Source organism: Peromyscus eremicus, chromosome 6, assembly GCF_949786415.1.
Source record: "Peromyscus eremicus chromosome 6, PerEre_H2_v1, whole genome shotgun sequence".
NCBI classification, from domain to species: Eukaryota; Metazoa; Chordata; class Mammalia; order Rodentia; family Cricetidae; genus Peromyscus; species Peromyscus eremicus.
In genome coordinates, this window is record NC_081421.1 from 27,573,472 (window position 1) to 27,645,560 (window position 72,089).

Genomic DNA, 72,089 nt, shown 5'->3' on the forward strand with positions numbered 1-72,089 from the left:
TCCTTATGTAAATGAATGCATGAGTGCTGCACTGTAGTGCTTTGGGGGTGCTCGTGGGTCTGTAAGGTAGGCCTTGTTATCCTAGTACAAGCTAGAGGATGACATTTACAGTGGAGAGGAGAGTCAGCCTAGCAAAATTGTTGGATTCCAAGGTGCAAATTAACCATTTCCTTTTCTCATCATCTGTTTCTGTGATTCCCCTTGAAATACTGATTGAATACAAAAAGGCTGTAAAAATGTTCGATCTTGTTCTTAAGCTAACTTTTATAGTTTTACTATTGTAAGGAAGCATTCTTGTTCTTGCATTCTCTCCCCTTTGGGTTCCTTAGTTCATTCCCTAACTTAGAGGTCTTTTTCCCATGATAGGAATGATTGGGTATTTTGGTAGGCCATAGAACTGTCGGGTTCAGGTAACCCTGCTTTAGGTTGAAGCAGGAGATTGTCCTGCAGCTTCATGATTTCAGAGACAGCTTGCTTTGTAATGTCTTTTTTTTTTCCACTAAGATGAAGATGAGGAGTGCTGAGGGGTGTGGTGACATGTTCAGGGTAGAGCACTTGCCTGCCATCCCCAGAGCTCTGGGTTCCGTTCCTAGCACCATTAAAAAAGGGTGGGGGTGCAGTATGGCACTTTCCTGTAATCCCAGTATGTATGTGGGAAAACAGAATAAGTTTAAGACCAGCCTACAGGCTACATAGACTGTTCCAGAGATGAAATGAAGACTAGAAATGAGTTCAGCGGTGTTAAGCTTTGAAGTTGATGTTACAAGTTGAACGGTCTGATGTGTGTGTCAGCAGTCCTGTAACATTAGTACAATAGTCCTCGGGGGGTGGGGTTGTTCTGTCCTGAGGGAACACTACAAATATCTTAGACATACTTGGAGTTATGCGAATTCAAAGAAGGGTATGGGTGATAATGAAAGTTTAATCTGACACTTGAGAAAATATTTCTAGATTATTATTTATGGCCAAACATTTTATTCCACTCTGCCTATATATGAAGTTATGTTATGGAAGATGAGTCCATGAGGTGTAAAGCCTCAGAATGAAAGACTTTTTGCATGGGAAATACAATGTATTGACTAGTCCCTCTTACCTCTTGCTATTGTTTCTGCAATGTTCTTAGAGCAAGATTTCCAAGTAAGCTCTTTCCTTGGTTTTTACTTCTTCAAGGATGAACCCCAGGCTTACCAGGACATTGGTTTATCAGCCTCTGTTGCACGTGCTCAGACCCAGGGACAGCAGAACTGTCACTGTTAGGAGCTCGTCTAATGTGTGACTCTAACCTTCCTCTCCTGGAATTCCAGGCTGCCAGGATGTCGCGGATGAGTTCAGGGCACAGGAGATTGACGGACAGGCCCTGCTCTTGCTAAAAGAAGACCATCTTATGAGTGCAATGAACATCAAGCTGGGCCCAGCCCTGAAGATCTGTGCACGCATCAACTCTCTGAAGGACTCTTAACAGGAAGCCGAGGCTTTGATGTAATATCATTTTATTCCTCTTAGTAGGTAAAGGTAGAGCCTCCTCTGGCTGAGAATCTTCGACTGACGATGGAAGGCCAAGCACATTGGGACTGCCACTTCCAGTGCCCACATTTCTCTCCAGATACCATAACTCATCATACACTTTCAGAATTAGCCAACATTGGTGAAGTTAATTTTACCAGTTACATACAGCACTGAAAGACTTGTTACAGAGGCCCATATTTTTCAAAGAAATATGTTATACTAGATAATTTTTTAAAGGTAATGTTTATCATTAATATAAAAGAAGCCTTTTAAAAATAATTACTGATTTACACTCCCTCTCCTTTGATTCTGTTTTCTTATAAGTTTTTCTACCCTGTTAGTTTTCCAAAGGTTATCATAGAGATATAAGGTAATTTAGAAGCCCATTGACAGAATTGAGTGCAATGATATATCAGTATGTTTTAAAAACATATCTTCCAGACAAATGCTCTGGCTGTGAAGAAGGATTGCGTTCTTGCATTAGCAGTGTTTATGGAGGTCACAGAGTCTCTCTTCTAGACTTCACCCAGATTGGCATGACAGACAGTTTTCCTCTTGGTTCTGTACATTCAGAGCAATAGTTCTCAGTGGGGGTCTCTTTTTGTCCTCCAGGGGGCATTTGGCAATATCTAGACACATTCTGGTTACCACAGCTTGGGGTTGAGTTTTGGAGAGGGTTGTTCCAGGAGTTGAGGAGGTGGTAGTGGCAGCCAGAGATGTTGCCGAATATCCTTCAGTGCACAGGACTACTACCAAGAATGATACGTCATAGATGCCAGTAGTGCCAAGGTTGAGAAGCCCTGGTGAGCCAAGAGTGCTGCGTGTTGCTCTTTTTCACCTGCAGGGGCATACGAAAAGATAGGGTATGATAAGGGGTACATGTATAGTGAAGTATTATTCAAATGGCATTGATGTTCTGCTGAAGTATTTTTTTTTACAGTTTTACTGTATTACCAGAAAGGGGAAGAAAAATCCATAAAATTGTCTATAAGATGAGGCTGCTTTACAGGACATGTGACTGTGATGTGGCACTGGCCCATGGTCACCTTTCCTGACTGTTGCTCTGCACTGATGGTATAAGATGCATCATGCCTGTGAGTCTCTTCCAGCAAGGAGAGTTGGCAGTGGAGCCGTGACCCCTTCCCATGTGCTCTCAAAGCAACCCTGCTCAGTCTGTCTAGAGTACACATTTCTTTCTCCCTTACTAAGTCCTTGGAGTCTTCCCACAAAATATTAAAGGGATTTCTCTTAATCAGAAGTTTCCACTCAGCAGTTTTCTGGAGTTAGGACATTAAGACAGAATTTCCTGTGACTGCTCTGAAAGCCTTAAAGTGCTGGGCATCAGAAGAGCTGATGACTTGGTCTGCTTTCTGTACCTCTTTACTACATCCTTGAGAAATCGGAGCGGATAACGAAGCCTTGGCCACAGATGTAAGAGACAGCAAGAGTCTGAGCTGCTTCATTTTCATGGCTCTTTTCAGAAATTGTGTTGAGCTAGTAGAAGACTAAAAGGTGTTACAAAGGTTATCACAGATATTTATCTTTTGGCTTTATGTACATTAGAAAATGTTGGTTATTTTTATACAAAAATATAGTGGCTAATTTTTTTAATCTTTTAGATGCCTCTTGTTTGAATGTATGCTTTGTGGGATTGTCAGTGTAGTAGTTTAAGAGGTGTTCACTGGTAGTCTGTGTAGACTCAGAATGTGTACGTAGTGTGAGGCTCATGTTTCAAGCCCACAGTAGTATAGTCTGTTACATATTTCTCTGTATCACATTTTCTTATTAATGTTTCAAGAAAGGTAGATACTCTATAGTCCATCTCATTTATTAGTAATGAGTCATCATGGCAGTTGTCATAGACTTTCCCCTCATTCTCCTAAACAAGCTAAGCAGCACTAAGAGATTGCCTACTATATGAAGGAGGCACAGAGGCAAATTTCCTCTGGAATTAAAACTGTATTGTAGTAATCCACAGTTAAAATAGAATTGATTGTCCAGTATAGACCTCCAGCAATAATGCTTCCCTCCTACAAATACTTATAGTCTTTAAGGTATTCACTCTACCCTTCTACTAGAATCAGCTCATTGTGTGTTTATGAGAAACCCCTGGGCCGAGCACTCTCTTCAAACATCCCTAAGCAGCTTACAAGAGGAGTTTCTGTTGGAGATACCTTCTTGTCCTTGACTCTGTCCAGATCTTCTGTTGTCCACGCAACTTAAATTCAACTAGAAAATACACTTTTTTCCTACAAGTGGGTTGTTTGATTTAGAAATGGCTTGTTTGCTGTCATTTGGTAGTCCTCCCATTGTTGCAGGAATAGTTCTAGATAATTTAATCATCCTAGTTTCAAAGTTTCAATTACATGTAATGTGTTTGTGTCCCCCTATCTCCTGAGCATTAGGCCGTTCAGTATGACATAGATAGAAAGAATGCCAATTTCATTTCCTTTTGTATTACTAAGTGCTTTAAGAACTTTCTTGGAAGAAAAAAAAAATGACAACCAGGAAGGGAACATGGGTTCTTCCTATTTTTGCTACCTGAGTTTGCATTTCCTTACTTTAAACCCCCTTTCCACTATGGGACATGCTTTTCACATTTTATTTAAGTTCTGTGTTCTTAGGAAAATAAACAGCTGGCTTGTAAAAGTTACTTTATCTGACAATACTTACAAGCTTTGTGTAGACATGTGTAAAGCACAGCTACACAGCTTCATTATAAATCAGCACAGCCTAGGAATGTTGTCTCCATACTTGAGAGCTTTGGTGGCCTGCAGCTGTGATGGTTCCATTCACTGTCTTGGAGTTCCTTGTGTGAAGTCCGGGTTAAAGCTGTCCCCTGGGAGGAGAGGTGCTGAAGAGAGGAAAGAACTGGCAGTGAATGAGCTAGAGAGCGGCTGAGAGGCCAATGGACCCCACTGGTGCTCACTCCATTATTGCAACGCTGAACACATTTCTGCACTTTTGACGTTAAAATTCATGCTTTACCTAAATAAATGGAAGTGGTTTTCTGTGTTTTAGGAATCCCGCTGCTTTCCTCTTTTTGTTTTTCGTATTAGAAAACTAGTATGTGAGACCATGCCTTTGAATAATTTTTAGTCAACCTTCATATATTAAGTGCAAAATTGTAGTCACTTATCTGTTTACAAATACAAATCTTGGATTGAAGTCTTTCAAGGGACACAGTTTCTCACAAGTTTGTTTAGTTGTGTGCCTCAGAACTCAGAGCCATGTTTTAAGGGGTTCAGTGCTATCCTGGACCAGAGTAGTAGGGAGGAAATAGAGTCATGTAATTTGAGGCTTTGATTTCATGTGTATACGTGATTCTAGAAAGAATAAACTATTACTGATGCATGTGAATGAAGCTGATCGTACAGCTATGTCCAGTGTATGAAATCTGACTGGTAATACTGTTGAAGCATTTCAAACATGTTTTCAACCTGAGAGGCTGGCTGTATGTTGCAGTTTGAAGACTCATCCTTTGTGAATGCCAGCAACACTTGCTGCCAACTAGTATTGTTGGTGGCACGAATGGCCTCACCGAATTCCTTCACTTAGTCCCCTCTACCCCCAACCCTGCTCCAAACACACCACACAGGTCTGGCTTTCTTCCTAGTTCTTGGCTTGGAGTTGGGTAGTATCCTGGCTTGGAAATCTTCAGGATTTTGTACAGGACTAGACCTTTTTAACTTTCCAGGTTGTATTTCAATGAACGCTTTGTTCATCTATGCAAATCATTTCCTAGGTATGTTTCTTGTGCACCATCCGTCTAACTGTGTGACTAGTTTTAGAAAACTAGTATGTGAGACCATACTAGTCTCACATACCTAAAGGGTTTTGTTTTTAATGTGGGGGGGAGGGCAGATAAGATGACACTGCCAACTAAATGAGACATTTAGCATAATGATGGCCATTAGCAGTTTGGAATGACCCATGGTAATGGATGGTTGGACTCCCATTATAGCAGTATAAAGGTCTTAGGATGTCTTGTCTTGTTTGCTGGACTAGGATTGAAGTCAGGGCTTCACACTCCACCTCTGAGCTTATGGACTGTGTTTTTGGCTTGTTTGCCTAGACTTACCTGGAATTGTGATCCTCTGGCCTTTTAAGTGCTGGAATGAAGGTCTGTGCCACCGTGCCAAAGTTAGCTCCAGTGTCAAGATGTGCTTGTAGTCAAATGAGTTCTTTTTCTTATCACCTTACCCTGCTCTGAGGCTCTGATGTTAACAGTACCAATGGTACTCAAGTGAGCGAGCCTGGATTTCTTAAGAGAACTAGAAAGAGGGAGAGAGTATCTGTGAAAACTTAGAAGTTTGTTGTGATCGAGTGGGTGATTATAGGAATTTCCACATCAGATGTCACAGCTGGCTCAGTTTTGCAGCGGTCATGAGGAAAGGCACTGTGAGGTGGTCTGTTGTATCTGTCTGAGGTTCGGTGATTGGCTTTTTCTCCTGACTGGGTCCCCCAAGCCTGCCTGTGTTCTTGGTATAAAGCAGAAAGACTCATGACATGAACTGTTTAACTCACAATTATCAATGTAAATAAATGTTTTCTTATTAATACTTAATTTTAACCTATTGAACCATACATCTTAAGAAATTCTCTGGGAAGATGTTTCTCATGTGTTAGAAGATTATAAAAATGCATTACCCTATAGTTTATAGTTGAAGTAAAAGCTGTTCCTTCAATTTAAAATGTTGAAAATGACATTAACTTTTTAAAAAAAGTTGCCTAAAATGTTAAGACCTTACAAGTTGTGCACAAGTTCAATCTACTTTAAAATTGCACTGAGAAAACTTTTTTTTCTTTTTGAAAGTTACAAGGTACCAGTTAAAATACAATTATTACCGTGTTCCAAAGAAGAACATTAGGAGGCCTGCCCTCTTTTGTGATGTGCTCCCAGCTTCCCTAAGACAGACTCTCATGTGCACACACACTTGCTGGCAAGTGCCATAGTTATGGGAAATTATTTCCACAGGGGTTTTATTTTTTTTCCTTTTGATAGCTTGTGGATGTTTTATTTAAAAATACAATTTTAATAAAATGTTAGGTACAAATGATCTTCTAACACCTTATAGTTTAGGCAGAGTTCTTTCTGTTGCTTTTCAAGTGTATACCTGCTGCTATTCGTGATATTGCTGGTATTGGGTATAGAAAGAAAATTTTTAAAGAGGTATATAATGAATGAATTTTAATTTTGAAAAACAAATCAATATAAATTTAAAACATCATTACACTAGCATGGTATAATTTTAATGAACTAAAGAGGGATGTAGTTATGTCCTTTTATATTCTCTAAATCAATGCCAGTCATCATCTTAGACATTTAGAGTGCTTACTGCTTATTGGCTTAGTGGGATTTGTCAGTGTTAACCTGTGCTTTGTGGCCCTTTCTCTGGCAGTGGAGAGAGGGGTAGAGATTCCATCATCACTGAAACAGGCGTGAGCTGCTGTGGAAGGGAGGGGCATTTTAAGTCTTGCCTCACGTGAACTAAATATGTACAGTGTTTAAAGTCCTTGTACATAGTGCCTGTGTTTAATGTTTTGGTAGCACTAAAAAGTGTGCAAAATTACTATTTTTCTTCAGTAGTGAGTAACATAAATATACTCACTGCATTACCATACTGAGTGGAGATGAAACATGGTAGCTGTGAGACTTGGTAGATGGCACATTAGCTCTGTATGTGACACCTTGAGCAATTATTTGGTTTTGAATCTCATCTGAGTATACAGTGTGATACCTGCACTACTAAATATGTTGAATTTTGACTTACGTCATTATTGAAGAAACGCCCTTCCCCAGCTCTAAAACACAGTCCTGAGCTACATAATTGGTTATTTACCACTGGCCTGACTGAATGACAGGTGAATACTATTTCTCATGCACTTATTCATCCATTTGTAAACTATTTAACACTTGGGTTGTATTTAAAAAAAAACAAAAACAAGTCAAGTCTTCCCAAACCACCTCACTGCTGATGAAGCACATATGTACTTACTCCCAGTTAATGCCCTGTTGCCTGGGAACTAGGGTTTAATAATACCCGAAGGGTCCAAATCACATCACCGCTCGCTCTCATACCACCTTTCACATACCGTTGACAACATAAGAGTGCTCACCGTGACCAACTGTGATGTGAGAGTTGTGACAGGCAGCCTCAGGACCAGTCACCGAGATTTATATCCAGTATTGACAGTGTAGCAGTTTTCCAAACCAGAAACATCTGAAAGACGACCAGGAGAACAGGATGCTGCTGCTGCTGTTTCTGGTACTGATTGTATTGTGTGCAGTTAGAAGAGGGTGCGTTCGTTACGGCCTCATGAAATGCAGAACTGGTAACGAAGCAGATCCTGCTGTGGCAGCAAGGATTTGAGTAGTCAAGATGGAGTGAGAATCAGCTGTAATTGGGTCAGTTCCCTTTTCCCTCTGGGACTCTGTGAATCAGGTGGCAGTTTTTGCTTTAAATATTAACATCAGTTGATACTAACGTTCTTTATAAAGATATAAAAATATATTTTAAAAACTTTTATGTATCATAGCTGTAGCTTTTTAAGTGGGAAAATGTCCAAATAAAGTGTTAGATTATATATATATGATATCATATATATGTATGATAGATGCTTTCAAACAGGTTTTTTTTTAAGGTATACTAATCTAAATAGCCCAATAATCTGGCCTTTGTAAATTGTTCTATGATGCTGGTTACTTTTAAAGTGTTTTAAGTTCTTTAAAGTATACCTAAGTTGTAAAGTATCCCGTGCTGTTGATCTCTGTTGCATTAACGCTGTTTTTGTAGCTGTATTCTTGGAACTTCAGAATTCAGCCGAGAATATAAAGATTATAATTTTGTGTGTGATTTCTCACATTGATGGACTGCTGATCACCCCACTCAAAAGATGGGTCTTCTTGGTTTTCATTTTCCAAACTTCAGAAATTCTTGGCAAGTACAGGATTTGTGCTGGAAATGAAGGTCGAATGTTGCAGACGGCTGTGCACAGGGGTAGTTGCTGACAGTAGGCAAAGGTAGTTGAAGCCTCGTGATTCAATGAGGATGTTTTGTCTTTTTACTGCTTAAAATTGGTTTCACAGGGCAAGTTTCTGTGATTAACTATTTTTTAATGTTTTAAGCACATAAAAAAAAAAAAACTTCCTTTTGGTTCTTCCCATTGTTCTAAAATCTAAGTTTCATAATTAAAAAAATCTCAAAAGATTCATCAAGGAAAAAAGCACCACCAAGGGGGCAAGAGAATGTGTTTTAATCTTAGAGAAAGCAAATATTAAGGTTATAGAAATGTGTCTTACATGAATGTTGTATTAGAGTCCTCACAGGAAATGACGTAGTTCGAGCACCTTAGCATAGACTTCCCCGACTGGTGTTCCTAGCTACAGTTTTACAGTGTATAACCTGAAAATGAAGTGAATTTTGCATTATAAGAGCACACCATTATCTATGTAAAAAGTGTTCATTTGATGTATTTTTTTAAGAAAAGAGAAAGCACTTTCATATTAAGTCGCATGTGTATGAACTTTAGACTTCCTGTTTGTGTGTCTATTCAGTGACTAAAATGGAGCATCAGATGTTTGCTGGCAATGTTAACTGCTAATGGAAGCACCTTATACTCTGCTGCTTAAACTTGCTTGGATTGCACCTTTGTTCCCTGCACTTCCACATAGAGTATTGTGACATGGCTTTGAGTGGGTCTGGGTGGAAGATTAGTAGTGGGCCTACAGGATCTTTTATTTATGTTGTTTATATTACGATAATATATTGTAGACCAGTTGTAACTTCAGTTCTTTACAAATAAAAACCTGACTGGTTATTGAGTTTTTACTTTTTTAAGCTTTTGAGAGATGGGGAAATCTAAGTAAAGCCTAATGGAGGGCTGAACTGGTTATAAATTTCCTAGTATATAATCTACAAGAAGTATACATTAAGTTCAATATTGCTAAGTATGTTTTATTCTCATGTTATGGCTAATTGGAAGATAAAAGAAAAAAAGAAAAACAAACCCCAAAACAAACAACAAACATGGAGAGGAAAACATGTACCAGTGAATTAAAAAGGCCAGCTTCTAACATCTGAACTCAAGTACATGCCGTTGCTCATAGGCTCAGGTCTACTGAGCTTTGCTGTTGGGCTAGTGCTTGCCTAGCATGCCTGAACTCCTGGGTTCAATCCCCAGCAACACACAAATCAGGCATGGTGGCTTTGGATGTCATTGTATCTATTTGCATTTTAAGAATTTATACCTTCTCTTACCTGTTAATGCCTAATTTTTGAACATTTTAAATACAGCAGCCTAATGTTTAAGTTCCCTTCCTCCCAGTGTCTCCTTGCAGCAACACTGACCACAGATGAGCACGTGACTTAAATCAGGCCAATCACTCACGAGTTTTATATCTGAAAGCAGGAGCTCTAAATTGGGGTAATAAAAGCCTAGGTTATTGGCAGCCAGAGGTCCTCTGCATTAGCAAATGAAACTTGACATCCCAGAGAGAGTCTTCTGGTTTATTTGACCACTTCATTGTTCCAGTGCCCTTTTTCTTAGAATGGCTCAGGTTGGTTAGGTTTGCATCACAAGGTGTCATCTGGAATGTTGGATACCTTAAGTTTTTCAGACATTATTGAATTTCCCCTATCCAAAAGCGTTTTAGACCAGGAATGCTTGCCCTGTGCTTGCAGCTCACTCAGAACTCCTAATCACCTAGCAGCATGGCCAACTTGTCTCTAGGTGGCTGGTCCTAACCTGAAGACCTGGATGCTCAAGGAAACGGGACCTCAGTTCCTTAAGCTGTCACAGAAACTACGTTTTAAGTAAAAACTATCACAAAAAGCCATTCTCTCGAGAAACAGTGAGTGGGACACTAGCTGAGCGAGCTTGGGCAGGCTTCTTAATGCTGCTGCTTTAGTACCCTTCCCTTCGAGAGGATGTAGAGGATGTGGCAGTGCTGTCAGGGTGATTAGTACTTACACAGCACCAGGCACGCAAACCTGTGTGGTTACTGCTGCTCCAAGGCACTTGTTTCAGGACACAACCCATTTGTGGACCATGAACTTCACTATAGGTCACAACTACTTTTTAAAACATCTTGGGGGGGGGAGGGAGACTGGATGATCTCATGTGGCCCAGGCTGACTTTGAATTTCTGGTCTTCTGGCTTACACCACCCCAGGTACAGGATTGCAAGCACACAGTACTACACTGTTTTGTGATGCTGGGGCTTTGTGTGCTGCTAAGCGCTCTACCAAGTGAGTCGTGTTCTCTCTAAAAGCCACTCACTTTAGAAATTCTAGGGGTGGTTCTTGAAACATACTAGTATTTGTAAATATCAGCCAAAATATCTATGTACTTAATTCATAAAGTGATTTCAGCTTATTCTGACCCACATTGCTTCACTCCAGGGGAGTGGGGGTGGGGAGTTGTGCCGTGGGGTGGGAATATGTGGAGACATTTTTGATTGCCACTTCTGGGGAAGGTGTCACTGGCATCTATACAATGTGTGGTGTTACCCCTACAAGACAGAATTATATAGCCTTAAATCTCAACAGCCCAATGCTTTTTGTAGTATATGTTGCTAACATGATTATGATCTGATGTGCACATGTTCTAAATGAACATGCAATTGGTGTGTCATGGCAAGAGCCCCCATGGTTCCCAGCTCCATAAGCTAAACAGCTGGAGCTTTCCAGGAATATCTGTAATAAAATATTTTAGCTATATTTAAAATGAACTAATCTTCCCCTTAAAGTTTATTTATACCAAATCATTTTGTCTTTTTTTTTTTTTTTGCTCTAAAGTTGATAACATATTTAAGTTCAGATTTTAAAGTTGGCAGTGAAATCTCAAATTTATTTAACATTTTGCATCCAGTAGTTTTTTGGAGTAAAACATCAAGCTGGCCACATGTTCATGTGTTTATTTTCCTTTTGGATTAATACCAAATGCTTACACAATGTTGCTAAACAGGCATAAAAACTTTGGGGTGTTAAAGTGTCCTTAGCACTGTTTGATATCCACCACACAGAGGCTGTGCTGAACAGACGAAAGTTAGGGGAACAAGAGCTTCAGTTCCGTGTCCTGAGCCACCTCTGTCCTGCTCCTAAGATTGATCTCGATGCTTCTGGATGGAGTTCCTCCCAACACAGCAGCACATTAACAGATGATTATGGACACAGGCCTCTCCACTTGCTTAAGTCTATGGATTGGAACAAAACAGCATCTCCAGTTGACAAAAGGATCCACAGGTAATGTGCTGCCTCTTAAATAAAGCTTGTGGCAGTTCAACCAACACACTGCAGCAATAAGAAAACTGTTGACAAAGTACAGCCAGGGGACATTCATGTCTACGTACGCTGGGATTGGAACTCTGAGTGAGAGGGTGAGGACCTCAAGTGCTACAAAGGGAAACCAGGTACCAAGAAAGCACACAACAAGCCTGGGCAAGAGTGCTTCTCTAGAGCGCACAGTGTGACCAGAGTGGGATGTGAAAGGGAAGGAGAGGACGGTCTCGTTCATATAGGACGCCATCCTCATAGCCTGTACCAAGGCAACAACTTCTGGCCATGAAATCAGAAAAGCCACAAATAAAAGCATCAGCACAGACAATGACAGCCAGTAACTCTGAGTGCTGACATAGGAAGGGCATTGGTACAGAGCAGCCCTGTGTGTCTGCAAGCGCTGTGAGATGCCTGGCTCTCCTAGAACATAAGCAAAGACTGAAATCCAGGTTAGCGTGACTATCAAGAGGTAAAATAACCTCTGCCACTTAGATGAATGCTTGGTGGCTCCAGACAGAGTCAAAGAGTAATCTATACAAGCTAGTAAGCAAACCGGATAATGCAAAAAGCCGTAAGTGGAGGAGGTGATTTGTATGAGCAGACAGATGTGGTATTTTGTAAACCTAATACCTAGAACTACAAAGTCCCTGAAGTAGGACAGAATGGAAATGTTTACCAACAGCAGAAGATCAACAAATGCTAGTGAAAAGCAGAAATACTCGATAAAACTCCAATAGGTGGCTTTCCTTTTCATCCCTAGTATAAGGATATTTAATAATGTTTTCCCAGTTATGATCAAGAACAACAGACAATCAACGTCTAGGGGCTGCTTTGACTGGTGTAACGGGTGCTGAAAAGAGCAGTTCTCGGAAGGAACAGCTGTCATTTTGGTTAAATTTCAAGACGATCTGATGAATACACAGGACAAGAAACAGCTTCGCTTTATTTTCTTTCCTGCAAAAAGAAGAAAAACCTTGATGTTATCATGGTGCTCTCTCGACTGTAAACTTTTGACGTGCTTCTCCACGTGCACCGGCTTGTGACTGTGAGTGGAGTGAGGCAGCGTTACTAGGTGACCGGTGGCTGCACAGCGACCTCTCCTAATGCTGTGCACAGAGATGAGGGTCAAAGGTGGTCGGGTTTTGAGCTGTCCTGAAATATCACATGAAGGTGTGACTTCTTTACTAAGTTTGTTTTTTAATAACTTGTAAAAGAGATACTTGTATTTACCTCGGCCAAACCATAAGCAGCAGCAGGCACAGGGTAATGACCAATTGCTCCACACAACCTCCTTTTTTGTCCTTCTGATGGTGAGATTTAGAGGTTATGTTAAGGGGCCACTTTGAGTAGCCATTTTCACATTTTCCATCTAGCTTTCTCTAAAGCTCAAAAATACCTGGGTTGAGAATACTGGGAGCCTATGAAAGAGCAGGATTTCTCTTTGGGATATGCTTGTTTAGATATGGCAACGGGAGAGAACACAGGAAAGAACAGGATTGGGGATGAGCATTGGTACCCAAGAACATAAATACAAAAGCCAAGGGCATGAGTTGAAGCTTGAGTGTCAAATGCATGGGCAAGTGGCAAAGAGGTCAGAGAGGAAGAAGCCAAAAAAGGAAGGAGATTCCAGAAACGGCCTTTCAAGAAAAAAAGATTGGGGGATAAAGTTCATTGCCTGGAATATGCAAAAACCCCTCCTGGGTCTGATCCCTGGCACCCATCCCCTGCAAACTCCAAACAACTTATATACCAAATACACATAGACACACACACACACAAAGCAACAAGAACCACCAAATCCTAACAAATATGAGCAATGTCAACAATTAGATGGTAGGAATATCGTTAAGATGTACTGTATGCAGCCATTAAAAAATATCAAGAAGGCTGGGGTGTAGCACAGTGGTAGCACATTTGTTTTATATGTTCACAACCCTGGGTTTGATCCCTTATATAAAAACATTAAAAAGTTTATTCAGATAGGAAGATTTAGTTTTCTAGTGAAAAGCATTCTTCCTATACTTGTTGAAATTTTTCACACGTTAAAATAACGATAAACTTGTACAATATTTTAAGTGAAATGCAGGGTATAATATTATGCAACGTACAGGCATAGTGGCATGTGTGTTGAATCCCAGCTCCCAGGAGGCACAGGCAAGTGGATCTCTTGAGTTCAAGGCTAGCCAGATCTACATAGAAGATCCAGACCAGCGAGGGCTGCAGCTATCTCATATTAATACCTTTTAATGATACACTTCAAAGCTTTTGAAAAACAAGAACACATACCCAAAAAGAGAAGACAGGAAGAATTAAACTTAGAAGTGAAATTAATGAACTAGAAACAACAAAAATACAAAGAATCAATGAAAAGATGAGTTCTTTTAAAAAAATTAACAGTATTGGCAAACCTTTAGCCAAATTAACCAAAAGAGAGGATCCAAATTAATATTAGAGATGAAAATGACATTACAGAAGACACTGAGGAAATTGACAGAATCCTAAGTATATTCTTTTGAAATCTGTATTCCACCAAATTGAAAACTTATATGGGTGAATTTTTGTATGTGTACAACCTATCGAAGTTAAAAATTGAAATCTCTCAACTAAATCTCTCAACTAAAAAAGCCTAAGCCAGATAGAGTCAGTTTGGAATTTTACCAAACAAACCCTCAAAGAAAACACCAATATTCCTCAGGTTATTCCATAAAACAAACTGAAGAGATATCTCCAAGCTCTTTTTATGAAGCTGGTATTTGATACCCAAATGAGACAAAGACCAACTAAAGAAAATTAAAGACCAATATTTCTTATGAACATAAATGCAAAGATTCTCAACAAAATACCTGCAAACAGAATCCAAGAACACATCAAAAATTATTATTTACTCTCATAAAGTTGGATTCCAGTGATACATGGGTGGTTCAATATAAGTTAATCAATAGATGTAATTCTCCACATAAATAGAATAAAGACAAAAAAACACATGATCATCTCATCAGATGTAGAAAAGGCCTGTGACAAAAACAATATCCCTTCATGATACATTTTGGAGAACGGAAAAATGGAACAGGAATGATTAAGTGGGGTAGGCTTGGGAGGGCATAATAGAGAATAGAATATGGTGAGGGATAGCCCATACTAAAGGCCTTTTGAGCCAGGCAGTGGTGGTACATGCCTTTAATTCTGGCACTTAAGAGGTGAGACAGGTGGATTTCTGAGTTCAAGGCCAGCCTAGTCTACAGAGTGAGTTACAAGACAGCCAAGAGCTACATAGAGAAACTGTCTTAAAAAACAAAAGACCCTTTCTTTGAAAGCACACATTTAAATGGAGTTATTCTGGGGGTGGTAGGCAATACCCCAATTAGCCACCATATGCTTCCAAATAAAACCACCAGTACCAGGAATGGGTCACCTATTTTTTGAGTTGTTGGTCAATGGTGTCCATAGACCTGCACCCAAACATTACATCCTATTGCCAATGTATTGGTTGCCCTCTAGAAATTGATGGTAAAACCTTATTGCTGAAGATACTACATACTTGAGTCATAGAACATGGAGAAATCTAGCTGGAACTGACCTGGAAGCTTCATGGCTACCACTGGCTAGCTTCCAAATTGTTGGAAGGTATTATGCATGCTACTAGAGAAAAGTAATTATCTCATCCAGCTATGAACTCTGTGAGCTACAATAACAACCTGCCTGGTAATAGCTTTAATTGTTTGTTATAATTATGTTATAATTTATAACATAAATGTTATAGAAGTAACCAATCACTTTTTGATTGGATATTAAGGCCTTCTCCACAAGATAGAACCCGTACCTGACATCATCAATGAGGTCCAAAACCTGTAGCTAGATAGGTTTTAGGCCCTAGGAGGAAACATACTATTATTCTGCTAAATGGATAGAGCAATAAAACTACTCCTAATGATTTATTGCTATATCTGTAGATCAGTGCATTATTCAACCCTCATCAGAAACACTTTTTTATAGTAGCTGGCAATTAACATACAGACCCACAACTGGTCAACATGAAGAGAGGGAAACTGAAATTCCCAGCCCTAAATGGGATTATCTGTATCTTATCCTTCCTTTCAAGGATCAGAGATCCATGTGGAAGAGGAGGCAGAAAGATTTGAAGAGCCAGAGGTAGTGAATGACTTTGAGGAGACCTTTCTGGACAGAACAGGACAGACGCACATGTGAACTCAGAGAGCTTGTGATGGCATGTATAAGACCCGCACAAACTCAAGCCACACTAAATCCCAGAATGGAAGAGGGAATGTGTCACCAAGTCTCGCCCCTAGCTGAGGAGCTATTGGCATTTTATCGGTGCCAGGAGAGGGACAGTCCATTGTCGGTAGTGGAATGACACCTGATAACTGACCATACTCCAAGGTAAGATCCATGTCCAGAACTAGTTGGCCAACACAAACTGGCTTGATGGTTTTTTGAGTAAGAGTGGGGAGTCCAGGGAGAGGAAGGAAGAAGGAAGGAAGGAGCAAATGAGTGAGAATGTATGAAGTTGGGTGGATAGGCAGATGAGTATGATCAAAATGATTCTCAAAGAAAAAAAATATTTAAAACAACAGCAATACATCAAGTTCATGTGAAATTATATATTCATAAAATACTAAAATGAAGACAAAACAGTACAATAGTTAACACTAGTAGGTGTTTCTGTCTTTTGTATACTTCACAGAGTAAAGAAAAATGACAGGCCTCAGTTGCCTGATGACCAAATAATTTCAGAGGATTAGTGAGGAGACTGAGGGCGAAGGAGCCAGTGTTGAGGAGGCTATCTATCAGTTGTTCACAGTGTGCACCGTGACTCCCCAGGACCATCAATCTCATTAAGGGAAACAATTTATTTATATGACGATGTAAAAATTGTGATTAAAAAATGCAGTATTTTATAACCACAGCTATAAAAGACACTAAAGAAGCAAGCACTTTTCTTCACTCAAGGTTTTTTTTTTTTTCCCTGTGCACACTCCAGTTTAAATTGATCCTTTCTGAAAAAGTCCCATTCCGGGACAAAGAAATGTAGCTGTCCACCTGACTGACACTGCATATCTAGATGAGTGGTGGCCTGGATCAGGAAGCCTGGAGGGAAGAACAGACCACATAAAGCAAGCCCTCCTTGGACCAAAAGAGAAACTGGCTTAAATTTAAACATGCCAATGTTGGCTCAAAATGATGGTGAGGGAGGAAAACGCTGAGGGTTCCCATTTAGAAAAAGCCCGGGCCACGGACTGGCTGGGTGGTAAAGAGCACATACCCTGTAGATGAGCCGGGTTGGCTCTCAGCCCTCATTGGATGGCGCACAGAGATCTGTAACTCCAGCTCCAGGGGGATCCAATGTCTCTGGTTTCTATGGGAAGCTGTATTCATGTGTACACACACAATTAAAAGTAAATCATAAAAATCCAGGGCCAGTGAGATGGCTCTTCAGCAGGTGAAGGTGTCTGCTGCCAAGCCCAACGACCTGAGTTGACCCTATAACTCCATGTCCTCTGACCTCCACACAGGCTGTGGCTCCTCCCAAAGTAAATGAAAATTAACAATTCCTTTAAAATCCAACTTTAAAAGTATATCTTTGGAGTAAAAGCAGCAAGAGAATGCTCTATCTTCAGGGATTCTATTGCTTACATCTTCATTCCAGACTGGAATTAGCAAAGCCAGAAAGCGCTGGCTAACATCTGGAGGACCCAGTGTTTCCCAGGGGCTCAGAAAGGTGAGGAAAGGATCGGCTCCAGCAGAGGCCTTGCTTGGAAAGGTTGGATGAAGAAGAGTCGGAAGCAGAAGACGCAGGAGAATCACAACTGGGAGAAAATTCAGGAAGATACGCATCTGGAGGTGGTAAGAGCTGTTGGAGACTGACCCAGGACTGTTTGACCCAGGACTGCTGTGTCTTGAGTTTTCTGCTTCATGGAGTCTTGCAAAAACAGGGCGTCCTTGGCCTAACCACCAAATTTGCGTTTAGATAAACCACTTGGCATAAACTGTAATCAGCCAGCTGCAGAAGCCTGGGACCAAAGAAACACCCTACCCTGACCACCCTGACTTCTTCTCAAGAAAATTTTTCCACTCTCCCTGCTCCCCCTCCCTGCCTGAAATCCTGCTTATAAGCTGCAACATCCTGCCAATAAACGAGGCCTTGATGCGACTCAGACTGACTCTGTCTTTCTTTATGCGCCTGGTCTCCTTCTTCTCTCGCCCCCACTGGCTTTCAGGTGGTTCCCTCCTCGAGACCCTTGAATAACCTGACCTGCTGGACGGGTCAAGTGGCGCCCGAACGTACATATTTTGGTAGAGGCACCCGGACAGCATCACTCGTGTGACGCGGGCTACCTTGAGGTAAGACTTGTCGTCCTATAAGCCATGGGCAAAGTTTTGACTAAAGAAGCTCTCTTCATAAAAGAGATTCAGAATAGTCTCAGGGAGAGGGGAATAAGAGTAAAAAAGAAAGATTTAATAAATTTTTTTTTGTTTTGTGGAGGAGAAATGTCCCTGGCTGGTTATTAATGGCCCGGGCATTCACCCTCTGACTTGGAATTAAGTAGGAAAAGATATTAATAAGATGCTCAAAGATGGGGAAAACGTCCCCGATGCCTTTTTTAGTTTTTATGGTATGATTAGAGATGTTCTAAAGGAAGCAGAGGGAGATGGGCGTGTTTCACATTTACTAGCCCTTACAGAGGATTTTCTCTCAAACTCCCCCTGCCTGACACCCAAGGGTCCAGAGGTTTATTGACATCTACCGGTAAGAGCGCTCTCTGTCCTGTCTGTGTCTCTCTGTCATGTTACTTTTGTTTTGTACCGGTCGATCGATTTGTACTTTGCAGGCTCTCACTGGGACAGACATGTCCGGACAGTGAACCTGGCGGCGAAGGGAGACGTCCCAGAGCCCTAAGGCCACCTCAGAGGTGACCATTTGGTTTAGGAGCATCTTTGGGTATCTTCCCCCACGGTGGGAGGAAGTGCCACTTTGTATTTTGTCCCGGGAAATTGTCAGAGCCATTTTGTAGAGGTTTTTTTTTTTTTTTTTTGTATGTTTTGTTGTGATCATTGTTACTTTACTCTCTCCTTCTCTTCCAAGAAAAAAAAAAAAAAAGGGTGCATGTCTGACTGACAGGGATGTGGAAGCCCCCTGATGTCTGTATGATCAAGGACAGAGATCCTCCAGTCTGGATTGTTTTTGGTGTAACTGAGCCTGGAGGGTCAAACCCCCCCCACCCCCCCAGAGCACATCAGGCTGTCATTGTTCTTGGAGCTTTGTTGGTTGTTTTGTTGGGGCAAAGTTTTTTCGTGTGCCCTTGGTCTTCTGTGTAATTGTTAATTGTTCTCATTGTTGACTTGACTGTGATGGACACTATGGGACAGTTCCCTTCTTCTCCATTAGACCTTTGCCTAGCCCACTGGAAGGATGTCCGAGCCACAATAGAGGGAACTGGGTCCCCCACCCCCACTCCCCGACTGAACTGAGATAAACAGGTAGCTCCTGCCAGGTGGGGCTTGCATACTGCAAGAGGGGCTTGCTGGCTGTGAATGAGGCCGTCTTCTCAGTGCTGATGTTCCGGTTCTTGGATTGTCTGTGTAAATGTTATTTGTTTCTGTCTACTAACCTCCCTTATTTTCCTAGAGGAAGAGAAGGAGAGAGAGGCATAGCAAAGGCCACCTCCGTCCCTCCCTAGCTCTCTTGCTATCAGGACTGCAGCCAGCTGGCTGCTCTCAGGAGGGTGGGGGTGCGTGCTCTCGGTACAGGCGGGCAAAGACAGGAGCTCTGGACAGGGCAATGGGGACTGCCTGCAATTGACAAAAACTGTGTGAACACTGAGCAGAGAATCTGACTTTAGTCAGAGGAGTTAACAAAAACTTTTTTTTTAGGAACACTGGCAGCCAAGGACACGCTCTATGCCCACTGCTCCCCCTCCCTTCCTTTACTGTGATAACTTCAAGGTCTCTTCTGCCGGCCAGCCGCTTCTCTTGTTAACCCTTCTCTGTCCTGATATTGCTTAAAAAGAAATGTTAAATTACCAGTTCAAGATACTGGGAAAATTATGCTTTTGTTTCCACAGGAAAAATAAAAATTGACATGGGTTTTGGTCATTTGAATTCAGTGGGTTACAAATACTTGCCATCATTTAAGAGACTTGGTTTCAAATTATTGCTGGTTAAGATAAAAAATAATGTTTTTATAAAAAATGACTTGATATATATATATATATATATATATATATATATATATATATGAAATATGTTTCAGATTTCTATTCTGCTGTTACATTGAGACTCCAAAGGGTCATAGTTGTAAAAATGTCTGTCTACTCTACAGATATGAATGAAAAGTGTGGCCACATGTATGTTTGGTTTTGAATGTCCGAGTTTGCATGTCCTTTGTGTTAAGGAATACAAGTTAATACTAGTCATCTGGCTATTCAGATACTAGTTTAAAACATAAACTGTTCTATTTAAATAAAAAAAAACTGAGAGGTATATTTGACTAATATATTTATAGGAGAACAAATTGGCCTGGTTATTGTTACCAAACTTAGAGATATTTTTAAGATTGGGCCTAGATTTGTTTGGCTCAGATATATTTAATAGATAATGGTCCTCAAACCTGTCAAAGATCTGGTAAATATGGCATTTACATTATTTGATAAAAAGCTTACTATAGCAAACAGAGACTCCAAGCTCCCCAGCTCCTAGCAATGACTCCCAAGGAATGGCCAATTCCCCTACGCTACGTCAAAAGTATGTAGCTCAGTCTATCGATCCAGTGAGGGTCCAATACCCCGAAGTCTATATTATACATCATATGGATGATTTGTTAATAGCAGGAAAATCTAAAGAAAAAACACAAAATGTAGCTCAAAAGATAATTACCACACTTCAGGACCGAGGATTTCATATAGCTCCAGAGAAGATACAAACCCAATACCCCTTCCTGTTTTTAGGGTTCGAGTTACACCTGGACCTCCTCTATACACAAAAAAATCTAGATTAGAAAATATACACTTCGTTGTCTCAATGATTTTCAAAAGCTTTTAGGGGATATCAATTGGCTGCAACCCTATTTAAAAATAACCAAGGGAGAAATACGCCCCCTTGAGGATATCCTCAAAGGAGATTCCAACCCTCAATCCCCTAGATACCTTATGGTGGAGGCAGAGAGGGTATTACAAAAGGTTGAAACAGCCATCACTCAACAACACACGGGATATTTTGACCCGACTCTCCCATTGTATTTGATCATTTTTTCTACAGATTTTGCCCCTACAGGTCTGCTTTGGCAAGAGCCCGTACCCTTATTGTGGATACATCTTCCTGTTACTAAAAGAAAAACCCTTCCCACCTACCCTTCCCTGGTTCGCCAATCGATAATGTTAGGAATAAAAGCCTCCACTCGATACTTTGGGCATGACCCTGATATTATTGTTATGCCATATGATAAAGAGCAACTTGAATGGTTATTTATGCACCCGTAGTCCTGACTGAACCATCCTTATTTGCACCTATGAAGGAAAACTTGACACACAGATGCCCAGTAACCCATCCTGGACTCCCCTGTGCTTTTCATAGATGGGTCAAGTAATGGTAAAGCTGCTTATGTCCTCAATGGCCAAAAGAATGTTATGACAACCCCTTTCAAGTCAGCTCAGCTGGTGGAGCTATATGCTGCCCTTGCTGTCTTTAAAATTTTTGAAGATTGCTCCTTTAATTTGTATTCAGACAGTAGATATGTGGTAGGGGCTTTACAGGCTTTAGAAATGGTCCCAATAATCCAACCCATTACTCCCACCTTCCAAATGTTTTCTGAATTACAAAAATTAATCCGACAGAGGTCACTACCCTTTTATGTTGGCCATATTCGTGCCCACACAGGCCTACCTGGACCCCTAGCTCAGGGAAATGAACTTGCAGATTCTGCTACACGTTCTATCTTGATTTCTCACTTGGAACATGATCAGGTAGCAGCCGCTCGTGAGGCGCACCGACTTCATCACCTCAATGCTCAAACTTTGAGACTAAGGTTCTCAATCACTAGAGAACAGGCTAGGGAAATTGTAAAAAACTGTAAAAATTGCCTGATGCTCTTACCCGAACCTCGTTATGGAGTGAACCCCAGAGGGCTTATTCCTGGACAACTATGGCAGATGGATGTCACCCATGTTCCTTCTTTTGGCAAATTAAAGTTTATACATGTTACTGTAGATACCTTCAGTGGATTTATTTGTGCCTCCGCTCATAGTGGAGAAGCCACCAAAGATGTTATCAATCATATGTTTCATGTCTTCACAGTGCTGGGTCAGCCGAAATGTATAAAAACTGATAATGGTCCGGGATATACTAGTAACAAATTTAGACAATTTTGTTTACAATTAGGAATTAAACACCTCACTGGAATATCCTATAACTCTCAAGGCCAGGGTATCGTGGAGAGAGCTCACCAAACTTTAAAAAATACTCTTAATAAACTCAGCTCACAAGAGACACTATTTCCCCTTAAGGGAAACCACAAAGCTCTGCTTTCTCACGCCCTATTCGTATTAAATTTTCTGACATTGGACGCTTTCGGAAAATCTGCGGCTGAGCGACACTGGCACCCAGAAACCAAACAAGGATATGCGCAGGCCCTTTGGAAAGATCCAATAGCCAAAAAATGGGGTAGTCCTGATCCAGTTACAATCTGGGGAAAGGGGTCTGCATGTATTTATGACTCCAAGGAAAATGGGGCTCGTTGGCTACCAGAAAGACTGATTAAGCCTTACTCTACACAGATTGCCTCCCTAGATTAAGGAAAAAATAACTGTTATGTCCAGGACACAACCCTGAGACAAAAATTCTCTCTTTTTCTTTCAGAAATGCCTCCGGCTTAAAAAATAAAGGGAGCCACGGACATCTCAATGGCAGGACTTGTTCTTCGCGGGCCTTGGAAAACCAACCCCTGCTTCATTGTTTGCTTACTACTCTTCCCCCTTCCCCTCTCCTGCATCTCCAAGGAAAGCCCCCATGCTATTAAAAAGCTTACCTGGCGAATTTTCACAGTAACGGGGAGGAGGTCTGGAAGGTTACTGCAAACCATGCTCCCTATTCCTGGTGGCTGTCACTCACTCCTGACTTCTGTCAGCTGGCTGCAGGATTGGATTCTTGGGATATACCTACTATTGGCCAACACCAGTTAAATGGTACAGGAGGTCAAACGATTCCAAACTGCCATCAATTTCCTCGCAGTCCTAAAACTACTTGGACAAGCCCTTGTGGGACATTCCATGATAATAACCCTGCTGTGATGACTGCCCCAGGCTGTGTTAGTCCTACAGCTTGTTGTAGGTTAGCACAATCTGACTTTTATGTCTGCCCTAAGGATGGTAGAAGCCGAGCCACGGCTGCTAGATGTGGGGGATTCGAGACCTTCTTTTGTGCTCGATGGGGTTGTGAAACTACAGGGACAGCTTACTGGAAACCAACTTCATCTTGGGACTTTATTTCAGTTACAAGGGGATACAGTAAGCCTAGCACAAATAGACGTTTTTGCTTTAGCTCCTATACTGGGACAGCCCATCATCCCGGGCTATCATTACCTTTAAACATAACCTTCACCCCTCAGGGTAGAGCGAATCGAGAATGGCCCTTAGGAAAAACATGGGGACTCCGCTAGTATCTTGATGGCACAGATAAAGGAGTCATTTTCAAGATCTTGCTAACAATAGAAAAGTACCCAAAGTCAGTAGGACCCAACTTAGTTCTCTCTGACCAAAAGGTTCCCTCCAATCATGAAAAGGTGCCATCACTTCCTCCCCCCTCACCTCCTCCTCGTCCCTTTCCCTACCATACAAGCACCGTGACTACCATCGTAGACTCCACTAATGGAACTCTCCTTACTCCCTTTGGGGGAACAGGAGATATTGTTTAAATTGGTCCAGGGAGCTTATCTGGCCCTAAATGCCACAAATCCAAACAAAACCTTGGGTTGCTGGCTCTGCCTTACCTCCAGTCCCCCTTATTATGAAGGAATCGCCTTTCAGTCCACTGCCAATAACCTCACTTCCCCGAGCAATAGGTGTCAGACTAAGCCACATAAACTAACACTCCCTGAAGTCTCCGGATGAGGTTCTTGTTTGGGCAAAATTCCATCGACCCATAGCCACCTCTGTAAACAAACGTTGACACCCTATAAAGGGAGCTATTATCTCGAAGCACCCAACGGGTCCTACTGGGCCTGTAACACAGGACTGACCCCTTGCATATCTGCTCAGATATTTGATGATTCCCATGAATTCTGTGTACTGGTTCAGTTGTGGCCTTGTGTCACCTATCATGAAGAAAGCTTGGTTATGGAATTCTTCGAGCAAAGGAGTAGATACACTCGAGAACCTGTGTCATTGACTATAGCCCTCTTGTTGGGTGTTGGAGGCATTGCTGCGGGAATTGGTACAGGGACCACCGCCCTTGTACAAAATAATCACTTGATGCAGTTACAGGTGGCCATGACCACCGATCTAGAGGCTATAGAAAGATCCATATCAGCCCTTGAAAGGTCCCTCACTTCACTTTCAGAGGTAGTACTACAAAACAGAAGGGGTCTAGATCTGCTGTTCCTAAAGGAGGGAGGTTTATGTGCCGTCCTAAAGGAAGAATGTTGCTTTTATGCAGACCATACTGGTATTGTCAGAGAATCCATGGAAAAATTAAGGGAAAGGTTAGCTCAGAGAAAAGGGAGTTTGAAAATCAGCGTGGATGGTTTGAAAATTGGTTGCAAGGATCCCCCTGGCTCTCTACCCTGTTACCCATCATTTTAACTCCTTTGATTATTCTTTTCCTCCTCATCACCTTTGGCCCCTGGGCTTTTCAGCGGTTGACTCGATTTATCAAAAATCAGATTGATTCGGCTTTACCACAGCATATTTCAATTCACTACCACAGACTAGACACAGAGGAGAGCGGCCAGGAGCCCCCCCAAAGACTCAGGTTCAATGTCCTCGGGTCCTAACATCCCTTGGACCACGATGAAGATGCCCCACACAGACCCCTCGACTCGGGCAAGGCTGCCCCTGTGTGAGGGGAAGCTCCAGGCATGACTGGAGTGCAGCTGTGACTGCACAGGCTGGGGACATGGGTGCCCTAATATCCCGAGAGCCTGGATTACATGCCCCGTTGCATAATGGTTGTGCGGTAGCAGCCTAACGCTCAGCGCTTATCAATTTCCATTCCCTCCGAAAAACCGCACAGTCCGCTGATTCCCGCACCACGGGGATGCCTGTAGTGTTTGAATCTGGGGAGATGCTGTCTCCCGGACCTCTTTCTCAAAGCATAGAGGGACGGGGCCCCTGTGATCCTCCAGAAGCCATTCCTCCGGACCCCCAGACCTCTTAAAGCTCGACCGCAAATGTGGTCTATTTTTAAAGAAAAGAGGGGGAATTTGTTGGAGACTGACCCAGGACTGTTTGACCCAGGACTGCTGTGTCTTGAGTTTTCTGCTTCATGGAGTCTTGCAAAAACAGGGCGTCCTTGGCCTAACCACCAAATTTGCGTTTAGATAAACCACTTGGCATAAACTGTAATCAGCCAGCTGCAGAAGCCTGGGACCAAAGAAACACCCTACCCTGACCACCCTGACTTCTTCTCAAGAAAATTTTTCCACTCTCCCTGCTCCCCCTCCCTGCCTGAAATCCTGCTTATAAGCTGCAACATCCTGCCAATAAACGAGGCCTTGATGCGACTCAGACTGACTCTGTCTTTCTTTATGCGCCTGGTCTCCTTCTTCTCTCGCCCCCACTGGCTTTCAGGTGGTTCCCTCCTCGAGACCCTCGAATAACCTGATCTGCTGGACGGGTCAAAGAGCAATTAAAGGGAGCATGCAAGAAATGAGGTTTTGGGTCATTTTACAGTGGTTCCTGAATATGGCTACAGAAATCAAAACTCTCAGATGAGACATTTCTTAGAGAATTTTATGTATGTAGCCCCTTCTCCCATAACTCACTATAAATACTCAAAATTCCAATATCTTCTCCTTTCAATGGGCTCCCAGGATGAGGTGAAATCATACTCCACCCGTCCAGAATTTCCCTTGAGAAGTATCCACAGGGATTCAGAGATGTAAAGAATATGTGCCGTTCCTGTATTCATGCTTCAAGTACAACCTGGAGAGCAGACATGGAAGGCCTTTTCCAGACATCTGTGCCTTGGAGACTTGCTTTCAGATCTGCCCAGCATGGAAGCACTGGCCGACCTGGCTGGTCCCCTCGGTGCTTTCCGATCTGTAGCACCACGTAGTCCTGGCTGTCCTCGAACCCGTTCTGAAGACCAAGCTTCACCTGCCTCTGCTTCCCGAGAGCTGAGACTACAGGCATGCACCACCAAGCCCAGCTCCTATCTTTAGATTATGCTGTACTTACTATACTATACTAACTATACTGTACTAATGAACATGCTATACTTACTATACTATACTAACATGCTATACTTACTATACTATACTAACATGCTATACTTACTATACTATACTAATGAACATGCTATACTTACTATACTATACTAATGAACATGCTATACTTACTATACTATACTAACATGCTATACTTACTATACTATAGTAACGTGCTATACTTACTATACTATACTAATGTGCTATACTTACTATACTATACTAACATGCTATACTTACTATACTATACTAATATGCTATACTTACTATACTATACTAACGAACATGCTATACTTACTATACTATACTAACGAACATGCTATACTTACTACACTATACTAACATGCTATACTTACTATACTATACTAATATGCTATACTATACTATACTAACGAACATGCTATACTTACTACACTATACTAATGAACATACTAATATTTACTATACTAATGCCATACTTACTCTCTTCTTGACTTGAGCTTGTGGTTCTCATTTTACATCCTTAAACTGCATTATTGTTGGCTCCTTTGTGTGTTGTTTTACTATACCAACACATGTGAGTAACCTCTGTGAAAGGAAACAAAAGTGACCAGCATTAACAGCCATTTTTGTAAACAGTCTATATTATATGTCCCTTTAGAGAAAACAAAGCTTTGGGGAATAGAGGCAGCCCAGGTGCTTCCCATTTCAGTTTCTTTGAGCAGCAGGGAGACGGACCATACTTAGATTGACAGTCACTTGAGATGCTGAGTTGGGTACACCTAACACAGCATTTGTTTAAAGAAATCTTGCAGTATACTGCAGTTTTCCCAGTGTCATACCAGTAATCCTTACTATTTGGTTTAAGGATCTCCTAACAGTTTTGGCATAAATATTTTTAAATGAAAAATCACTATATTTTCCCAAACCAAAAACAATTGAGAAAATTTACACTGTTTCACACTTGCTTTAGTGTCTACCTTAATATCAGCTAATCTCATCTGCATTTAATCTGTCTAGGTATCACACATACCATATCGCTTCTGGAAAATTCTCTCTACATTCATAGGAGCTGGAGAATAAAAAGGGTTAGTAACTGCAAATATTATTATAATCCGACAATTGTGCTGCCGAATCTCATTTCTGATCTTAAGTTTAATGCACTGACTACAGCATGGGAAGACAGGTGCAGCTGTGTCTGCACTGAGTTTGGGGTGCAGGAAATGCATCAGCACTAGAGATGCCTGTGTGGGCCGGCTGCATGGGAAGAACCTGTGAACTTGTCAGGGTGGGTGTCACATACCTTTAGAGTCCTAAGATCAATTCTAGAAATATGGTGCATAATTACGGCCCAAGTCACAAGTGGAAATGAAAAAAGGGGGCCCAATCTATAGAGGAAAGAATCTAGAAAGAGGCACCATCCAAATGCAAGGGATTCTGTTACTGCTGTTACCCACAGGAGACTGCGATTGGCTGTTGGTTAAGGAAACTACTCTTATAAAACATAAATGAAACTCTTTTTAAGATGTAATTCTTGCTTAATAGTGGTTTTGAAACTTGCTATACATAATAGATAAGGTACAAAGCTGAAGTTCCTGAAATACACACAATGAGAATTACCCATTTTAGTCAGTCCTTCAGTAGCCCGTATTGCCCCCACCACAACCCATACACACATGTACACATCCCATATACATACACACAAATGCCATACATACACATGTCCCCCCACATACACACACATTACATATCGTATATATACACACATTAGTTCCTAGATTCTCGCTGTTAGGTTGGCCCTCATGGGGACATCCTTCAGTGTTCTCTTCCCTGCCACATGCTAGGTGATGGCGGCTCTGCCAGTGTGGGTCCTGACTATAGGGCAAAGCCACTGAGGAGTCACAATTAATGCATGGTACGAGCAAATCTTTGCTGCATTAAGCCACTGGGATTTTGAGATAACCTGTTACGCCTGCCCTGACTACAGCAATTCCTCAATGTTCTGTGTCCTTTGAAAATGTTTTTAAAAGCACGTTATCTATTTCACAACAGAAAAGCTACAGAGGAAACTAACTTTGAAAAGCAACAATACAAATGTAAGAAAATTGGTTAAAATTACTATTCGATTTTAATTCAGTTATTCTAGTAGCTTTGGGGTTTTCTCCTGACTTGTTCAAATAGGAAAAGAATATCTCAACCAAGAAGTGAGAGTGCTGAAGGAAGGAGGCCAGAATAAAGAGCAGAAATCAATGAAATGGAAAACCAGCACAGGGCTGGGCATGATGGCTCACATCTGTAATTTCAGCACTTGGGGGGTGGAGCAGGAGGACCACACAGCCTGGGCTGCAGGAAACAGACAAACCAAACACAACCATTCATGTGGCACACTGGCTGTTTTGGTGGGAGGGTGGCAGTAATGGTGAGACATTTAAGGAAGGTATTATAAGCATTAGGAAAGCCAGGACCTCACTGGAGCTTCTATAATCATTAATAAGATAAATAATGACTATTTTGAACCATTTTTCAAAAAGTTAAACATTTATGATGAAATAGTTTAAGGATACTACCAAACTCATTCACAAAAGAGTGCTAAATATTTCTATTAAGGAAACCAACCTCTGGCTGGAGACATGGCTCAGCAGATAAAAGTACTCGGCTGCTTTTGCAGAGGACCTGGATTTGGTCCTAGTACCCGCAGAGTGGCTCACAGCCGTCTGTAACACTGGGTCTAGGGAACCCGATGCCTCCTTCCAGCCTTAGTAGGCACTAGGCACATCTGTGCTGCACGTACGCACACACACAATACAGGCATAAACACTAATACACATAAAACTATTTTAATCTAAATAAAAAGATCTATTTAAAACCTTCCCTCAAAAAGTTTCCAAACAGTTGTTTTCATTGACTGATTCCACCAAACATTTAAGAATAAAGTACTAAACTTAGTACAGACCTTAGCTCATGTCACAAGACCAGAATAGTAGTTCAAGAAAAGTCTATCATAAATCAACATACTTTATGAACATAGGAGCAAAAACCTTTACGAAAACTCTAGCAATGGAATCTTCCAACACACAAAGTGCTACCACAAGCAGTGCCAACTAGCGTAGGAATCTAGTAACTACCTCACCGTGGTAGCAGAGGGACGGGAGAATCTCAGGATCAACTGAGGGATGCAGAAAGCAGTTCATAAAACCCAACAGGATACAAACTCACAAGCAATAGACAGGCGCTTTCCCAACCAGATAAGACACACCTACACCTCATGCTTAATGCTCAGAGTAGCAATTTCCCTCTAGAGCATGCTGGTGTCCACTCTCCATGCCTACTCAATGTTTCACTAGAGATCCTCATCCATGCCATAAGCAAGAACAGGAAATCAAAGGAATATAGACTAGAAAGAAGTAGAACTATCTTTATTTGTGGGTGACATGACCATGTACTTAGGAAAACTTAAGGAAGCCAGAATAAAAGCTTGGCTAATTAACACAGATCAATAACAATTATATCTATGTGTACTACAAAGCCTTGGAAAGGAAGTAAATGTACAAGAGCAGGAAAAATAAGAAAAACTTAAGGACGCACTTGACAAAGCACATATAAGCACAATATTCTGAAAGTCGAAAGTCATTATGGAAGAGAAGTCCTAAATCAGTGAAAGAGAACTAGACTAGAAGACTCAGAAAGCTTATCTTGTGGAAACCGACAAACTGACTTATGCTTTATCTAGAAAGACATGTGTCTTGGGAGAATGAAAATAATTTGTATGAACAACTGTAACATTTTATCTGACAATTTATATAACCTGAGTTGAGACTTGCTGTAAAGTACAGAAACAAGAACAGCATGTTTTAGCATAAGGACTTTCCTATAAGTCAATGGTACAGAAAAGAATTCAGAAATAGACCCAAAAAGGTATGGTCAACTGACCTTCTGAGGAAGTGCAAGGTGATTCAGTATGTGGAGACGCCACCTTTCCTGAAGACTAGTCTTTTCTACACAGGCATGTGCATACATACACACAGAGAAAATAAAGAAAACGGCATTATTTGTGACATTGGAGGACACTGAAGAACCAAATCACTGATTCTTTGTAAATGAGAAAATACTGAGACATGTTTTTTGCTACATCTCCTGTACTAACTGCGCCACCTGGGGATAGAACAGCAAAACAAAGGATGAAAAACTCTGAAAAGTGTCATCTTGCAGCCCTTGATGTTCAAAATGGAGGTAAGCCACTGGTTATCATCTCCCTGAAAGGAGGAGATGAAAAGAATCCACTGTTATCTCCAAAGCAGACTTGTCAAGAAATCAGAAGCCAATGAAACCTTTGAGTTCAATGACAGTTTCTCATACACACAGAGGACAGAGAAAACACCCCCGATGATAACTATAAGCAGGAAAATGAAGACACGGCCAGATCTATGGGACTTGTCTCATTGTAAACTGTAACAGTACGAAAGAGTAAAAGGCTTAAGGTAAGGTGTGGATTCCAGTGGGGGGAAGACAGGGGACTCCCTGAAGAGCTGGGAAAGGGGAAACCATTATCAGAGTGTATTGTATGAAAACATCTATTTTCAATAAAAGAAAAATATAAACCCACAAAAAGGGGGGCTTAGGAGACACAAGTAGATACAATGTGTAGAACTTACTGGATGAATTAAAGCAAACATGTTTATAGTAAAAAGTTGGGTGCTAACTAGAAATTTTAGGATACTAAGTTTTTAATTTATAACTTTGTTGTGATCCCAACTCTGCTCCCTTCAGATTCAGAAGTTTAAGCCCTAAACAACAGTACCTCAGGATGTGACTGTATTTCTAGAGTCTTTACAGAGGAAATGGAAATTAAGAGTTTTAAATATATATATACTGACTAGTTAGTTTATTAAAATTTGCCTCAAAATCTGAAGTGTGTACATGGGGGAGGAATGTGTAGTGGGATGGGGCAGGACTGACCATCAGTGAGGTTATTCAGTGTATCTGTATAGATGTTAGAGTGCTGAAGATGTAGCTCAGTGGAATACTTATCCAGCTTGGGCGAGGCCCTGAGTTCAATCCCCAGCAACTGCCCAACCCCCCAAAAACCAACCAACCAATCAACCAAATGAACATGTCACCTGTATGGCTTTGAAAACTTTTAAAAGCACTTTGTTCTGAAGGCTACATCTTCTAGGATGAAAATCTAGAGGCTGGAAAATGAGTGAAAGACTAGTAAATGACTGAGGACCTTGGTGTAGAAAGTGTGGTACAGAGAGATGTGTGAGCAGAGCCATCTCTAAGGAGACTGAAGAACAGACCCTGGGGCTTGGTGATGTGGAGCCTGGGGTGCCTATGGCCTTGCCAGTTGCAGACTAAACAGCTTTTCTCTTCTGCTTCTGCTGTTGCCTGCAGTTTTCCTTGATGTTCCTCATTCCTGGCATGTGACTTTACTGTCACGTTTCCACACACAGCTTCTTCCTAGGGGGACTGGGACCTTGCTACACATGGCCTGGCCTCCCAGGAATTCCTTTGAAACCCGGTGGAAGCCTCTGAGAGCCTGTAACTTCGGTGTCTTGCATGCCTGCAGAACCAGCCTGACGTGTATGACAACAAGGTCTGTCACCAGCTTGAATCAGTCTCACTGGCGTCTCGGTGTCTGCATAATGAGCAAGGTAAATACGGCGGGTGGCGGGGGACTTGAGAACCCAGAGCCCGTATCTGGTTCACAAGGCTTATGGACACAAACTTCTGAGTCTGAAAGCTCAGCCTAAAAGCCACTGGCACTCAGGAAAGTCTACAACCATGTTCCTGGCATCAGAAGCCAAGAGCCACAGTTCTAAGTGCTGTTAAGTCGCTGGCTTTGAAATCCCATCTCGTAAGCCTCCCCCACTCAGCACCTTGAGGCTGCCCACGTGTCATTCCCACCAGAGAGGGTTCCTCTGCTGACTGGTGACAACCACTGCCACCCAGTCTTTTAAACTTGAGCTCCTGTACCATTTTGACAAAATGGTTAAACTTAAATTTTTGTCCTGTTCTCTGTCCTGCAGCTTTCACACAGGTTTGTATGTACATGTATGTTATATATGCCTCTATGCACCTGGGGTGGGCATGCTCACCTTTGTGTGGAGGCCAGAGGTTGATGTCAGGGTGTCTTCCCTAACCATTTTTCCACTTTATTCTTTGAGACAGTCTCTCACTGAATCTGGAGCTCACCAGTAAGTCTGATAACCTCCTGAGTTTGATCCCAACAACCCACGTGGTGGAAGGAGAGAACCAATTGAAAGATTTACAACACGCCCCCACGGTCAGGCGTGTTCGCATATGCCTGGCAGACACTTCCGCCTAGCCAGGCCCAGGTCAGGATAGCCATTTCCGGGTCAGGGCATCTCGTGGGACCGAGATGCGTGACGTTTCACTGGCCACGTAAGCGCGCAACATGGCCATGTGATCTGCACGCTTGCGTGTAGTAGTGACGCTGATCTGTCCACGCCCAGCCTTTAAAATCAGGCGCCATGCTCCTGGTTCCTCCTTCTCCACACACGTGTTTCCCGCAGGCCTGTTCACTCTCTGTCCCTTTACCTTTAATAAAACTCTTTGTTAGCGGATTCTGTCGTGTTTCGTGGCATTTCCTTGCAGGGTAAGAACACAACGCAGCCAAAAAACTAACACCAATTCCTCCTGCAGGTTGTTGCCTGACCTCCTCATGTATACCATTGTGCATGTGTACACACACACGCACACACACACAAAAAAAACCAGACAAATAAATGTACTTAAAAATTAGAAGTAACACCTGGAGGCTAAGGCTTATACATGAGCCTTGTTATGGGGATACTTTACATCTAAACCATAACACTTCTCATGCTCAGGTGCACAGTTTCTAAAATCATGCTGGTCATCATTGCTGAGAAAATGATCCAAGCCAATTGTCTGACAGAGATCTTCCATCATCATCATCACACAGTGGGGTAGCATGCCCCATCGGCGCTGGTCTAGTTCCCTGAAGCTCTCTCAGCTTGCTCTCCAACCATAAATATGCACCTGTTTTATTTCCATTCCTTCATGGTCCAGGAAGTATATAGACCTAAAGCTGACTCTGGTAGGTTAACAGAATTTTGGGGGGATAAGCAGAACTAGCCAAACAATTCTACCTAAATATTAAAAAAAAAAATTGTGTATGGCACTTGTGTGCCTTTAAATATTTTAAAACTACATTTAGTTATTCTGTGTACGTGGACAGATGTATGTATACCATAGGATGTGTATGGTGGTCAGAGGATAACGTGTTTGCTTTTCTCCTTCCACCCTGGAGACCTGGGGGCTGTCAAGCACCATTCCCCATTGAGCCATCCTGTGCACCTTCCACTACACTTAAGAGATCTCTCACTGAACAGAATTGACTACTTATGGAGACTGCTAGCAAGCCATGGTTAGAGAGGCCTGCACCAAGGTTCCAGAGAAAATCCTGTGTAGTTAGGCAACGTAGCAGAACCAGACTCTTTGCTGTGTGAAACTGTGAAGGTGAAGCAGAGAAGACCTCAGGATCTTGGAAATACCAGGAATACCTTGTCTGTCAAGGTAAGCTACAGGTAACAGGGCTGAAGGGATAGGCCTTCCCAAGCCTGTAGGAAATCACATCATGCCACCATGTGTCCCAAACACTAGTCATGGAACTATAGGATTTGGTGTTCTCCCTGCTGGGTGTTGGCCTTGGGAAACCTTGCAGAATCCCTGGTTGGAATGGGATTGTTCACTCTGTACCACTATTTAATGGGAGCACGCAACTAGCTGTTTTGATTTTTACAGGGCCTCACAGTTAAGAAGGCTTAGCTTTGACTCTCAGAAGAGATTTTGGACATGGAATTTTGAATGGTGTTGGAAGTGTTAAGACGATGGAGGCACAAACTAGACGAAATGCGTTTTGTGTTGTGGAATGACAGTTAATCTTTGGGAGCAAGGGGTCAAAAAGGCTGTTTTCCGGTCATGAATTTCCTCTTTTGTTGTTTTTCCTCTGGAGAGGTGTCTTAGTTTGGGTTTCTATGGCTATGAAGAGACACCATGACCATGGCAACTCTTATAAGGAAAACATTTAATTGGGGTGGCTGGCATACAGTTTCAGAGGTTTAGTCCATTATCATCATGGCGGCATGCAGGCAGACACGGTGCTGGAGAAGAAACTGAGAGTCCTATATCTTGTAGGCAACAGAAGTGGTCTGTGTGTTGTCACACTAGCAGTATCTTGAGCATATGAGAGACCTCAAAACCTGCCTACACAGTGACACACTTCCTCCAACAAGACCACATCTACTCCAATAAGGCCATACCTCCTAATAGTGAAAATCCCTTTGGGGGCCATTTTCTTTCAAACCACCACAGAAGGTCTTATTTCTTCTTCATTCCCGAAGGCTAGCTTTGCTGGATACAGCAGCTTAGTCCAAAATGATTTTCTCTCAAGACCTGTAGTACATCACTTCATCCCCTCCTGGCTTGTAGTTTCTGCTGAGGAATCTGCTATTAATCCAACTGGAACATCCTGGATTGTGACTAGGGCTTTCTTATTTTAAAATAGATTTTAAAATCTTTTCTTTGCCACATACTTCAACACTATGCTTGTAGTGTTGTATGCTTGTATTCTGTAGTAAATATCTTTTCTGGTCACATTAAGGTTCTGATATACCTCATTTACATATATGTCTGCATTTTACCCAAGATTTGAATTCTTGCCACATTATTTCATTGAAATTGTTTGTGTCCTTAACTTTTTCCTTCAATTTTGAGTATTCAAAAAATATACTCTTTGTTCATTTAATGGTGTCCCAGAAGTCCTGAATATATCTTCTTGCCCCAACTGAGCTTTCAAAAGGCCTGTCTTCAAGTTCAAATATTCTTTTACAATTAAAATAAATTAAACTAAAATATAATTACATCATTTATCCCTTCCCTTTCCTCCCTTCAATGCCATCCATATCCCCTTATTCCCTCTCAAATTCATGGTCTCTTTATTAGCTACACAGCTGCATAAATATATAAATACAGCCTGCTGAGTCTATTTGGTGGTGGTCAGTCACTGACCACTTGCTACTAGATAACCAATTAGGGGGCTCATCCCTGGGTTCTTTGTCTAGGGGTGGGGTATCATTGGATTTTCAATAGATGTTAGAGTATCTATTAGTGTTGTCATTGTTCAGGTCTTATTTAGGACCATACCGTTGAGGTGTCTTGGGTATAACTTCCTTGTCACTTCTAGGGGACACAATCTCACAGCAGATCTCCTTATCTTCAGCCTTTTACAATCTTTCTACCCTCTTCCATTATGTTCCTGAGCCTTAGGTGCAGGAATTGAATTGTAGATGCATCAGATGGGGCTTGGTACCCCATGGTCAGTTGTTCTCTTCATTTTGACCAATTGTTTTCATTGATGGTCTGTCTTCTGCAAAGAGGAGTTTCTTTGATAAGAAGTATGGTGGTCTGAATGAGAATGGCCCTCATGGGCTCATAGATTTGAATGCTTGGTCACCAGGGAGTGGCACTATTTGAAAAGATTGGAGGAAGTGTGTCACTGGGGGTGGGCTTTGAGGTTTCAAAAGCCCAAGCCAGGCCCAGTCAGTTTCTTTCTCTCTTTTCCTCCAGCCTGTGGATTGGGATGTAAGTTCTCTCCTACTGCTCTGTACCAAGCCTGCCTGCTGCCAAACTCCCTGGCATGATGGTCATGGCTCAGCCCCCAATTAAATGTTTTCTTTTATAAGAGTTGTGATGGTCATGGTGTCTCTTCACAGCAACAGAACAAACACTGACCGAGGCAAAGGGTGAGGACTACACTTAGCAGGCTTGATCGGGGCACAGCATGGGCTAGCCTGGCTGGACCTGGATATGGTATGTCATGGTTGGATGGGATAAAGTCACAAGTTCAGATACTCTTTCTTCTGCTTAATCTAGATTGTCTGTTGAGGCTAGCAACTCTATCTTTTATTTAATTTACTGAGTTTTTCATCCCAAGATTGCTGTTTGGTTCTTTTTCAATGTATTTCTCTATGGAATTTTACATTCGTAATATGTGATACCTCTTTAATATCATCTCACTAACTATATTCTCTAGGATCTCACTTTTTAAAATACAATCATTCCTTTATCTTTCAATTGTTTCTTTGGAAATTATCATAAAAAAGGGTGGGTTTCACTATGACACATTTGTCCTTTACTTGGCTCATATTTACCCCTGCAATGCCTTTTATGCCCTTCTCCACTGGCCCTTTGTCTCTCCAGTAATAATCATTCCTTTTCATTGTTTATTTGGAACTTACTGCCATAGTATTCTTTGAGAGGATGCCACCTCATCCATTCAGATTCTTTATGCTCCTACACTGGGATCTGTGTACCTGGAGTTCAGAAATCTCTATTTTGATGAAATGACCCTCTTAGTAGGCAGATTTCTCCTGAAGGTATATACTGAAGTATTGGTGCAATGTTGGCTCTAATTCTAGATGGCCACCACAGAACAGTTTCCCTATAGTTTCCCTGGTTGTGATTAATGACTCTGTACAGTGTGTGCCGCACCGGTCTGTGGAGCAGACAGTGATGGGGGGGAGGTACTTCTACAGTGGGAGTTATAGCCCTCTCAGACAAAGGGCTTCAGGATCTGCTGATGCCAGCTTTGCTAATAGCAAAGGCTCTTGGCATGAGAGGCTCCAGCAGTGGTTCAATCAGCAGTGCAGACTAGACACTCACAGGAAGCTGGGAAGTTCAACGTTCACTTGATGGGGCTTATACCCAGTCTTGACAACAGCATGTGGTCAGACAGGGTGAGTGGGTAGGGCAGCAGAGACTTCCTAGGTGGGGTGGGAGCCGAATCTTGGTGCTCCTTTGTGCTTCTTCTATAGAGCACCCAGGTGGACTGTATAGCCAGAGCTGAGTTAAGTTCTCTTTGGCTATGTACATCTGGGGACTGGTCAATGCTTGACTCCATAAAACCCTTCAGCATACTCACGTAGGCAGAGCAGCATGAACATTGCACTATTCTTGCTGATGATAGGCATTTGAGTGTAGTGTACTGGGAATAGGCAGCAGGAACTTCGTGGGCCTTCAGTGAGCCTATATGCATATGGCTGGCCACGCTCCTGATAGCCAGACCTTTTCAAAGGGAAAGCACTCTTATCTCCTGATTCTAGAGGGTGACACTGTTCTGTCACAATGCCTGTCCCCTACAGTATAGGGCAGAGTGAATGTCTGTGGCATTCCAAAGATGGGACACAGATGAGGATTCAGTGCCAGTTTAACTTCACTCTGGGGCATGGGTGGCAGTCAGTGGAATACGTGTGCTCCTTTTCCAAAGGAGATAATACTTGTACATTTCCAGGTTCCTGACATCAGTGAACTGTAAGCATGAAGGTTATGCAAACTTCCAGGGGTGAAAACTGCTAACACTGACTGTGTGCTGGGCCTGTTTCCCTCACAGGAGGCTTGTCTTTCTCTAGCTGTGGATGTGGGGTGGCAGGCACCAAGACTCTGTTTTCCTTACTATGCTGTTGTCCAGGGTCCCAGACTCTCACAGGAGTCCAATCTCTAATTTCCAGGGAGCTCTAATGACCACTCACCTCGGAACACAATTATGCATCTTTAGCTTTTCTTTCTGGAAGAGCTGAGTGATGAGCACCTCTGTCCAGCTATCAGCCAGGAGGCTATCTCTGCAACCTTTAGAGGAGGTAAAAAAGAAAAAAATCTTTGAAATGTTTTGAAAAGCACAGAAATTGATTAGAAACTCATTAAAATCAAATTCCAATCATAGAACATCGAAAGAGAAAAAAAAAGGAATATTTGGGAAATCTACTTCCAACACATATATCTAATGAATGACATGTGGCCACACTATGTACACAGAGAATTCTGGACTCAGAGAAAAAGGTGACTCATTGCAGAATTGGCAAAACTGAAAAGACACATTGAGTAGAAAATGCATAAACAGCCAGCAACATCTAGAAGCTCCCCACATTAGTCATTAGGAAAAGCTAAAACCACAATGACATGCAACTTCACATTCCCCAGAATAGCTGAGTTAAAAATCAGTAATAGCAAACCCCGGAAAAGAGGGCCAACTGGTGCTGTGTTTCAGGGTTTGAATCTGAAATGTCCCTGAAGGCTCATGTATTAGAGGCCCGGCTGATAGTGGCTGGGACTTTAGGAACTCACTGACTGCATTAGGAGGGCTCTGCCTTCATCAATAGTTTAACCCATTGATGGATTCTTCATCATCTGATGGTGGTACTGGAAGGTGACAGACACTGAGAAAGGTGTGGACTGACTCAAGACACACGGTCACCGGAGATGTGACTCTGAAGGGTCTATCTTGTCCTCAGTCTCCTCCTGTCTCTTTCTGCTGTCTGGCAGCCATGAGGTGATGAGCTCCGTTTCAGTGTGCTCTTCCTCCATGATGGACTCCCTCACCACAGGTCCACAGACAATGCAGCCACTCTATTCATAATAGCTAGTAGGTCGAAAAGTCTAAATGTCCTTCGACTGATGAATGGATAATGAAAATTTATACATATACACAACAGAATACTATTCAGCTGTCAAGAAAATGAGATCATGAAATTTACAGGTAGATGGGTGGAACTAATATACTGAACGAGGTCACCCAGATCCCGAGTGACAAATGCTACATGTTCTCTCTCATTTGTGGTCCTAACTCTAAGTCTTTAGATGTGAGTATACAACCTGGAATAACTGCAGAAGCCAGGGAGTCAAAATGAACCTTTGGGGTAGAGAAGGCGCTCTAGAGACCAGAATAGCAGGATACAGATGATTTGAAGGGGAGATGGGAAAGGGGAGGCATTAAGTGGGAGGGGAATGAGGAAAACACAGCAGGAGGGAGGGAGGAGGAGGAGGAGGGGCAAGCCACACTGGGATGTCTGGAATAGCCACAGGGAATATTACTGTATGTATAATACATAAGTGGTGGTGGCCTGAATGAGAATGGTCCCCTAGGTTCACACTTTGAATGTTTTGTCCCTAGTGTGACTGTTTAGGAAGGATTAGGAGCTGTGGCGAGGGGAGTGGGTGTGACCTTGAGAAGGTGTGTCAATGAGGGTGGGCTTTGAGGTTTCCTAGTCTCTGTCTGTCTCTTTGCCCCCCCCATTCAAGATGTAAAGCTCTCAGCTGCTGCTCCAGTACTATTACTGTCTGCTTCCTGCCATGATGATAATAGACTGACCTCTGAAACGAAGAAATGCCTTCTTTTCTAAGAGTTACCTTGGTCATGTCTCTTCACAGCAATAGATTAGTAACTAAGACAAAGTGTAGGTACATGCGCACGCGCACACACACATACATACACACACACACACACACACACACACACACACACACACACACACACACGGTGCTATGGTAGTGTTCTTCCTGAGAGCTAGACTACTTAACAAATCCCAGTATCAGGCATGAGAAACATCCTTTTGAGCATTGGTCAGGGGAGTCCAAAAGGCCCGCAAACAATACAGGTTATTAATGTTGCCCTTGGCTGTCTCCCAGGAGTTGGAGGCAAGTCCTTACTGCTGAAGACAACAATCACTTTGGCCGACAGGATTCAGAGGGTTCAGGTTGGATCCGACCTGCAGACCTCTTCCCTGAGAACTAGTTTTTCTACTGCTGTGAAAGCTGCCAAGGAAGGAATGCTTATGAACACAATGACAGCAGAGCACGATTCCCTAAAGGTCCAACAGTGGCACTTACATCTTGGCAGTAACAAAAAGCCGTCCGATTGGATATTAGGTCTGATCAATAGGAGGAAAGTCATGCCTGCCTGGTACTGGAAACCTAGCCAGCCAGCCATGGCTACAGACACCATGGATCTTAGAGGACCTACTCCTGCCCCTTTCCTATGCCAGTCGTTCCTAACTGTGTTCCAGACACTTACCCTTAGACCACAGGTAAGGTCGCTCTCGCCCCTCCAGCCATCCAAGCTTCCTTCTGAAGCAGATGGAGACCATTATAGACAGTGGGGTGCCCGATCCTATCCCACACATCTACAAGGACACAACTCCTGCACCTAAGGTCAGGGAATGTCACTGAGGATGGTGCCGAGGACCAGGAAGTCTGCTGCAAGACTGTGTCTTCTACACCTATGAAATCACAGTATGGCTGCTTAAGGCCAGAACAGTGACATCACCAGCTGACATGCCAGTGTGGATGGGGAAGCCTCACAGAGCTCCATCTCTAGATGAAAAACTTTAACAACTGCCGAGAGAGGGAGAACTGGTCTTCCTCAGGGATGCATTCCCTAAATGGTGGTCTAACACTAAGTGGTCGGCCCTAAAACATATGCATACAAGCAACACTAAATCATCAGCTGACTCCCCACCTCGTGTGTGTGTGTGTGTGTGTGTGTGTGTGTGTGTGTGACAGTAGTAATTAAGAGGAGGCCACGAATTTGAGAAGGCACTGGGAGGAATGAAAGGGATAGGAGGCGGCGGCAGGGGAAATGATGTAACTATATTTTAATTTAAAAAATTAATGTTTTAAAAAGGACTGGCAAAAGGTTTAGGTGGTCATTTCACCACATAAAATGATTAATAATCAGATGAAAAAGTCCTCCGCATCATTTACCTTTAAGAAAATGCCAATTAAAACTAATGTGCCGGAAGAGTCTGACCAACTCAGCTGTCATACTAGCCCAGATATAGTGCTCTGAGTCAGTGAACCCCAACTACTCCATCTACAAGCTGCTGGACCACGAGGAGGAGCTGGTGCTGCAGAACTAGATCTGGGAGCACGTCACCACCGATGAAGATGAAAACCTGAAGCATGGCTGTGATTGAGGAAGTCTCAGCCATGGTCAGGTATTTATGGTGCTTCAGAGACCAGAGTCTTTGGTCTAGACCAATGACTTGTGGCAAAGAATATTTGCATGTAGAGCTGTGTGGGTAAAGAGGTACTGAGTAATGTGCTATGGTTTCCAAGGCCACTGGGCCGGGTGGGAAGGATGGACGAACCAAGTGGCACATACACGGTAGAGAGAGGCCTGAGCTGCTGCTAAAGGCCATGTTGATGTGCTGGCCTGTACTGCCGCGTGAGGCCATGTTGATGACTGTGGTCCATGCTGCCACCAGGGGCCTTGTCTGGGTCTGTGGTGCTGCTGCAGATAGGGGCTGTGTTACTACCCAAGGCCATTCCAATGTCTGTGGTCTGTGCTGCCACCTGAGGCCATGTTGATGTCTGTGGTCCATACTGCCACTTGAGGGCCATGTTGGGGAGGCCAGATGGATGTCTGTGGTCGGTCTGTGCTGTTGCCAGATACCATGTGGAAGTCTATGATCCAAGCTCCCACTGACTGTAAAGGACAACTTTACAGCTTCTCCTGCAGTGCTATCGATGACAGCAGACTGACTCACAGTTGAGAATAAGAGACACAGAAGGCTTCTGTGACAACCCCCGCCATCACCCTCCCTGAAAAAACAAAACAAACCAGCCCAGACAGGAAGTCATCAAAGAGAACTCTTAAAAATTTTGATAAGGATGCTGAAGCAAGCTCTCCACAATAATGGCTACTGGTAGGGGTGGGGGTGGGGATGGAGGTGGGAAAGGATTCATTTTTCTTTAAGGGGCTGGCCACTGAGAGGTTGACCATGTTCCAGTGACTATAGGACAATACAAATTGAACTTTTTTTTTTTTTTTAAATCTTTTTGGGAGGAGAAGGCCACTGGGGAGGGGGGAGACCTAAGACTAGGAAGTAAGGGTGATGGATGTTTCTCTGTCAGCTTAGTGGTTGCACATGTATTAATTATAATCTGGGACCCAGGGCCCCACAGTCAACATCCCACTGGCCACTCAGGCCATGGCCTGGAGGGCCTTCTGGTCCCACATCCACCATATGTAGGTTTAAACTAAGTCTCTATTGTTCTATTTTACCAACAAAGACTCGGAAGTCAGATGTGGGAGTGAAAACCTGCTAGATCAGAAAGGCCAAGAAGCAACCAGCTGACCTTGGTTTTTGGCTAGAGACCCAGCAGGAATCATGTCTCTTCACTCGTTCCAAAACCAAAAGGAAGAGCTAAACTCAAGTCCCTGCCCTTTCCTTCCTGTGTGTCTTCTCTATCCAAATTGTTTAGAAACTCTATCCAAGTTTCTCTATGGCCAATTCCCGTCAGCTAGTTATGGTGATATTTTATTTGTACTGAAATGTGATTTTATTTGTATGTTAATAAATAAAGTTGCCTAGGGGTCAGAGCTAATAGCAAGCCACAGCAGAGCTGGGCGTTCGTGGTGCACGCCTTTAATCCCAGAACTTGGTAGGCAGAGCTAGGTAGATCTCTGTGTGGTCAAGGATACAGCCAACATTGGAGACACACGCCTTTAATCTCAATACCAACCATAGAAGATCTGGAGGTCTGTACAAACAGGCAGTGATGAGGCGGTCATGTGGTTGGGTTTACAACCAATGAGATGGCAGAACAGAAAGTCTATATAAAGACAAACACTCAGGAAGTAGGTCTCTCTTGGCTGAAGAGGCTAGCTGCAGCAGATGGGTAAGGCTCTTTGCTCTGATCTCTTGGCTTTCTTCTTTGCATTGGTTCTGTGTTTCTTATTTAATAAGACGGTTGGTTACATCTACAGCTAGTTGCTAGCTCTACTCCCTGATTCAAGGTAAACTGTATTTAATAGTCTTGAAGTGTCACAATGCCATCAAAATTCCCACAACAGATGACCAGGGTGCATTATGTGAAATTCTCAAATAATCAATGAAAATTATGTTAATAAAAAACTGTGGGGTTGGGGATTTAGCTCAGTGTTGAGCGCTTGCCTAGCAAGTGCGATGCCCTGGGTTCGGTCCTCAGCTCTGGAAAACCAAAACCAAAACCAAAACCAAAACCAAAACACTGTAATGCTACACTATCACATACTCAAGAGAATGACTGTGTAGTGATTTGAATAAGAATAGCCCCCAGGCTAGGCAGTGGTGGTGCACGACTTTAATCCCAGCACTCAGGAGGCAGAGGTAGATGATCTCTGTGAGTTAGAGGCCAGCTTAGTCTACAAAGCGAGTTCTAAGATAGCCAGAGCTGAGAAACCCTGTCTCCAAAACCAACCAAACAAGAAAAGAATATTCCCCAGAGGCTCATATATTTGAATGTTTGGTCCCCACCTGGTGGAACTTTTTGGAAAGCATTAGGACAGATGGTCTTGGAGGAGGTGTGTCATCAGGAGAGAACTTTGATGTTTCAAAAGCCCAAGCCATTCCCAGTTAGCTCTCTTCTGCCTTGGGGTTGTTGTCTCAACATGCAAGCTCTCCGCTGCTACTCCAGTACCATGCCTGCCCGCCTGCTACCATGCTCCCCATCGTAATGGTCATGGACTCACTCTCTGAAACTGTAAGTCCCATTAAATGCTTTCTTCTCTGAGTTGCCTTGGTTATGGAGTCTTAGCACAGCAGTAAAAAGGTAATGAAGACAGGCTCTACTAAAGATGGACAGCACTGGATGCTGTGGAAAAGTGGAAAAGTTAAATCCCTCACACACTGTTGCTTAGAGTCTAGCACTGCACAGACACTTGGGAAAATAGTTTGTTACAAAGTTAAACATAAACTTGATTCTACAACTACACTCTTAGAAACTCACCCAAAAGACATAAAAATATAATCTATACAAATACATATACACAGTAACAAGCATCACTTGTAATAACCAACAGTGTATAAATAACCAAAACCAAAATAATTGAAACAATTGAAATGCCTATCAGTTCATAAATAAGAAATTATGTTGTTTCATAAAAGCAAATCCTTTAACAATACAAAGGATGGCCTACTACTGATAAATTCTACAACACAGATTAACCTCAAAAATGGATGTTAAGAAGCCAAATCCTGGGGAGATGTCTCTTCTAATAAAGCACTTGCTTGTAACCATGAGGGCCTGAGTGCAGCCCCAGCATATACAAAAAGTGTCAGGCTTGGTGATGCATACTTGCAATCCAGCTAGAGAGGTGAAGACAGGGATCTCTAGGCCAATGAAAGGACATATCTCAAAAAAACAAGGTGGATAGCTCCTGAGAAACACCTGAAGTTGTCCTCTGGGCTCCATGAGCACCCATATCCACACATACTCCCCCATCAAAAGAAGCCAAGTCCCCAAACCATGTCCTAATATTCCATTTAGATAAAACTTCTTAGAATGTATGAGACAAAACAGATCACTGGCTGCTCAGGTCTGGCAGCAGACTGCACTGATGTGGCCTCTTTCACGGTATATGTGTTGTGTGCCCAGTTCAGACTTTCCTCCCAGTGTCCTGGAGTACAGGAGTAAAATTTACCTACAGTAATTGCAGGTGTGAAGTGACTACTCTGTAATCCCTAATTGAATCACATTTGTAGATCTGACAGTTCACTTTTTATCAAAAAAACAAAACAAAACAAAACAAAACCTTAGGACACCTTCCAGAATAAAGTTTACTTAATATGAGCATCTGGTGTTCTGTAACCTAGAAGTCTCAGACTTAGGAAGCAAATCCAAGTCTGGTCCCAATCACGTTCTATAGATTTAGGGAGGCCACTTCCTAGTCAGTGGCATCTGTTACCACTCAGGACTCAGCCAGGGAAGAACTCTGCCACCACAGGCCACTGCCCATCCCGCTGTCACTTATGTCCCCTCCTCCATTCACCTTTGAGTGACCTCAGAGTCTCCTCTGAGCCAGTCCTGGAGGTGAGATAAAAATGGAGACAAAGCTCTGCTTCTCCATTTGTCTACAGACCACCTCACACAGGCCTAGGTTAGCGCAGGAGCATTTTGTACACTCCTGGAGCACATGAAGAATATTTACAGCCGTCATACCTTTGGTCCAATAGCAACATCCCAAGAATTAACTAAAAGGAAGTGAGGAAGGAACAGCGGGACCAGCTCATTCTGGTGTATTTCCAACAGCCATAAAATACCTTCCCTGCAAAGAATCAAAACAACCTGTAACAACAGGGGTCCGTCAAATGAACTATGGCACAGTCAGAAGATGGACGACTTCCTGAAGCCATGAGATACATGCTGTGGGGAAAAGGGAGCAAACAGGAAACACTGTCACACACCGTGTTCAGTGACAGAAGCCCAAGCAATGCACAGCAGGGCTTTTCCTAGGCAGGCGTGACAGAATTCCCCTAGACCCCCAGAAAGATACTGTGCAAAACTGTGAGAGGAAAGGCCTATAGATTGGTAAGGTCATGGCCATGCATACCTGTAGTTCTCAGACTTGAATGTGGCATAATTAAGTGAAGGATCTTTATTCAATATATGTTGAGGTTGACCTAAGAGTCTGCACTCTATCAAGTTTCCAGGTAAATTGCCCCTGCCACATACCTATGATGGCCATCTCCAGATGAGGAGAACACAGGTACACATTTACTTTTTACACTATCTTACATATTCCATAAGGTAAGATACTTTTGTAATAATGAAGAAAACTTCTTATTCTTCAGAATGTTTGAATCTGTAATTATTTCTATGGCAACTGTCTTAGTTAGGGTTTCTATTGCTGTGAAGAGCATGACCATGGCACTTCTTATAAAGGAAAGCATTTAATTGGGGCTGGCTTACAATTTCAGAGGTTTAGTCCATTATTATCATGGTGGAAAGCAAGGCAGCATACAGGCAGACATGGTGCTGGAGAAGTAGCTAAGAGTTCTACATCTTGATCTGTAGGCAACAAGAAGTGAACTGTGAGCCACACTGGGAATAGCTTGAGCGTCTGAGACCTCAAGGCCCACCCCCACAGTGACACACTTCCTCCAACAAGGCCACACCTCCTAATAGTGCCACTCTCTATAGGCCATGCATTCAAACACATGAGTCTATAAGGGCCATTCCTATTCAAACCACCACCACAACCATCTTTAATACTGTAAAATGGGATCAAGGGTTTACTACATTCAATATAGAATAATTTACAATAAAAATGAGTGATAGGCATAGTTAACTAAATTTTATTTTATTATTATTTTAGTTCTGGGGTTCAAACCCAGGGCCTTTCACATGTTGAGAAGTGCTCTGCTATGATGCTATAGTTCCAGCCCTCTACTTTTTAAGAGAATGGTTGAAAATTGATGAAAGGGTATGAAGGTATTACTATTTACAAAGGCATGGAGAAACAAAATGGTACACTTTAGTCACAGCATGACAACTAGGTTAAAATGCTAACTTTGTTTATAAAATGTTAAATGTATTAAGTTTAGAAGGAAAGCTGGATTACATCTGTAATGGTATTTGCTCTGCCCATGACCTTGGGCTATACGGCCCAAAGTTGCCGGTGCTTCCTGCCATTGTACGTGACCTCTTAAAAGGAGTTGGAGAAGGGTCACACGCCCCTTCTCCCTGATCCTGCCTGTGAGGTGGATTCACTCACAAATATGGAGTAGTGGACAGCAAAAGCTGATCTGTTCTGTACTGTGAGAGGAATGACGCGGAGAGGCTAAACACAGTAAGGCAATGCGACACTGAGGTCCCACACACCAGAGTCCTTGCTCTGGACTGTTTTGTCTTGCTTTTGTTCTCAAGCCAACAGCCAGTCAACCCTCTTTTACTTGGCCAAGGAGATGATGGCAGCACACAGTCAAACCTGAATCCCAGAGCCCCCCGAAAGGTCTACCATCAGCCCGCTGGCCTGCCATTGACAAAAACACCTGTGTCTATAAGAGGGGCTTATGTATTTGGGCCTAAGAAGGCATTCCATGTGTAGCCCTTTCAACTAAGACATGTCTACAGTGATAGTCTATCAACAAAGACCTCAAAACAGTCCCTGTTTTCCCCCAAATCATTCCACAGGCTCATTTCTGTGGGTGCCCAGGCGTGTGGAACTCAAGGACTCTGGGGAAGGAAAGCATATTCTGAAGAGAACTTCAACTGTGATGAAACTGCAGACACAGCAGAGATAAGAACACGGACCCCATGATCCTTAACAGAAAGTTTCCAATTGAGGAAATCGAGCTGCCTTAGGTTTGACTTGCGGAAGCATCTGGGAGGCTGGGCTGTAGGCAAGTGCCTCAGTTCCTCATCCAAGCCACGCTTTCTGAGAAGCCCTGCCTAAGCAGCATAGAGAAGCAGACTGGCAGTTAACAAGAGTCAGGTGGGCAGAGCAGAACTGGGGAGAGGGCAAATCCTGACAGACCCTTGGCATGCTGGGGATGCAGCTCAGGGCAATTCCGGGACCCAGCCTCAGGATCTACTTGACTCCCAGAGTCAGGCTGGAGTTCCCACGATGCCCAAGCCCTACCTTCTGGCTTCCAAGGAGCTTCTGATGGGTTATTTTGGGCACTCCCTTCTCACCCCAAGGCCTCCAACACCGACTCCACCTCTGCAAGACTAAAACATCATGTAAACCAGAAAAGCAGAAGAGTATGAGGAAATGACCACTCTTCTAGTTAGGGCTCTTGATGGGATAAACACCATGACCAAAGCCACATGGGGAGGAAGGGGCTGAGTGCAGCTCACAGCTTGTCCATCACCAGGCAAGCCAGGCAGGCACTGAAGCAGAGGCCATGGAGGAGTGCTGTCTACTGGCTTGCTCTTCAAAGCTTGCTCTGTTTGCTTTCTTATACACCCCAGGGCTTCCAGTCCAGGGCTGGCACCACCCACAGTAAGATGGCCCCTCCCATATCAATCTACAGTTTAAAAGGTGTACCATAGGCTTTTCCACAGGCCAATCTGGAGGCATTTTCTCAACTAAGGTTTCTTTTTCCCAAATGGCTTGAGCTTCTGACAAGTTGACATAAAGCCAGCCAGCACAACCCAGCTTGTGCTCTCTCGGCACAGGCACACGCAGTACAAAACACTAGCCTTTTCACATTCTCAGAGGACAGGGCCTCTGACTTCCCTTCAGCTGGCACTTCAGTTTTGTTTCTGGTATTGGAGGGCTGAGGAGTTGGCTCAGTGGCTAAAGTACTGTGGAGTGAGAATCAGGACTGGAGTTTGAGTCTCCAGAACCCAAGTGAATAACGGGCAGCATGGGAGCCAGCCCACAGTTCCAGCCTTAGGAGGTGGAGATGGGATCCCTAGATTCTGGGAATTCTGGGTTTGACTAAGAGACCCTGACTATAACTAAAGTGCAAGAATGATTGAGGATCAACTCTGACGTCAGCCTAAGGGCCCCACGTGCATGCAAACATATGTGCCAATATGTCATCATTTAACATGTGTGCCCCTCACACGTAAACATGCACATACACACACGTACACCACATACACATTTATGCAAACAGAAAAATAATAACATTGTCTCATATTGGAACCCAGAGCCCAGGGGATGCTAGGCAAGTGTTCTACCATTGGCCTATGGCCCCAGCCCCTGTGTGTGTTTGTTTGAGAAAGGGTTTTGCTATATGGCCCAGGCTGGCCTTGAACTTGGTTATGCTTCTGCCTCAGCCTCCAGAGCTGCTGGGATCATAGGCATGTGCTCCACTCTACCCAACTAGTTTTCCTCATATTTATACTGGAGGACACCAATGCTGATAGCCTGGCAACACACAAGTCACTGAGTTCCACTGTTGTGCCACAGGCCTCCCCTAGCAGCTCAGCACTCTCAGAGTTGTGCGGCTGGTCCTGTCCACATGTCTGACAGACTCCCTGTAAGAGAAGCAAACCCCAGGACGGCAAGCACTTAGGGACAGTGGAGAGCCGAGGGAACAAGAACCCTGAGCTCTCCTAAGAGGAGGCAATGCAGTGTTCCCCGTGCATTTCTTGGAAGTTCATGGAAAAAGTGTAGCTTTCTTTTTTTAAACATCTGTTTTGTGTGTGCATGTGCACACATAAGCACGTGTCATGGCATGTGTGTGGAGGTCAGAGGAAAACACGCAAAAGCAAACTGTCCTACCATGTGACTTCTGGGGACTGAAGTCAGGTTGTTGGGCTTGGTCACTTACCTCCTGAGCTATCTCTCAGGTCCAAATCTGGTGTTCAATGCAGGTTCAGTTTTCTTTTTAACTGTGATGGCCTGATACGACATTTGATGGCTATGACCCACGTCACCAGTGTGTCACCATGGCGGTGTGGCGAATGAGCTTGTCTGTACTACTGAGCTAGCACCCAGATGGACAGCAGGTGCACAATGGAGATTCTGGAATACCGCGTGGCACTGAAGAGAGGCTGGGAATAATGCCGCCCTCACTTTTCACAGAGAAGTTTCCATCTTGGCGCTACTGTAGCAGGCAGTTGGAGTCGACTTTTGGTAAAAGGCACTGAGACTTGCAGAGCATCTGAATGATGGCCTGGTTCTGTTCTTGACTCTGCACATACATGTTACATGCATGTTGCTGGAGAATTTCTCTCCAGCTCCCGCCACCAAGTCCCGCCAGTTCCAGAGCCCACTTACAAAATAAACACACAAACTCTTATATTATTTAAACTGGTTGGCCATTAGCTCAGGCCTGTCATTGTCTAGCTCTTACTCTTATATTTAGCCCATTTTTATTAATCTTTACTTTGCCACATGGCTCATGGCTTACTGGTACCTTACATCTTCCTTGTCCTGATGGCGGCTGGCAGTGTCTCCCTCTCAGCCTTCCACTTCCCAGAATTCTTTTCCTTGTCCCGCCTATACTTCCTGCCTAGCCAATGGCCAATCAGTGATTTATTTACTGACCAATCAGCAACACACTTGACATACAGACCATCCCACAGCACTTCCCCTTTTCTTTTCTTAAAAAGGAAGGTTTTAACTTTAACATAGTAAAATTACATATAACAAAACAATTATCAAGCAAGAATTACAGTTACAATATTAAAGAAGAGATCCTATCTATCTTATATTTGTGAGTTTAAGGTTTTATATCTAACTTATCTTTTATTATAACTAAGGAAAATTGTATTTATTCTTTAACCACATCAAAGACCTCAGAAGGATATAATACTACCTGAGAAATGGAGAAGGATGTAAGCAACTTTTAGGAGTCTTGTAGGGTAGACAGAGACAGCTGGCAGCCTGGACAGTCATTCAAAGTTCTCTTGTAAAGTTGGGGCATCTGTCTTCAGCCCACAGGCCTAGAGTCTCTTATTCACTTTTCTCTGTGTCCTGTAGAATGTCTGGCAGTTTTCTCTGCAAAGCAGGAACCTGAAGGACCATTTTGTCAAGCAAAGTTCAGTGGTCACCTTTGTATGGGTCCTGCATGTCCAGTTGATCAGGCAGTCCAGGCAAGAACAGTTTCTTGCCCAAATGGCTATTTTTGTCAAGGTGAAGATAAACTCCATATGGAGTGTCTTCAATGCCCATCCTCCTCTCTGAAGTAAATCGGTGCTGTCAGGAGCAGACATGTCTCACTGTCCAGAAAGTCTAAATTTTTAAAACATTTTAAATGCCATATTCTGTAGGTCTTTGAAGTGTTTGAAGACTACCTATCTATCTGAAATATAACTATGTATACCTAGAAGACTTAACTAACATGGCTATAAATATGATTATCATAGATGACTAATTATTAAGTGCTGTGGGATGGTCTGTATGTCAAGTGTGTTGCTGATTGGTCAGTAAATAAATCACTGATTGGCCATTGGCTAGGCAGGAAGTATAGGCGGGACAAGGAAAAGAATTCTGGGAAGTGGAAGGCTGAGAGGGAGACACTGCCAGCCGCCATCAGGACAAGGAAGATGTAAGGTACCAGTAAGCCATGAGCCATGTGGCAAAGTAAAGATTAATAAAAATGGGCTAAATATAAGAGTAAGAGCTAGACAATGACAGGCCTGAGCTAATGGCCAACCAGTTTAAATAATATAAGAGTCTGTGTGTTTATTTTGTAAGTGGGCTCTGGAACTGGCGGGACTTGGTGGCGGGAGCTGGAGAGAAATTCTCCAGCAACACATGCATGTTACTCGATCTAGGGATAGCTGTTTACCCAGCCTAGCTCATTCCCTTCCAGATAGAAGACATCCAGGGACAGGGAAACTTCCCATGGCAGACTACCCTCAAGATGAAGGCAAATCTCTGTTGGGGGATGCTCCCCTGGGATCAGAAGTCATCACCCTGTAGGAACCAGACTGCTTCCCTAAAGTGGAGAGGTAACAACTTCTTTGGACCACCTTGCAAAACCAGAATTGAGACACTAGTCAACCAGGCCACACCTTGATCAGAACTGTTTCATTATGCACATATATCTCCTGCCCTCTGCCTCAATTCTTTCTCCATTTAAACCTAAAGTTAATGCTTCCCTGAAGATGAACTTGGGGACATTAGGCCTCTTTTCCCAATATGGTGACTGAGTCCCCTTTCTCTGTTTTATCACGACTTGCTTTTTAAAATTGGAGTATAGGGATGCGGAGGGGAGGGCAGGGGATGCAGGGTGGGGGGAGGAGAGGCAAGTGATGCGGGGTAAGGGGGGAGGTAGGGGTGAGTCTAGCTTGTTCAGACTGCTAAGCTCAGGCTTCTGCCCTAAAACTGCAGTCACGATACCAGTCCCAGGCCATCAAGTGAACTAAGTCTTCTAAGCAGGATTCCCTTCAAAAATGGGCTGTCATGTGATAACCAGTATAAGGCAGAGTTGTGAGAATTAAACAAGTTTGTGAGAGAATGGTGAGGTGGATCGGTGGTAAAGCAAGAGGATGCAGAGCCCCAGAATACTGTGAAAAAGCCAGGCACGATGGGGTGTGTCCAAAACCCCAGTATTGGAATTGGGGCAGAGATGGTGGATCTGGAGCTTGCAACCTTGCTAGACTACTTGAAATGGTGAGCTCCAAGATCAGTACGATCATCTCTCAAAACACAAGGTGGAGAAGACAGCAGAAGACGCCGGACATCAACCTCTGGCCTCCAGAGACACATCAGCAGGTGAGCACACCAGTGTACACACACACACACCTCCTTCCCTGCCCTAAACAACAACAGACAGGAAGCCTGGCAAGGTGACTCTTGCCTGTAATCCTAGCACTTAGAGAAGAATGATTGCCCATAAGCTTGAGGCCAGCTTGGGATATATGAGTTCCTGGACCGTACAGTAAAAGCCTGTCTCAAAAATTAAAAAGTGTATAATTAATAAAAAAGACTAAATGGACTCAGTTAAATTTTTCTTCTTCCATACTTCAAAGAGTGAGAGGATGAGGACATCAGAGCCATTGGTAGAGTTCTTGCCTACCATACAGTAAACTATGGGTTAATCCCCGGAATATGGAAAGCCAAGAGTAGGAATCACAGCAGGAGGTGGAGGCAGGTGTGGCAGACGTTCAAGGTCATCTCAGGTACATGCAGAGTTTGAGGCCAGCCTGGGTTACATGAGCCTTGTATCCGAAAACAACAACAAAGAGGTCTGGAAAGGTGGCTCAGAGGTTCAAAGTGCTTGCTGCTCTTGCAGAGGACCCAAGTTTGGTTCCCAGCATCCTTGTTATGCAGCTCACAATCATCTGTAACTCTGGTCCAGGAGATCTGACACCCTCTTCTGACCACTTCAGGCACCCACACATACATGGCAAACACACAGAAATACACACATACGCATAAAGAAAAACAGACCTTTAGAAAGAAAAAGGACAATAATGACTCGAAGCCAACTTTTAGTTCCCTTAGACCTCAGTCACCCTTTGTTGGTGGTCAGTATGTAAAATAAATGAAAAAAAATGGTAGTTAAATAAAAAAAAAAGAAAAAAAAGAAAGAAAAGAAAATCAAAATGCCCCTGCATCACACTCCCAGGAGAGAAGAGCTGAGGCACATCAGAGTCCCGTGTTCAAACATGGCTGCTGACTCAGCTGCCATTCCTCCCCTCTCACTTCTCACTTCTACGCCAACAAGGGACAGTGTGCCTTTCTAATGTGTTTATCCCCTTAGCCACACAATCGGGATAAAGAAGTGTCGCAGCTATGGAAATATAATGGCTTTTAGCACTATCTATCAGAAGAGAGGATGCATCAGGCCACTGCCTTGTCACCGAGGAGACTGACAACTTTCTCTCTCCACATCTTATTTTAGAGGACTAGGGAGAAAACTACGTTGGAATAGAAATGGGACTATGATCTCATCCTAATACTATGGGAGAAAATTTAAAGAGAGACACTTGTGCCACTCACTTGGCTACTAGACTGCTGTTATCTTTTTCTTTTAAAAAATTAGTGTGTTTTGCTGGGCAGTGGTGGCGCACACATTTAATCCCAGCACTCAGGAGGCAGAGGCAGGTGGATCTCTGTGAGTTCAAGGTTATCCTGGTCTACAAAGTGAGTTCTAGGACAGCCAGAGCTACACAGAGAAACCCTGCCTTGAAAAACCAAAGGGGAAATAAAATAGTGTGTTTAACAGGCTTTAAGGATCCTAAGTCTGATGACCTCCAAAGATACAAAAGCCTACTCTGTGTTGGCCAATGGAGCTCCATAGATTCCCCAAACGGTAAGGCTATTTATTCATTGCTTATGTTCTTGGTTACTCTTCAGAAATTGACAGTAAGACCTTATTGCTGAAAACACTACATACTTGAGTCACAAAACCTGGGGGAATCTAGCTGGTTCTCAACTGGAAGCTTCACCCCAATTGGCTAGCTTTCAAAGTGCTGGAAAGTACAATTCATACTCCCAGGGGTTCAAGCTTACTGAACTGTGAACCCTGAAAACTATAATCATAAATGATAAGATATGCCCACTGATAAAACAGTGGCACACATGTTATGGAGTGACAGCCACTTTCTGATCGTATTCAAGGTCCACTCCATTAGATGGACTGCATACCTGGAACTGTTAACTGGGCCCAGAACCTATAGCTAGATAGGTCCTGGGGAAGAACCTGGTACCATTATTCTGCCAAATGGGTACAGTATTAAAACAACTCCTAATTACTTATGGCTATATCCATCAACTAGTGCATTACTCAACCCTCTTCAGAGAAGTTTCTTGTAACAGATGGTAATTAACACAGAGATTCTCAACTGGTCAACATGCAGAGAATAAGAGACTGGAGTGCTCAGCTATACATGGGATGTTTACATCAAACTCCTTCCCCCAAGGATCAGGGATCTTCAAGGAAGAAGGGGCAGAAAGTGTTAGCACCAAGGGGGTGGATAACATCAAAGACACAATGTTTTCAAGATACAACAGGACAATGACACGGGAACTCGCAGCATTTGTGACAACATGCACAAACTAACTGCACAAGCTCAAGCCAGAAAAAATGCCTGCCTGGGGGAGGGAAGGAGAGCATAAAATCTAACCACAAGCCAGAGAGCCACTGGCGCTGGATAGCTGCTGGGAGAGGGAGAGTCAGTTTTCCTTAATTGTGTGACTCTTGGTGGATCTGCCATACTCCAGGGCAGGGCTCACACCCAAGGGCAGTTGGGCAACATAAATTGGACTGGATGGGCTGAAAGAAAAGAAAAGAAAAGACGAAAAGAAAAGAAAAGGAAAGGAAAGGAAAGGAAAGGAAAGGAAAGGAAAGAAGAGAAAAAAAGACAGACTAGAAGATGGGTGGGTAGGGAGGTGAAGGTGAGGAGTGGGGCAAGGGTGAATATGATCAAAATATACTATATGAAATTCTCAAAGAATAAAAATATTTTTAAGTGTAGGTGTTTGTATATGAACTAATTCACTTAGCATAATGATTTTGAGATCTATAGTATTATTTAGTATTATATAGTATATCAAGATTTTCCTTTGTATAAACACAATTTGTTAATCTACTCATTTGTTGATGGAAAACTGATCTTTCTAGTTTGTGGGTAATTTTAAATAAAAAAAAAAAAAAGGTGGGGGTGTTATGAAAAAAAAGCCTATTCTGTATCTATTAAAGAAACAGGTCTATTGACAAAAAAACTGTGACAGGCCTGAAACAGGTAATAATGTTACCTCACCAACCCCAAACCACTGAGACTCTTTTTAAAGAATGGGGCTCCTTTAAGGGCCCAATTTCCTTAGCCAGCTAACAGAAGGCAGACAGTGAGGTAACCTGTGGCCTACAGGAAAGACTAGTTAACTTAGCGAACGGTTAATGTCCATATGTGTCAGCCTTTATTCCGACCCTCCCATAAACTGTGAGATGGCCACAAGCAGTGGAGGTGAAAAAAATCCTCCCACCTCATTTTGGGAAAACTGTAATGAATCTATTGATTTTGGTTTCCCATGGGTCTAAGTGCCTGACCACCACTGCATATTTCTTTTATTCATACAATGAAAACTGAACCACATGCCACAAGATTGTACTGAGGTACTGTGAAACAAGTTCCCAGAAGGAACAAACCACCAGCCCCAGAAACCCACCATACGTATGTACAGTTTAACTGACTAGAACTGTATGGCTGTAGAAAGCTGGAATGCTGTAGGTCCAGAGTTAGGCCAGTTTGGGCTATCTTTGGTCCCCTTAACAACTCCGCCCAGTTCTAACATCCTGTGACTCCAATGTAAAATCCTTTGGAAGGGATTAACTCAGCACACCACTATCTTCCATCACCAAGAGCTAAGGACTTACCAGCCAGCATCTGAGACCTACAGCTGGGCTGTCCTCTTGGCTGTGATGGCCTACCTGATGTTTCTGGCAGTGCATATTTTTAAGTGGCTTAATTTATGACTTTTTGTCCTATAAAAACATCATTAAACCATTTCCACATCAGAACATGTATTTGGGCAGCCTGAATCTGTGTTCCTAGGCGCGGTCCTTCATATTTGACTCAAGAACAAACTCATATTTTCCTTTGAGGTGGTTTGTCTAACACTTCAGCAATCCATTGTCACAGGCAGAGTTTTATGTGGTGCCTCTTTTAAATCAAAGGAATATTAAACTCAGTTGTAGTGAAGTTACTTAACATGTGGGTTTCTCTTTCCGGACTCTGCATCCCCTTTCTTCATTTGCTGCGCTTCCACTGTTCCCGCTTAGAGTCTACACTTTCACAATGTGCCAATCGAGTACGGCAGAGCACAGTAGGAATTACAGGATAAAATCTGAGGAAGAAGAATGTGGACGAATGTAACTCTCTCTCCACACAAACGAAAAGAATGGCATGGGCATGCTACACGGCTTGTTACAGGCTTGTTTGTTTCTCGATCCTGAAAGCAAAGTGGAATAACTACGGGAAAATACAGATCCACTCGGTTATGCTGTCTTCATCATTACAAAAACTAGTGACATACAGGATGTCCACAAGTGCATATGACCCCAAGTGGGCGCAGGCAGTTCCTACTCTGGTCTCTTTTGGGGGGTTGAAGGGTGCTGGAGACCCAACCCAGGCCCCGGAGCATGCCAGGCAAATGCTCTACTGATGAGCCATACCAAAGCCCAGGCCTGTTTTTCTGCTGAGTATAACTTAGAAGGGATTTGAGCCATTGGGAAAAACGCTAACACATTTGATGCAGACCGCCTGACTGGAGGCAGCCCAACCCCCAGGTTTGCTAATTGTGTGTGTTCGGAAAAAGCTGAGCCAGCACCCACCTGCATCAACTTGATCCACTAACAAACACCGGTGCATCTCCTGTGCAGTGTGTAAGACAAACAGAGACTATGACCTTTTAGGATCAGTCTGATGAGGCAGTATTCACATCCAATTTATGAAAAATAATGATATATGAGAGGCTTTGAAACTACAGTCACCTGTATAGTGCTGAACTGGGGGGGAAAAAAGAAAAAGAAAAAGAAAGGCAGTGTTGCAACTTTTAAAGGGAAATACCCAAAATGTGCAAAAACAGACACCGTAAAGAATTGCATGCCTAACATCCAGTTTTGCCTGTTAACCTCTCACGGCCCAGTGTACTCCTGAACCCCCAAACTTTGAAGCAAATCCTCAATGTATATTTCAACTTCAGTCAGTAATCCTGAAAGATCAGATTTTTTTTTTTTTTTTTTTGGTTTGTTTTTCGAGGCAGGGTTTCTCTGTGTAACTTTGGAACCTGTCCTAGAACTCCTTATGAAGCCAGCAAGATAGTTCAGGGCTCTTGCCATTAAGCCAGAACACGAGTTCCAACCACGAACACACATGGAGAGATTATTCCTGAAACTTGTCCTCTGACCTCCACAGGGAGACAGGACACACACACGTTTAAAAAAATTTAAATGTAATTAATACCCTTTCTAAAACTAAAAACATTTCCTCAAATTCCAGAACATTTCAAAACGAGGACACAGTCAAAGTCCACAAGTTGTTTTGCTCCTTTAAGGCTAACGTTTTATCTTACAGGTTTCCAATCCCTGCACTTCTCACGGGCGTCAACCCGCAGTAACTTTAAAATCTTGATTCCTAAAGAAACGCTAGCCATAGGCCCTGCCAATGTGTGCTGCACACGCGGAAGCACCTTTCGAGTGTCCTCTGTAACCACGGGTGTTATTTACCTCTGGATTTGAGCAACAACGCCCTTATCAGATCACGTGCACAGCTGGGGACGAAGCGAGCGAGTTTCCTTCCGCAGCGGTCGCCCAACTCCGCAGGAGAGAAGTTGCTTCAGCCCCCGCTCCCCGGGGCGGGTCCCGAGCCAGCCGCCGCGCTCCAGTACCAACCGCCGGCAGGGCAGAGCCCAAGGTTCAGTCGCTGAGCCGGGGGCGCCGCGCGTGTGTCGGGAAGCCAGCGAGGAACGAGACACACCCACCTCACCCCCGGGCCTGATGCAGAGGGCTGGGAACCGCGGCGTGGGGGCCGGGCGCCCGCGGGACCCTGCCCCTCGTCCGCTCTGCTGCAGCCCGCCGCTGGCGGCGTCACCCCGAGTCCCAGGAAGGGACGCCTCCTCGCAACGCGACCGTCAGCGGCCCCCGGGAGCCGCGCGCTCACCTCAGCTCGCACTCCTCTGCACCCGCGGAGCGCGAGTAGCTTCAAGCCGCCAAGCGCCGTGACTGCTCGAGGGGCGGGGCCCCGCCCCGCTCACCTCCGCTCGCCCCGCCCACCTCCGCTCCACTCGCCCCAGGTGAGCCCCAAGGGGCGGAGCCGCGCGGCGCTCGCCCCGCCCACCTCCGCTCCACTCGCCCCAGATGAGCCCCAAGGGGCGGAGCCGCGCGTTCTCCCCTCCGCTCGCCCCGCCCATCCCACCCCTTCCTGTCCTAGGTTATTGCCGGAGTAATCTGGCTGCTCCTTTTTTCTTTCAGCCTAGCCAGGCCCGGAGCGCTCGGGGTAAACTGCCTGAGTCCACCGAGGTCGCCATCTGGCTCGTACTGGAAAAAGCAGGCACTCTCTAGACAGTGCGTAGGACGCCCTCTGCCGGTGAGTCGACCAGAGGCGGCCAAGGCTGCCACCCCAGGACGGCTGGAAAAAGAGTTGGCAGAAGGCTGCAGGGTTTGGGGTGAAGGAGACCCCTTCCTGGTGCCAGATCTTGAGGACCCAAGCCCAGCCTGAGGTCCTCCTAACACCACCTCTTGCTCTACGGCCAGTTTCTCAAGTTTACCCTTGGCAATTGTTTACAGATGAGGATATTCCCAAGGCGACATGACTTGAGACGCATGCGCCACTTACCAATTACCTTAGTGCGCTATAAATCCTGATTTTTAAAAATCAAAATCTGCAGAACATATCGTGTTTTTTTCTTTGCTGGCCAGTGTTAATTCAGTAAATATTTGTTGAGAACCTATGACTTGTTAGTTATTCAAAATATGACACGATTTTTCTCCCACTCCTCTCCAAGCAGATCCATGTTCCGGGTTGTAGTCTACACCTTTCCCCCTCCCAGTTGAGCTGAACTGTCCTTGCCAGGAACTCAGAAATGGGCTGACATGGTAGCAAAGGCCCCTCAGGTGTTACATGTGGGCTGTAAGGGGAATTGCGTGTGCCTGCCTCCCAGCTCAGAGGAGACATCCTGGAAAAAGGAGCAATGAATGAAATCAAGTGAGGCTGTGAAATGCTTCAGCCCAGAGGGGTGTGTGTCCCACCCTTGTCGTTGTCGTTAAAGAGGCCAGTCATACATCTCTCTGAACTAGGTGTACGCCAACCTTACATGCTAGGCTAAACATACCCGGCAGTATGAAGGAGAAGTGCCTTGCTAGCATCAGGGCTGGGAGAAGTAGCTCCGAGGAGCCAGTCTACACTTTCATAGTGATGAAGTGATCCAGGAGGCAGAATTGGTCTTCAAATGTTCCTAGCATTCCCAAGTATCCCCACATGCCCACTTTCTCCCCCCATTACCAAATTTCTTATCAACACTGTCCTGAGACTTTTCCCATCTAGCGGTGTTAGAGTGACTACATACTAGACTCCTCCCCAGAGCAGGATCCTGTTTGGGGAGCTGGTGGTGAGATTGTGACAGACCCATTGCTTCCCAGGTTCTCTCCTCTGGCCTCTTCTGCCTCGCTTGCTACAAAATTCATCTGAAAGGGTGCTGTGATGGTTAGCCTTCTTTGGCAACTTGATTGGATGTAGAGTCACCATGGAAACACACCTGAGTGTGTCTGGGAGGACATTTTTCTGAGAAGCTTCACAGAGGTGGGAAGACCCACCTTGAAAGTAGGTGACACCATCCATGTGGACTGGGGTCTTAGAGTGAATGAAAGGGGGAAAACAAGATGAGCTTTTATCTCTGTTTCCTGACTACACTGACTCCGCTCCGGCCCCTGCTTTCTATGCCATGATGTGCTGTATCCTGGAGACTGAGTCAGATAAGCCCTACCTGTTTATTTTGTCACAGGAACAGAGAAATGAACTAAGATAGGTTCCTGAGCTCCTAGAAACCTAGATCTGAGGCTTCTGTCCCAACCATCTCACCTCAGAATTGTCAGATGTCTACGAGAGACAGACACTGTCTCAATAATTCCCCACCTCAACTTCTTGGAGAGTCCCACACTCCTTCAGGGAGGCGATGTACCAAGCTCAAGTGCAGCGGAGCACAGTCAATGTGGTTCTGGCCCTGGAGAGATGCAGAAGAAAGTCTAGGGAAGGCTTGCTTTCTTGAGGAAAACCTCCTCTTCTCTCCTCCGCTTTCCTTCCTGCTGTGAGCAGGGGTGGGACAGTAATCTTAGACTAAGAACAACACTCAACAGAAAAAGGGGGCTGCACCCACCTTGACCGCTATGCTCAGGTTTCTCATGACAGGAAAAAAATAAACTCCTCCCTTGTTGAGCTCGTGGTCAAGATAGTTTCACACAATTCAACACCATAGCAGCAGGTAAGTTCTCTCAGAAGACAAGCCTAAAAATCATTCTAGGCACCCTACTTAAAAGGGTGTCATTGCAGAAAGAGGGGGTTTTCCAGCATCGGAAAGACCAGGTTTTAGTTACAGCTCTGCTGATTATGTTAGCTAATGATCTTGCCTACGTTTGTGAAATATTTTGTATTGTAAAATCAAAAGCTATCATTAAGAAAATAAAGACCCATGATGATACATAGTGCTTAGCATATAAAAATGATTTATCAGTAATCATTGATATCCACCTGTTTCCAACCCCCACCAAATTTTTCTCTAGCAGAATTCAACATCGCCATTTTGTATAAACTGAGGACATGACCTCTCCAAGGTATGGTTGAGGGGAAGGTTATTGTAGATATGAGGGAGAGAACAGCCAGAAGCGTCTGGAAGAATCGAGGGCAGGGAGAGAAAGTGGTAGACTGAGGACAGCAGACTGGGCCTGGCCAGGAGAGGGGAGTTGAGACAGACAAAGACAAAGAGAGGACTAAGAGAGGAGGACAGAAGAGAGGGACAAAAGAGACGGGAAGAGCCGAAACAGCAGGGTTACTAAGGAGAAACGAGTAGCTGGGGGCAGGGGACGTTCCTGGGATGGAGAAGTTCATGGTTGGGGAGGAGGCAGGAGGAGCTAGGCACTGTGATACTGAAGGAGCCTGGAGGCCAGCATGTGGGCACAATAGATAGATAGTTGTCCTTTCTGCCCTTTGTTAGAGGGGAACAAGCTTCACAAATTCCTGAGGAGTGCTGGCTTTTGTCTAACCACCAGAATTTGGGGGAGTGAAGTTTCCTTTAGATCTGACAATGTTCATTTCCAATTTCATCACTCTTCAGACAATTGCTTATTCAGATCTTAAATGTTTTTGCTACAGCAAGTTTCATTACAGAGCACCAATGGCCTAGTACCTTTGAATTACATTTTATGTCTGTGTCTGTCTTGAGTGTGGATGCCTGTGGAGGCCAAAAGAAGGCATCTGATCGTCTGGGGATGTTCAGGCAGCTGTGAACTGCCTGGTGTGGTGCTGGGTCCACTGGAAGAGCAACAAGTGCTCTTAATCACAGAGCTGTCCCTCGAACCCTTGCCTAGCATCTTGTCCTAGTTAGGGTTTCTATGGCTGTGATGAAATGCCGTCACCAGTGCTACTTGGTGTTGTAGGAATTAGCAGAGTCACCGTATCTGGGATAGACATTAGAATGAACAACCGTTTTTAGAAGTACTTCGAAGAATCCTTGTGGAAAACAGTGATTTTTTTTTCTTTTTTTCTGAAGGGGCTTTGGTCACAAGAGGACTCAGGCACCCCTGAATCTCTTGTATTATTATGTATTGCACACAATACATAATGAAGAGGCATGTGATGCTCTCCTTCAGTAAGACATGTAAATTAAGATTAGGGACCTTGGTATGAGGAAATACTTTGTGTAACTTTCAATAAATATGCCTTTCTACAGAGGTTTGGGGTTCAGTCCATCACAAAGGCTGGACCATCTTGCTGCCACATAGGCCTTAAAATTTCATCTTGGAGTGCCTTCTTTCTTCAACTGACCCACGCTACACGGTGCACCTTGACAACTTGAATAGGAAAGGGTTCATTTGGCTTAAACTTCCACATCACTGTTCATCACCAAAGGAAGTCAAGACAGGACTCACACAGTATAGGAACCTGGAGACAGGAGCTGATGCAGAGGCCATGGAGGGGAGCTGCTTACTGGCTTGCTCCCATGACTTGCTCAGTCTGCTTTCTTATAGAACCCAGGACCACCATCAATTAAGAAAATGTCCTATAGGCTTGCATACAGCCTGATCTTTTATAGAGGCATTTTTTCAATTGAAGTTCTCTCCTCTCTGATGACTCAAGCTTCTGTCAACTTGACATAAAACTAACCGGGACACATCGTATTTCTTCATATCCTAGATTGATCTACTAAAAACATGCAGTATTTTGGTCACCCATGAATTATTACTAGCTTAACTGGTAAAATGCAAATTTCTATTTGACTCCTGGTTATTTTTTTTAAGTGTGTGTGTGTGTGTGTGTGTGTGTGTGTGTGTGTGTGTGTGTGTTCTGCCACCCATGCATGTACATCTGGAGGCCAGAGGTGGATGGTGGGAATCCTACTCTGTCACTCTCTGCCCTACCCTGGAGCTTGCCACTTTTTTCTAGCTAAACTTTGTGGCCAGTGAGCTCCAGGGCCGGGGTTGCAGGGTAAGCAGCCTTGCCTGGCTTTTTGTGTGGTGCCGGGATCTGAACTCAGTTCCTCATGCTTGTTGAGCAAGCACCTCTACTAGCTGAGTCACCATCTCCCAAGCTTGCTTGCTTGCTTGCTTGCTTTCTTTCTTTCTTTCTTTCTTTCTTTCTTTCTTTCTTTCTTTCCTTCCTTCCTTCCTTCCTTCCTTCCTTCCTTCTTTCCTTCTCTCTCTCTCTCTCTCTCTCTCTCTCTCTCTCTCTCTCTCTCTATTTATTTATTTATTTCTGCTTTACTGGAGGCCACTCCATACAAGGAACCCCAGGGGCCAAGCAGGTACCCAGTGGTCACATAGGTACTTGGAACCCCAGAGGCAACAATGGCCCCCAAAACCCCAGAGGTCATACAGGACACAAAGACCTCGGTGAAGACACCCTCCTAGACCTGAAAACTTGCTGGTTACCAGAACCCCAGGCCACTCAGGACAGAAGACCAGAGAGGAAATAGAAAGCAAAGGGGAAAACATCCATCTAATACGATAAAATCAGAATCCAGCACCTAAACCTATAACAACCCCAAACCCAGATGACCAGAGGCCAGTGTAAGAACACAACAGCCAGGACAATATGGCATCACCATAGCCCAGCTATCCTACCACAACAAGTCCTGGATATTCCAACACAGCTGAAGCACGAGAAAATGACCTTAAATCCAACCTTATAAAGATGATAGAGGCCCTTAAAGAGGAAATGAAAAATCAAAGAAATTCAGGAAAATCTGCCCAAAACAGGTGAAATAAATGAATAAAACAGTTCAAGACCTGAAAATGGAAATAGAAGTAATAAAGACAACACAAACTGAGAGAATGCTGGAAGTGGAAAATCTGGGTAAGTGAACAGGAACTACAGAGTCAAGCATCACCAACAGAATATAAGAGATGGAAGAGACAATCTTTTTTTTTTTTTTTTTGGTTTTTTTTCGAGACAAGGTTTCTCTGTGTAGCTTTGCGCCTTTTCCTGGAACTCACTTGGTAGCCCAGGCTGGCCTCGAACTCACAGAGATCCGCCTGCCTCTGCCTCCCGAGTGTTGGGATTAAAGGCGTGCGCCACCACCGCCCGGCTTGGAAGAGACAATCTTAGGCATTGAAGATCAATAGAAGAAATTGATACATTAATCAAAGAAAATGTTAAATGTTAAATTTAAAAAGTTCCTAACACAAAAACATCCAGGAAATCTGGGACACTGTGAAAAGACCAAACCAAAGAATAATAGGAATAGAAAAAGAAGAAGATTCCCAGCTCAAAGGCCCAGAAAATACTTTCAACAAAATCACAGAAGAAAATTTTCCTAACCTAAAGAAAAAGATGCCTATCAAGGTACAAGAAGCATACAGAAAACCAAATAGATTTCTTTTCCCATGAAAATCAATGCACAATATACCTAATTATGAGACACAATGAAATCAGTGCTAAAAGGAAAGTTCATAGCATTAAGTGCCTTCATAAAGAAATTAGAGAGATTTCATAGTAGTAGTGACTTAACAGCACACATGAAAGCTCCAGAACAAAAAGAAGCAAACATACCCAAGAGGTGTAGATGGCAGGAAATAATCAAAATCAGGGCTGAAATCAATACAAAATAGAAACAAAGCAAACAATAAAAGAATCAATGAAACAGAGTTGGTTCTTTGAGAAAAATCAAGAAGATAAATCCTTATCCAAACTAACTAAAGGACAGAGAGAGGATATAAAGCAGGACGTGGGAGTATGGGACCAGGTAAGGTAAGGAATGTAATCAATGAAGTTCACTCAAGACACTGAACAAGGCTAAAACACTGCCAATGATGCAGCTGCTGCTGTCCTGCCATTCTGCGCAAGAGAGATGGAAGTAAACTGCAAGCCACGCTTCTCTGCTGCTCATCACCCCCTATGACCTGCCCAAGAAAGAGCTTGACCCTTCTCCCACAAATTCTTAAAGGGTCATGTGCCTTCAGAGAAGACCACATCCACTGGGCCAAACCGTTCCAATTGGTCATTGGACTGAATGACAGATTCCCACAACATTTCCCCTTTTTTGTCTAAAATAAAAAGGAAGGTTCTAATCCTAACATAATAAAAACTATATACAATAAGAACAATTATCGAGTTCAGAAAGAGGAAAAGGTAATAATCTTAACAAGGAATGAAACTACATACAACAAGAACAATAATCAAGAAAGAAATACATCCTAGGCGTCTAGACCATAGGTAATAGGCAATTTTTAAGAGATTACTCCAATAATTGTCCTTTCCTGAAGGATCTAAGTTTTATACCTAATATGTCCTTAGCTAAGATTTGGGAGGATTGTAACTGTAACTCTCAAGTCTTCAACTCCATCAAAGACCTCAGAAGGAAAATAATATTACCTGAGTAAGCAAGAAATGCAAGCAAGTGACTTCCAAAAAATGCAAAGAATGACAGAAACATCTGGCTGCCTGGACAGTCACATAAGGCTTCTCTGCAACACTGGGGCATCCAACTTTGGCCTACAGGCCTAGAATATCTGACAGACTTTTGTCAAAAGCAGGAAAATTTGAAGGACTGTCCTACCCTGTCTTGGCAAAGTTTGGCAGTCACTTTTCTTTGTATCCTGCTTGTCTAGATTGGACAGCTTACTTGCTGTCAGCAGTTGAGGCAAGGGCAGTTTCTTGCCCAACAGGCCAGTTTTGCCAAGAAGAAAAGCAAACTCCATATGGAGTGTCTTCAGTGCCCATCATCCTCTATAATGACTTATTACTAACCCCTTACCGATGACAATTATCCATAACCCCGAGAAAAATCCAAAGTCCACCCACCTCACCTATTGTTTGAAACAAAGATTCCTCCAACTGGATGTCCCTCCCTTCTACTTCCTGTATGTGTGTCTCTCTCTTTCCTCCTGACTCTCTTACTCTCTATGGTTATTTCCTGTCAACTGGTTGCTTGCTCTGTGTCTTGACCTATGGTTGATTTTATTTAATCCTGTTTACAATATTCAAGCAAAACACTCTTGGATTATAGGCGTGTGCTAGGGCTGAGCCACACCACAGCTAGAAGCAGGTTTTCTTTTTTCCAGTAAATAACACAGTCTTGGGGTTCACAGTGTGATTAAATACACTGTAACATTTCCCTCTTTTTGTCTAAATAAAAAAAAGAAAGGTTTTAACTCTAACACAGTAAAACTATTTACAATAATTAAGCTATTTCTACCAAGCTTTCCACAATGTACAGCTTGATTGTATTTGGCAGCTTTAGGATTAAGTATTTCTGAGTTCAAAGTTCTGTAAAATGTTCATGTCAGTCTCAAATGAACTCAGCAATTTGAATGTCCTCAGCAGCTTGTAGTTGGAAGCTAATCTTTCATTGGTGTTTGTTAGCTTAGCGGCATTACCACAATCCAGGTGGATTTGTCACTGCAGAGCTCCATCATATTCTTGGAGTCCTCAAAGGTTATCTTTTTCCTGGGACATCTTCTCCCAATGATCCATCCTTTTTCTTCAGACCTGTCCAGTGGTCTCTGGATTCCTTAGTCAGATGCTTTTATTCTCCTGGAAAGATAAAAGCAAAACCCTGCCCTAACCCTAACTCTGGGGGTTCCTTTTTTGTCAGGTTATATTTTTGCTAGGGCAAAATGTTTTTTGACAACAGAAAAAAATTTTATCTTTCAATTAAAAAATTCTTTTTGAAAAATTGAAACTTTTATATAGCTTAGTTTGGTGGATAAATACACCTATATTCCCCTTACTCTTTATATATAAATTCAAGGTTAAAGTATATTTGTTTTTAGATCACAAAGAACATTCCTTTTAGATTTCAGCCTCCCTTTGGCAAGTGGCTTTTAAATTTAAGTCACTATAAATTTTATGTGGCTGCTTCTGCCTCCCAAGTGCTGGGATTAAAGGTGTGAACTGTTGCCTGGCTATGGATTCCTTATAATAGTTATTTTCATAGGGTTGTCCTGGTTTAATTTGGTTCTCCATTTACCCTTATTTTTTTAGTGTTAGGGGTAAACTTTCAAGATTTTTGAATGTATAATCTACCATTCTTGTTGATTTATTCTGAATTTGTTCCCTGGAAAATTTCAATATTCTAGTCTTAATTAAACATGATGCTAATTTGTCCACTATTTCATTATTTTCAGACATTTTGTCTTTATTATTTGTATAAACTACATAAAAATTTAATGTCTTTGCCAAGTTTTCCTAGGTTTTGCCATTTCCATTCATGCCCCCCATGACCAGGTATCTTTGCCATTTATCTGCCAGTTAGTGGTTTTCCATTTAGATGACCATATAGCTGTACCATTGCACACACACACCATGAATTGGAGAAGATATTTTCCTTTTGCCTTCCTTATGTGTGTCTTGTAGCCAACAGTGCTGCTGTTACTTCAGCGTGTTGTGCTGATTTAGTAGTTCCTTCCCCAGTAACAGCCATTCCATCTCTTGATCTGTTGGCTGACACTTTCCATTAGTTTTCATTCCCTCAGTGGTTGATGAACCATCAGTAAACCATGCCTTAGCCAAATGTTGTGACCATTCCATTGGTCCCCACTGTGCAATGGTGCCTCTTTTGGGGAAGGGGGAGTGGTTTAGGGGTGGTGATTATGGGAAACTGAGCTATTTCCTCAGTACAGTAAGGCACTGACCCCTTTGCTACCACATCCTTGTCATGAAGGAATTCAGACAGGTACCAGTTTCATTGTAATACCTTTCCTTCCATGGCGAAGTCTGTGAAGAACTCTGTCTTCAACAGATCCAATCCACCATTGTAAGGGGTGCTCTTATGACCATGGGGTGGTTGGCAATGACTGGGTATAAGGTTCTCCATGCCTCATAAAATGTCCAGATATGTTTCTCAAGGAGAGAGTATTTATTCTCCAGATATGCAAAGCGTTTGCAACAGAAGCCAACAGAAAAATGTTGGTGGACTCCTTCCTTTCTACCTTATTCAGAGTCCCCAGTTGCCAATTCACCAATAAATATGATATTCATAATTAGGGTCTCATCTGGTTCAGCATGGTCAGGGCTGCGTGCACTGAGAAGAGCTTACCAGCAGTTGTGAAAGCTGCTCTTTGCTCCTGTTCCCATTGGAAATTAGCCGCCTTTCTAATAACCCTGTAGAGCATTTTTATAATAATCTGTAAACATGGTGTGTGATTTCTCTAGTATTCAAGCACATCAATTAGGAGCTGTATCTGAATCTTGTCCCTAGATTGTGGGATTAAAGGCATGTAAACCACATTGTTCACTGTAGCTCTAGAATTTAGAAAACAACTAACTCATAGAGGTCCTCCTATTTCTTCTGGGATTAAAGGCATGGGCTACCATCACCCTGCTCAAATATTTTATTTTAGCTCCAAACACTCCAACTCTTAGAGATTTAGCAAGCAAGTTTAAACTGTAGTAACCCTTTGAATTTACTTAAAACATTTTAAATATCTTTTTTTTCTTTTGAAGCAGGATTTCTTTAGTAGTCCTGGCTGTCCTGGAATTAGCTCTGTAGACCAGGTTGGCTTGGAACTCACAGAGATCTGCCTGCCTCTGCCTCCCAAGTGCTAGAATTGAAGGTGTGCATCACCACCTGGACATTTTAAATATCTTAATTGTGTTTTTAATAACAGACAACAAAAATATCCCTTTTATTTAGGAAAAAACTCAAAAAGCTTATGTCTAAGATGGTGTGGGCCATTTGGAAATCTACAGTCTAATATTCTAACATGGAATTAAGACACATAGTTTAAGAAAACCCATTTTTTCTTTGTATGCCTTTGGTAAATTATCATTCAAAAATATTGTTATTTTTTATTTTTATTTTTTTCATGCCTGATCAGATGAAAGGCATTTGTTAGTTTGGATTGAATGCACAAGCTGTCTGATGAACTATTGCATCTCCTTATTCAGGAGATCTCTCCTGTATGAATCTAATCTTTATGAATCTTGATGGTATCCATAGCATTTCTTCTCCTATGGAAACAAAAGCAAACCCTCTTCCCCAATATAACACATATCCTGGTTTCCATTCTGAGGTCAACATATCTTTAAAATATACAGGCTGATTTAATTTGAAGGTGTCAGGCAAAAGCACCTTGGCCTAAGTACTTCCATTTTGACTTCAGACTCCATTACCTGTAGGATGAAATAAAGTTCAGGTTCCCAAGTCCTAGAGGAGCTGAGAACTTTCCAATGGCTGACCTTTTCCTCTTGAAATTATAGAAATAGTCATTATGCATCTTTAGTTCTCTAGAAACATTGTGGATGTTCCTGACAACAGAAAGAACAAATGAGTCTGATTGGTTGGACTGAAAGGCTTGCATTGTATATTGGTTGACAATGATGGAATACACAAGGAAAGTCCCTAATCTCTAAATCCTGATTAGTGAAAATTGTAAGTGTAACTTGGCAAGAAATGTTTGTGATTTTTGTGCTTATAAATCCTGATTCTCTTCCTGCTCAGGGTTGTCAGGAGGAAAAAGGCTCCCGAGTCCTTGTCCTGCAGCCCTGATTGATCAGTGATCTGCTTCTGTGGTGAGTTATTACAATCTTTGGAACCCATATGCATTGTCTCTCTCCTTTCTCATGGTGCATAATGGGCTAAGGGTAATAGCAGTTTTTTCCACTATCCAATGTCTCTCAGCAGCTTTTGTTCCTTTCTCATTAGCATTTAAAAATTTAAAGTTAATAGAGCCCTGTGTAATCTGTCTCTGGTGATCTTTCTTACACCTTCCTGTTTATTAAGCCTATCCTTTAAAGTGTGATTAGAGCGTTCTATAACTGCTTGTCCTGTAGGGTTTTGTGGTACTCCTGTAGTATGTTTTATGTTGTAATATGCAACAACTGTTTCGTTTTACTAGAGACATATGCTGGAGCATCATCAGTCTTAATTTGTACAGGTATCCCTACACTACCCATAACTTCTAATAAAGGTGTGATTACAGAATCAGCCTTTTCAGAACTTAAAGCAGTTGCCCATTGAAATACTGAATATGTATCTATGGTATGGTATACATACTTTAATTTTCCAAACTCTGCAAAATGAAACACATCCATTAGACAAATTTCATTTCAATGATAATACTGGGAAATTGGTATATGAACATTTGAAGACAGGTTAAGCTAGTTCCTCACCTCCATTCTAACAATCCACAACTATCTTTTGGTAAGTTAAGCTATATTCCCCCATATTAGGTGCCCTTAGCCTTTAGTTCAATTACTGGAACAATGTTCTCATTTTTTTCTGTGTGTTTGTTTACCCTTTAGAGAAAAGCAGTATTGTAGTGTCAAGGCAACCAGCAGATGTAATATAGAGCACTCTCTCCTCATTGTTTTTGACTGCAATTATCAAAATAACTCATCAATATTCATAAACTTACATTCACTTACTAAATTTAGGCAATTATTTCAGCCATTAAATATCTCCACATGATGTTTGATAGCATGTAGGAAGATGTTCTCTCTTAACTGTTTTCATTACAGATATTTTAAATATGCAAAATAACTTGTATCCTAAGGCCCCATGTTCCCGTTCTGCAGTTCCAGCAGTTAACTCACCACCTGGCTCGTTTCAGTCCCTGCCACCCACTTCCTCCTTGTACTTATTCTGGAGCCAATCCCACTACAGACTGCAGTATGTGTCTCTAAAAGATAAAGACTTTTCAGGGGCCAAGTGTTTTGTCAAGCATTGAAACTGAAACTAGTTTGTGGGTACATCTGCCAAGAGGGGCTATGGTGTTCACAAAAAGCTGCAATGTGGGGAATGGGTAGAACTGGAGACAGTAATGTTGAATGAAGTGGGGCAGACATAGAAAGATAGATATCACATTTCTCAATTGCTGAAGTGTTTGCAGTGGGAGCATGAACGCCGGGGTCCAGCTTTGGCTTGGGTTCAGGTCCTGGGATGGGAAAGGGGTGTCAGCACAAGGAAAACTTCTGACATGAGGCCTCTGCAAGTGACACATTAAGCTGCGTGGTGGTGCCTTTGCTAGTACAAAACAAAAAGAGGTTTCTGAACTACACGCTGCTTGGATAAAAGCATAGACCCAAGATGGCTCCCAGAGCTGGTGGTAAATGTACCACCGCCATGTTGGGAAGCTGAAGTGGGTGGAGCCAGCAGCCACAGTGCCTTTCAGTCTTAGAATGCTGCAGTTTAAAGCAGTAGGTTCAAGGTAATATAAAAAATAAGCCACGTAAAGATGGCTACCACACAGAGAATCCGGATTATGTTCTCTTTGATATTCGTAACTGAAGAAAAACATTTGATTGCAAAAGCTGTTGAGTTATGCCAAAATGTATACTTTAAAGGTACCTTGACTTCAAAATTTGGATGTAAGGATATGTTGCTTTGGAAAGGAGACTCTGCTTTTGTTCCCACAGAAAGCCAGAGGCTATGGATTTGTTCCAGATTCAGATATATCAGGTTTGACCAGCCAAGACCCCCTGAAAGGTCTCCGATGACACCATGGCCCAGATGATCCAACATCCAGAATGGTTTGAAGGCAACTGGCTCAGACAATACAGCTTAATGGACTACTCCATAATCCTAAAATTTTCTTTGTGTCCCCATAAGATACAGCGCCCCCCTCCAGCAGGAAGTAGTAAGAGAAGCTATGCCCAAATTCCCAAATTATATGTAATTTTACTATGTTAAGGTTAAAACATTCCTTTTTGAAAAAAAAAGAAAAGGGAAGTGCTGTGGCTATCGTTCTGTATAAATAAAACACTGATTGGCCAGTGGCCAGGCGGGAAGTATAGGCAGGACATGAAGAGAGGAGAATTCTGGGAAGTGGAAGGCTGAGGGAGACACTGCCAGCCTCCGCCATGACAAGCAGCATGTGAAGATGCTGGTAAGCCATGAGCCACGTGGCAAGGTATAGATTTATAGAAATGGATTAATTTAAGATATAAGAACAGTTAGCAAGAAGCCTGCCATGGCCATACAGTTCGTAAGCAATATAAGTCTCTGTGTTTACTTGGTTGGGTCTGAGCAGCTGTGGGACTGGCAGGTGACAGAGATTTGTCCTGACTGTGGGCCAGGCAGGAAAACTCTAGCTACCCTGACCACCAAGTGGATTGCACTCAAGTGGCCCCTAATAGCTTGGGCCATCTTTATTTATATTTAAACAGAGTTTTCTTACCACGGTTACATGAACAGCTTTATTATTGGCTTCCATTTTTTACTTTAAGAAATACATCATAACTTAAGGAATACATTGTGATCATTATGAAACCCCCATTGCTCCCCTTTATGCTTCCCCAAATACACCTTCCATCCCCTGCATAACTTTATTCTAGACATAGAGGTCAGCGTTTTTGCAGGCTTCACTAAAAGTCGAGCCAGACCCATCCTGCTCTCACAGCACTTATGTCAGCTGGCAGGGTTAGGGTTAGGGTTACCTCTGGTTACAAAGTTAAAAAGTAATAGACATGGGCACAATGCTTTAAGGACAACAATATTTAAACCCAGACAATTTGTTTTATGTCTGCAAGATATATTTTTTATATAGTTCCCTTTTCTAAAGGAGGGTCTCATGTCTCAATCTCTCTATAAAAGGCAGATTTCAATAAAGCACTCTTTTCCCATCTCACTCTATCACACTTCTTCCACCAATGTAAGCTCCTATGTATGATAAAGATGGATCTATCCATCCCACAGTTTATATTGCATTTTTTCCTCTTGGAGCATACCAGATCCTACCAATGATTCTATGC

The 72,089-nt window shown here is 43.0% G+C and overlaps 2 protein-coding genes and 2 long non-coding RNA genes across 10 annotated transcripts in view; 2 read left to right on the forward strand and 2 right to left on the reverse strand.

The window, feature by feature from the left end:
• Positions 1–1,796, forward strand: part of Phc3 (polyhomeotic homolog 3) — a 69,944-nt gene extending 68,148 nt beyond the window's left edge. For all 4 annotated transcript variants that reach the window (XM_059265302.1, XM_059265304.1, XM_059265305.1 and 1 more), the window contains one exon: positions 1,305–1,796. In XM_059265302.1, coding sequence (XP_059121285.1) covers positions 1,305–1,459 — 155 coding nt within the window. In that variant the 3' untranslated portion in view covers positions 1,460–1,796. The remainder of the gene's footprint in view (positions 1–1,304) is intronic.
• On the reverse strand, positions 1,474–4,586 carry LOC131912988 (uncharacterized). Its single transcript, XR_009379777.1, has 2 exons — positions 4,180–4,586; positions 1,474–2,344 (listed from the first exon to the last, which is right to left on the reverse strand). It is a non-coding gene; the product is annotated as an uncharacterized LOC131912988 (long non-coding RNA).
• Positions 4,587–11,404: 6,818 nt separating this feature from the next.
• Positions 11,405–40,262, reverse strand: Gpr160 (G protein-coupled receptor 160). Of its 4 annotated transcripts, XM_059265311.1 has the most exons (5): positions 38,361–39,200; positions 37,769–37,865; positions 26,682–26,786; positions 17,067–17,169; positions 11,405–12,739 (listed from the first exon to the last, which is right to left on the reverse strand). In XM_059265311.1, the coding sequence occupies exon 5, from the start codon at positions 12,669–12,671 to the stop codon at positions 11,661–11,663; it is 1,011 nt and encodes a 336-aa protein (XP_059121294.1). In that variant the 5' UTR covers positions 12,672–12,739; positions 17,067–17,169; positions 26,682–26,786; positions 37,769–37,865; positions 38,361–39,200; the 3' UTR covers positions 11,405–11,660. The 4 variants fall into 4 exon arrangements, with proteins under 4 accessions (XP_059121294.1, XP_059121292.1, XP_059121291.1 ...); XM_059265309.1 differs by lacking the exons at positions 17,067–17,169; positions 38,361–39,200 and adding an exon at positions 40,087–40,262; XM_059265308.1 differs by lacking the exon at positions 17,067–17,169 and having other exon boundaries at positions 38,361–38,729.
• LOC131912987 (uncharacterized) lies at positions 37,642–51,411 on the forward strand. Its single transcript, XR_009379776.1, has 3 exons — positions 37,642–37,876; positions 46,971–47,141; positions 51,053–51,411. It is a non-coding gene; the product is annotated as an uncharacterized LOC131912987 (long non-coding RNA).
• The last annotated feature ends 20,678 nt before the right edge of the window (positions 51,412–72,089 follow it).

What these genes read in the sequence shown, in the direction of transcription:
- Gpr160 (XM_059265309.1), bottom strand. Translation starts at nt 12,671, where the DNA reads ATGACAGCTGTTCCTTCCGAGAACTGCTCTTTTCAGCACCCGTTACAC.